Source organism: Dysidea avara, chromosome 4 (assembly GCF_963678975.1).
Source record: "Dysidea avara chromosome 4, odDysAvar1.4, whole genome shotgun sequence".
NCBI lineage: Eukaryota > Metazoa > Porifera > Demospongiae > Dictyoceratida > Dysideidae > Dysidea > Dysidea avara.
This window is the reverse complement of record NC_089275.1, coordinates 17,405,288-17,476,355: the sequence shown is the minus strand read 5'-3', so window position 1 is coordinate 17,476,355 and position 71,068 is coordinate 17,405,288. Positions and strand designations below refer to the sequence as shown.

General features: G+C 37.9%; 8 protein-coding genes across 18 annotated transcripts in view; 2 read left to right on the top strand and 6 right to left on the bottom strand.

Moving 5' to 3' along the window:
• Nucleotides 1-7,093, bottom strand: part of LOC136253400 (3-oxoacyl-[acyl-carrier-protein] reductase FabG-like) — a 12,954-nt gene extending 5,861 nt beyond the window's left edge. The window contains exons 1-2 of one of the 2 annotated variants that reach the window (XM_066046061.1): nucleotides 6,941-7,005; nucleotides 2,715-2,788 (exon numbers count right to left, since the gene is read on the bottom strand). The gene's annotated coding sequence lies outside the window, so the exon portion shown is untranslated. Of the gene's footprint in view, nucleotides 1-2,714; nucleotides 2,789-6,940 lie in introns of both variants that reach the window. The other variant, XM_066046060.1, reaches the window with a different exon arrangement.
• Nucleotides 7,094-9,664: 2,571 nt separating this feature from the next.
• LOC136252885 (3-oxoacyl-[acyl-carrier-protein] reductase FabG-like) lies at nucleotides 9,665-12,822 on the bottom strand. The gene is made up of 3 exons (XM_066045465.1): nucleotides 12,729-12,822; nucleotides 10,967-11,193; nucleotides 9,665-10,533 (listed from the first exon to the last, which is right to left on the bottom strand). Exons 2-3 carry the CDS (start codon nucleotides 11,144-11,146, stop codon nucleotides 9,871-9,873), a joined length of 843 nt encoding a protein of 280 aa, XP_065901537.1. The 5' UTR covers nucleotides 11,147-11,193; nucleotides 12,729-12,822; the 3' UTR covers nucleotides 9,665-9,870.
• A 12,930-nt stretch (nucleotides 12,823-25,752) lies between these two features.
• On the bottom strand, nucleotides 25,753-29,120 carry LOC136254152 (3-oxoacyl-[acyl-carrier-protein] reductase FabG-like). Its single transcript, XM_066046832.1, has 3 exons — nucleotides 29,033-29,120; nucleotides 27,008-27,232; nucleotides 25,753-26,585 (listed from the first exon to the last, which is right to left on the bottom strand). Exons 2-3 carry the CDS (start codon nucleotides 27,185-27,187, stop codon nucleotides 25,899-25,901), a joined length of 867 nt encoding a protein of 288 aa, XP_065902904.1. The 5' UTR covers nucleotides 27,188-27,232; nucleotides 29,033-29,120; the 3' UTR covers nucleotides 25,753-25,898.
• A 1,268-nt stretch (nucleotides 29,121-30,388) lies between these two features.
• On the bottom strand, nucleotides 30,389-51,048 carry LOC136253398 (uncharacterized). Of its 5 annotated transcripts, none has more exons than XR_010700116.1 (2): nucleotides 50,862-51,048; nucleotides 30,389-30,738 (listed from the first exon to the last, which is right to left on the bottom strand). XR_010700116.1 is itself a non-coding variant. In XM_066046056.1 (2 exons), exon 2 carries the CDS (start codon nucleotides 47,603-47,605, stop codon nucleotides 46,922-46,924), a length of 684 nt encoding a protein of 227 aa, XP_065902128.1. In that variant the 5' UTR covers nucleotides 47,606-47,706; nucleotides 50,862-51,034; the 3' UTR covers nucleotides 46,774-46,921. The 5 variants fall into 5 exon arrangements, 3 of the variants coding, with proteins under 3 accessions (XP_065902128.1, XP_065902129.1, XP_065902127.1); XR_010700117.1 differs by lacking the exon at nucleotides 50,862-51,048 and adding an exon at nucleotides 50,608-50,855; XM_066046056.1 differs by lacking the exon at nucleotides 30,389-30,738 and adding an exon at nucleotides 46,774-47,706 and having other exon boundaries at nucleotides 50,862-51,034.
• Nucleotides 34,878-40,890, top strand: LOC136253610 (uncharacterized). The gene is made up of 10 exons (XM_066046276.1): nucleotides 34,878-35,053; nucleotides 35,417-35,532; nucleotides 36,219-36,263; nucleotides 36,318-36,410; nucleotides 36,486-36,551; nucleotides 36,603-36,682; nucleotides 36,732-36,792; nucleotides 36,854-36,904; nucleotides 36,968-37,012; nucleotides 37,873-40,890. Exons 1-10 carry the CDS (start codon nucleotides 35,017-35,019, stop codon nucleotides 40,888-40,890), a joined length of 3,612 nt encoding a protein of 1,203 aa, XP_065902348.1. The 5' UTR covers nucleotides 34,878-35,016.
• On the bottom strand, nucleotides 41,374-58,959 carry LOC136253396 (uncharacterized). 2 transcript variants are annotated; one of them, XM_066046050.1, is made up of 7 exons: nucleotides 58,844-58,959; nucleotides 51,111-51,335; nucleotides 45,450-45,496; nucleotides 45,316-45,394; nucleotides 45,211-45,266; nucleotides 44,748-45,160; nucleotides 41,374-44,356 (listed from the first exon to the last, which is right to left on the bottom strand). In XM_066046050.1, coding segments are annotated over exons 5-7 (2,949 nt in total). In that variant the 5' UTR covers nucleotides 45,213-45,266; nucleotides 45,316-45,394; nucleotides 45,450-45,496; nucleotides 51,111-51,335; nucleotides 58,844-58,959; the 3' UTR covers nucleotides 41,374-41,822. The 2 variants fall into 2 exon arrangements, with proteins under 2 accessions (XP_065902122.1, XP_065902121.1); XM_066046049.1 differs by lacking the exons at nucleotides 51,111-51,335; nucleotides 58,844-58,959 and adding an exon at nucleotides 45,851-46,577.
• A 124-nt stretch (nucleotides 58,960-59,083) lies between these two features.
• On the top strand, nucleotides 59,084-61,637 carry LOC136253399 (uncharacterized). 2 transcript variants are annotated; one of them, XM_066046059.1, is made up of 2 exons: nucleotides 59,084-59,242; nucleotides 61,172-61,637. In XM_066046059.1, exons 1-2 carry the CDS (start codon nucleotides 59,224-59,226, stop codon nucleotides 61,477-61,479), a joined length of 327 nt encoding a protein of 108 aa, XP_065902131.1. In that variant the 5' UTR covers nucleotides 59,084-59,223; the 3' UTR covers nucleotides 61,480-61,637. The 2 variants fall into 2 exon arrangements, with proteins under 2 accessions (XP_065902131.1, XP_065902130.1); XM_066046058.1 differs by lacking the exon at nucleotides 59,084-59,242 and adding an exon at nucleotides 60,537-60,576.
• Nucleotides 61,638-62,471: 834 nt separating this feature from the next.
• Nucleotides 62,472-69,620, bottom strand: LOC136253397 (mucolipin-2-like). Of its 4 annotated transcripts, none has more exons than XM_066046051.1 (12): nucleotides 69,501-69,620; nucleotides 68,744-69,104; nucleotides 68,189-68,383; nucleotides 67,187-67,328; nucleotides 66,893-66,944; nucleotides 65,978-66,293; nucleotides 65,658-65,918; nucleotides 65,342-65,443; nucleotides 64,803-64,931; nucleotides 64,478-64,687; nucleotides 63,500-63,698; nucleotides 62,472-63,092 (listed from the first exon to the last, which is right to left on the bottom strand). In XM_066046051.1, the coding sequence occupies exons 2-12, from the start codon at nucleotides 69,017-69,019 to the stop codon at nucleotides 62,677-62,679; spliced, it is 2,298 nt and encodes a 765-aa protein (XP_065902123.1). In that variant the 5' UTR covers nucleotides 69,020-69,104; nucleotides 69,501-69,620; the 3' UTR covers nucleotides 62,472-62,676. The 4 variants fall into 4 exon arrangements, with proteins under 4 accessions (XP_065902123.1, XP_065902126.1, XP_065902125.1 ...); XM_066046054.1 differs by lacking the exon at nucleotides 69,501-69,620 and adding an exon at nucleotides 69,342-69,476; XM_066046053.1 differs by lacking the exon at nucleotides 69,501-69,620 and adding an exon at nucleotides 69,307-69,436.
• Between the last annotated feature and the right edge of the window lie 1,448 nt (nucleotides 69,621-71,068).

Genomic DNA, 71,068 nt, shown 5'->3' with positions numbered 1-71,068 from the left:
TATCTATATGTGTCTCTAAGCTTATAGTTATGTGTTATGCTGTCTGTTTCCATGCACGTGGTATTATAGCTTTACCTAGTACTACTTGAGCTTCACCCGAGGGGCACTTATATGCATTATAATTAATGTACTCCAGCTTTTTTGCATAAAATATAGTAATTTGCTGAGTTTTGATTTATTAAAATATGGAAAGTCTCTCAGCGGCTGGGGGCTGCACTCCCAGACCCCTGCTTCTGGTAACTCAATACTGTTGTTGGAACCCCTCTTCAAAAAATCCTGGCTACACCCCTGAATGCAGTTGTAACACACTCAAGAAACTTACATGGAGCCACACCCACCATTCAGAAATATGCTTTGCTGTCTGTGTGGGGTATCTAGAGCTACGCCCGCTTATCAGAATTGTACCAGCTGTGCTCTGTGGGTATGCATGCATCACCAGATTCGTGTTGCTACTTGAAATGTAGGTAACTAACTTCTGGAAATTCTGTAGCTGCATGTAAATTTACGTGGAGCCACACCCACTTGATAACATGTAGCTATTCACTTCTTGCAGACAATTTTTTTATAGTGTAAAAATATAGGGCTTACTAGTGGAACTTGTGGACTTTTAATCTAGCTCTTGGGGCACGCTTCTATTTTAATTAAACCAGGTCACATGTGGGTCAGACCCAGGTCCCATCTGGATTACTACTTGGGTCAGTGGGTCAAACGGGTCAACAGTACTGACCCACTTACAACACTGCATAACAAAGGCTACATGTATTACATAACAAATTCTACCAATGTAGTATTAGAAAAGTAGATACGTGGTGTGTAATTGGATGTCTTTAATAACTATTGATGATATCATGATGTAAAGGTTACTATCAGTCATGAATAGTAGTAGTTGTACTATACTGTGTATATACAGTATGTATAAGATAGCAAATACTTAATTATATGCCCCCAAAATTGTCCAATGACCATGTAGGCCTTCTTTTTATACATAGTAGTGTGATACATTTGACATTGTACAACATGTATCATAGAATGTAAGGCAAATATGTGACCGGATTTGCGAAAAGGTACCTTTTTGACACATTTGACATACCAGCAAGCAAAGTGATGTAACACTTGACTCCTTATACTGATTAACTTTCTCTTAGTATCAAATGTGGCCAGATACTGTAGCTACATTCACTGATAATTTCAAGCAATTATATGCCATAATCAAAAAGTTTTGAAGCTTTAAAGTGCAAAAATGGGTCAAATTTTGTGTGTTAAAAAGGTACCTTTTCGCAAATCCGGTCACATATAGTTGGTGTATATCGGATAGACTATCGGCTATCGGCTTATTTTGGTGACATCAATATCAGATATTGATACATGCTAAAAACCCATATCGGTTCATCTCTATTATATGTATGATATTCTAATAGAACAGTCACAAGTTACATTGTAGTTAGCTGAGCTACAATAAGAATTAAACAAACCAGTATTTTTAAAATTTAAAAAATTATTAATTAAAAGTAGTGAAACAGGAGATGAATGATGGTATTACAGCATAGCTTGATATGGCACATTAGCTATACTGAACAATTTTTTTGTTCAATGCCAAAGTAGTGACTTCCCATTGAATTATGTTGTAATAGCATGCATCATTCATCTTTTGTTTCACTACTTTATATTCCATAGATCCCTACTTCATTTTTAAATTAACATATTAAAAAAAATACTAGTTAAATAATGTACAATGATCGCATGAAACTTCAAACAAGCTGCCAGCTGCAGGTGTGTTTAGACATATAGACTTCAAACCACTGGTAAGTATATATATATATATATATACCTATACCTGGGAACAGGTGAGTATACGTGACCATCTCAGCAAAAACTCGACTTGCTCGCACAAGCATGCGTATTGAGAAAAATGAAATTTAAAAATAATTTTGCATGCTACAAGAAAAAAATTGCAAGTTTACTGGGCCAGTATTCGAAGAAGAAAGGCTCAAATCGATTAGAACTATAAATTATACCATCTTATTTGCCTGCTCATGGAGAGTTTGAAAATCTTTGTTTCATTTCTGTAGCTCCAACGGTGTGCATGTCACATGCGTTTATTTACGATGCAGTAAACGTAAACAAGATTGTCATCATTTATTCTACCAAACCACCTTCATATCCATATGCGCAAGTGACTACAGCACTAACACTACACCTTGGCTGATGTGCTAATCCATGGTGAACATTTTAAGCTAAATTACAACGTTGTAGACTCGGAAGTTGGCTACAAACGTAAATGCCTGTAGTTTATTTTCAGTATAGTCGATGTACAAAAGAATTATCTTGCTCTTCCTACTGTCTAGTGCTATAATTCCAAAAGTAATCACCACAGAAAGCCGAAACTTTGGTGATCCATTCCTTGGACACTGTAGATATTGCTGAGAGTAAAACAAATTCTGCAACAAGTTGAGTTTTTACTGAGATAGTCACATATATTATACTCAACTGTGGATAGGTATGTAAGTACCTATACATATATATAATACAGTCACTCACCTGTGGTTAAGGCACATGACACACTAATTGTAATGCCTATTTGAAGGATAATAGCCTATGGTGAGTGCCAGTACAATTGACCAACAAAAGCCAGTGCAGACCAATAGCTTGTGCTGCACTGGGTGACCAATCATCCCAGCTAGTATAAGTCCACTGGATTCATTTTATAGACGTACCTTACAACTTTGATGATGGATGGCAGCAGGTAATGTTGTTCCTAGCTACATTTGTTGATACAAACAGACAAGTCCTATCAATAGAGATACATGGAAATGTTGACTAATTGATAGTCTGTTGTGTGACTAACTTAACTGCTAAAGAAGGCTACGAACAACTCCACTATATCAACTGTGGAAAATTACATCTAAGTTCATTTGTTAATTTAGTTCATCCTTAGTCTTCGGAAATTTACAGTTGATAAATCCCTCGACTTTGTCCTAGGTAAATTTCCTTTGAGATGTAAATAAGTGCAATACACCTCATAGTCATGGTTTATATTTTGCCATATCCCAAGTAATTGTGTTATAAATGTTATATTCTACATTCCAGTAGATGAAGCAATTATAGATTGCAATTTATAGTAAAACAGCACTGTTGAAGATCGAAATCAGCAGAAAACCTTGACGTTTTAGACTCTTTAGTAGTGCCATGCCCATCTACTCACAACTCAGTGAAGGAGACAAGAGTTTATCAAAATCCTTCTCCTTGCTCACAGTGCTCAGCTGAATAATTTTTGGGCAATTTAGACACTTGTTATTAGAGACTTGTTTTACCATTTAGATAAGGATTTTGTGGAATGTACCATATATGATAAGCATAGCCACAAAGCGTGGTATATCACTTATACACCACAGTTTGCTATGGTATACCAGTTGTATACCATAGTGCAGTGCTTTTGATCACAACTACAGGTGTAGTGTATATATATGTGACCGTTTCAGCAAAAACCCGACTTGTTCACACAAGCATGCGTATTGAGAAAATCGAAATTTAAAAATAATTCGTAAAATGATGCATCCTACAAAAAAAACTACGCAAGTTTTTATCGGGCCAGTACTCGAAGAAGGAAGACTCAAAACGATTACAATTATATACTATCTTATTCGCCTGCTCATGGAGAGTTCGAAAAGCTTTGTTTCGTTTCTCTAGCTCCAATGGTATGCGTGTCACGTGCGTTTGTTTACAATGCGGTAAACGTAAACAAGATTGTCATCGTTTCTTCTATCAAACCGCCTTCATATCCATATGTGCAAGTATCTACAGGGCTAATACTGTACCTTGGCTGATGTGCTGACCCATGGTGAACATTTTAAGCCAAATTGCAACGTTCTAGACTGATCCAAACGGAAGTTATGGCTGCGAATGTAAGCGCCTGTAGTTTATTTTCAGTATAGTCGCTGTACAAATTGACTACTTTACTCTTCCTACTGTCTATCGCTACAATTCCAAAACTACACACCACAAGAAGGCTGAAACTTTGGTAGTCCATTCCTTGGACACTGCTGATATTGCTAAGTAAATTTAAAAAAAATTTAATTGTGCGAACAAGTCGGGTTTTTACTGAGATGGTCACATATATATATTAAATAGTTATACAACGGCCATGAGTGCTCTGCTTGATATAAACGCACGAGCCTGAGGGCCGTTAGGCCCGAAGGCAAGTGCGTTTATACAGGCAGAGCACGAGTGCACGTTGTATAACTGTTATGTACCACTCACCTAATAGGTGGGGAGAGTCTCACAAGACAGCTGTAACACTTATAAAGGCCAGGTTTCTAACATCGATTGTGGGTAACCAAGCCGGGCGTTGCAATGACGTTCCCCTTGCAGTACTGCAGCCACCTGAGATATTGAAAGCTAGTACACTATGGGTTATATCACTAACCTGCACTCGCTGTTCGACTCTCATCATGTAGTGCTCAGTGTCCCATATAGACTAAGCACCAGACTAATCGCCATAGTGATTCTCTCGAGCAAAAAAATCAGCTAAATAGACAGTTTAAGTAAACAAAACCTAACTACTAAGCGATACTAGTCTAATTCTTACTATTCACACTGGCTAAACTCGAATCTGGTGGCATGACAAAACTGGTTACCACAATCGAACGTAAAGGTTAGTATTATTTAGAATATATTTGTTTTATTGAGTCATTGTCGAAGTGGACTACAGTTTAATCTGGGCTAAGATGGCACCAGACTAGTAAGGTGTATAAGTACGTTTATATATATGTAGACTAGAGTTGTGGCCACCCGCGTTGGCTTTTTCGATCGCCATTGGCTGCTTGTAAACATTATACATATTGGTGACGTTATGGCCCACAATCGACCTTTACATGTCAGGCTATAAAAGAATTCGAGTGATCTGTGTAGTGTCTTTCCACCTATTAGGTGAGGTGTCGTAGTGGTCTTCGCCACCGGCACTTGTGCTATGCTGCACAAAACCGCAGCCAGTGCAATATCTGTATATTGCACTGCGGTCGGTGCATTATAACTTATAATGCACCCGTTGTGGTCTAAAAAACCGCAACCAGTGCGTTATAAGTTATAATGCACTCGCTGCGGTCTGCAGCAGTGCAATATACAAATTATGGAACTGGCGGTGCCTTTGAACTGCCCACGCAGAGTGGTACATATATATATATATATATTTGTGTGTGTGTACGTGTGTGCGTGCGTGCGCGCGCGCGCGTGTGTGTGTGTGACTGGAGTTGTGAAAAGGGGTCTTCCAAACACATCTAATTTACCAACTTTGACGACCCATAACTTCAGATTGGAAAAGACTTCTGACTCAACAATTTGTCAGTAGTGAGCAGCAACACATCTTAGTACATGGAGAATATTTCAGATTAATATGTTTCTTCATCACTAAGTTATGGTTTTTCAAGTTCATAGAATTGAATATGTGTGGATCGAAGGCCCCTTTAAACAAATCTGGGCACATATATTAACAAGTATTTGGAATTTTAAGCTCAATTAGGGATCATAGAAAAAAACAGAATCAAGGGAGGCCACCTACACCCTCAGATATACTACAGGACATTTGATCTCTAATGGAGGAACTTAGGTAAGTCAATTTATACGTACTGCGCTAGGCCATAAGGTACGTCTCTGGATGAAGTGATGTCAAATAGTGAAAGAATCAAGCCCATAGTCTTAGCCATTTTCGAGTTATGCTTGTCTGAAGGCATTAGTCAGTCAGTCAGTAAAAATTCCACTTTAAAAAAAAAAAAATTGTAGCAACTTTTTGGAAGCATTTCAGGTCATACTGAAGGCACTTTATACCTACCAAGGCACCATGAGGCTGGTTTTAGGGTGATATTATTGGCCAGAAAAGCCAAAACCTTCATTCTCAGTCTGTTATTAATGTGTAAAACATTTGGAAAATTCGTACTATTTACAGAGTCAGACTAGTAAGTATAGTACTAGCTAGCACGTGTTACCACAAGTATGGCAAACCCAGCAGCTCTAAATGCAAATGCCTTTCTGGCTGCTCAGGAAACACTGCAACCTCTGAATCATATCTAAACTTCTTAAGCAAGGGGTCCGAAACCAAGCAAAAACTGCCTATGAGATTTCAAAATCTTTAGATTTTACCTAATATTTCAAAATTCTGGCAAAGATTTCAAGACTAGATTATCGTGTAATATCAGTGTGTATCTGACAATTTCCGGAATTTTTTTAAAGATTTCAGATTTTGATTTAAGAGATTTCTAGTAAAGATTTCAAGATCAACCTATGAGATTTCTAGCTTGTTTCGGACCCCTTACCTTCTAGAGTTTGAATCTTAGTAAAATCTTTTAATTCATAACTAACCTTGAACCTAACTCCTGAATCTGAGAAAAAAAGTAATTTGAAGTAAATGGGCTCCCTTTAATGTCCTTGATATTTACATAATACATTTTGTAATATAATAAATAATAGCTGCCCGCCCCAGAGCACGGTATTTTTTGTCTGACTTAGGACAGGAAACAAGGAAATTACAATTGTTGGCCTTATAAGAGAACAGTTTAGGTAACATGACACTAATGACAGCCATCCTCACAGACATCTTTGTAGTTACTATGCTGAACGTAAGGGAAATTTTGAAGGATGTTGTATTTGACCTCAATAATGACCTTCACGCCTCTACTTGCTCACTGTAAACAAACCTCCCTGCGTGTGAAAGTATTGACTAACAATGTATTGTAAAAGTTTCTGAAGGGATAGTCATTGTTATCGAGCAATCCGGCCGGGCGACTGCAAGTTGGCGGTTCGCCTATTCCCATCATCGTGGGGGCGCAACCCGCAGTGCCATTTCATCGACTCTCCGCTACACTACAATTCTATACTGTGCAAAAGTGCCATATAGCCACATGCATGGATGCGTACAACATTTTATTGCATAATAAACAAATATTCTCACCTGTAGTTCACCTCGGTTTCTCAGCTCACTGGCTCGGGCTCGCCTTACACAATCATGTAACGGAAACGCCCGTAAACGTAACTATGGGAAGCAATAATTATGAAGTGCAAGTGATCCTGACCATAGATTAAATTTAGTCTATGTCATGACTTGCGAGAAAGAGGACATGCATTTTTCGGCCGAGAGTCTAATTCTTGCAAGAAATTTGCAAAATACACTAGTAATGTGATTTTCCAAAATTCTAGTTGCAAGACATTTTCTGTGCAATAATCTTGTATGGATGCCCATGGTCTGCGATTAATTGTTTCTTTGAAACTTGGTTCAGTACCTTATTCTGGATTTTCTCCATAGACTACAGTAGCTATCTTGATGATGAAATTTCAGTGCTGAAATTAGCTACATATGTAGCTCAGTATCATGAAGACTTGCCTTAACCCAGCCATGGTGGCATCCAAATGTATAGGGCCTATGACCATGAAGTGCATGACATGCATACAATACCATACTGACTGACCGCCTTTCTATAGAAATTTGATTTCTCCTTCGCCTTTCTGCATGGCTTACGAGGGTCAGTTTGACTGTTCTCATCATAACCGCACATTTAATTTGTGTGTAAAATTTTAAACTGTTTTTCTTGCTGCTGCTTATTACTACTGCTTGTAGCTATCTATGTCCACATGCATGCAGTGACAACATAATTGTAAAAGGGGATACCACACCTGTTTCCACAGCATATGCTCCTAAGCAGGGATGCTGACAGGTGAGGTAACCGGGCAATGCTGCTCATCTGGCTGAGCCATGCATCAGTGAGGCCTATCACTGATGCATGTACTCAGCCGGAGGGGTAGGGCAGGCTGTTTGATGGTGTGGAGGCTGGTGTGTGGGTTTAGGCCATAACCCACACACAACAACCGCCACACCATCAAACAGATTGCCACTTTATTTGCAGAAGCAAAATGTATTTATAATCTAACCAATGACATTCACCAGTAATTGTGGGTTTATATAACTTTTCTCTATAAGGTTACAGGCTGTATAAACTGCTACAGTATGTATAGCTATTGTGTACAGGTATTCTGTAGCAAGAATTAAAAGCATCAGTGCATTTCAAACCATTTAGCTGTATAGTGTCAGTTGATAGTCACAACTGATCAAATCAACCAAACCAATTTAGGACAGTCAAACAAAGCATTCGATCAACTGTTATCAGTAGTATGATAGTCATCGTACCAAGTGTAGCTACACAAAAGTTGATCAGTTCAACACCTAAATAATAGTTAGACACTCGCAATAGGTGTCTTCGAGGATTTAAAAACCTGAGGTGACGTCAATAATTACCGCGGCTGCGCCTCGGTAATTATTGACGTCACCTCAGGTTTTTAAATCCTCGAAGACGCCTATTGTGAGTGTCTAAGTGTTTTAGACGATGGCGTAGAAGCAGTGAGTTAGTATGGAGAGTTCCCATTGTAAACACCTAGGGTATACAGCGAGCAAAGGATGTGAGGTCGCACAAGCTCGCGCGCAAGCCATGCATGAAGCGCGAATAACTGAAGATTTGTAAAGTCGATAAAAAGTATGTTTGAGGCATTATAGATACGTGTGAATGGGAATAGCCAGTGCTAACATGGCTGTCTTGCATGGTCTACAGAGCGTGCTTTAATATGGCGAAGACCACAAACTGAATTAATGGCTTGTACCACGATGGTCTATAAATCCGCTGAGCTACCCACGACAACAGCGTAGCTACCTGAGTGTAATTTCTTTGTAATAACCTGCTCGCAATCGCTTGGTGTTTACTGATGTTCGAAATACTAATTGTCCACAAAAGGCTAATTGCATTACTGTAGGCCACATTGTGGTTGTAACTTCTGTCGGGTGTCTGGCCATGCGGTAAGCTGACACCTGATACCAGGTTTCTTCGCAAATAAGAGACCTCCACACATCAAACGAAACGCTGCATGCCATTGTCTAATTATCCAAAGAACACAGCATATACTGTAATTTTTCTTTAACTGTTACAACCAGTTACAGTGCATGTACATTTTAGCATAATTATCACCTTATACAGCTCTAAAGATTCCATCATATTCACCAAGATCTACTAGGAGATGCCATGACATGTACCCTACTCATCCATAAATTCAATACTTTCCCTATACATTCGGTGATTGGAACATGCAATCTCCCTATCTTGCATGGAAATCCATTTTTAGCAAACTTGAATATAACTAGTAAATTTGTGCATGTAGCTAGCTATATAAATTTTTGGGATGGTCCCCTTTATAATCTGCCTGTCCACGTACTGAGTAACTAAATTCAAATCTACGAAATATTTTGGTGTATATATGTATGTGTATCAAATCAAGTAGTAAAGGAGGGATGCATGGTTTAGGCAAAAACCCATGCAACAACCTAGCCTCCACACCATCAAACGGTTTGCCGCATTATTAGCGCAAAATAATGTAGCCACCAGTAATTGTGAGTTCATATATTATAATTTATTGCTGTATAAGCTAGGATACATTATGCATTACTGTACGCATGCATTTCTGTTTTTAAAAGGAGCAGTTGTAATAAAATTGTTCATGAATTCTGAACTGAATCGTACATGTCTCAAGGAATGAAACAGTAAACAAACTCATTATAGCTAACATATAGGAAGCTATAGCACAGTAGTTCACAACACCCAAAATATGAAGGAATATATACACGATTCTTTCTAAATTGAAGCACAATGAAAGTTCTGCATGGTTGCCACTAGCACAAATAACTATCGAAGAACTGCACAATTATTGCTGTTTATTATTACATGCTGTATTTACTACAGAACATGCACACATGTACTACATTGTTAATGAAATACTTATAACAAACCTAAAAATCACCGTGGTTCTAATAATCTATTTAGCTAATAGCTGGACTCAGCAAAACTATATACTCTCTCCATATCCTTCAGGACTCATAGATGTGAAGCCACCATCAACTGGCAAATCTGTACCCGTGATGTAAGAAGCATCTTGACTGAGTAGGAAGCAGATGGCACTGGCTACTTCACTCGCCTCACAGAATCTTCTCAGCATATGATAGTTTGCACATATTGGCTCCCATTTTTCTCTACCTCCATCTTCAGCAGCAAGTTTCATCACTATTGGTGTCCACACCCAGCCAGGGCTGATGGAATTTACTCTTATGCCATCAATAGATAGATCCAAAGCCATACACTTTGTAATACTTATAATGGCACCCTTGCTAGCTGAATATGCCCAACGATCTTTTAATGATCGGTGAGCTGCAGCACTGGAAATATTTACCACTGACTTATCAACTCCTTTCATCTCTTTCATGTATGGATAGCAAGCCTGTACCATGTTAGCAAAGCCGACTACGTTTACACCAAAAGAGTTATCCCAGTCTTCCTTATCTGTTGTGATTCCTTTGAAGGAAAAGAATGCAGCACTGTTGACCAGGAAGTGTACAAGCCCATTGTTATTATCTGCAACTTTCTTCACTGCTGCTACACATTGATCCTTGTCTGAAATATCCACCTCATAAAAGGTCACATTCATTCCTTGTAAACTAAACTCTTCAACAGCCTACAGAGATGGAGAAAACTTAGCTAGTAATATCATTAGTTAATTTTTATCAACAAGGTTAGCTAATAGCCGTACTTTTTACAAGTAAAAATAGTTTAATATTATGATCTTAGAGTTATACCAAACAGCACTCAATTATTTAGTGTATTTCACTAAGATTTCTAAAAAATACGTAAGTAAATATGGATGGATGGAGAACAATAATACCATTAAGCAAGCTGACATGTAATGTATTTCTGATACAAGAATGCTCCTTCTTAAGATCAAACCTAGGATTGTGCCAATAATTTTGAGCATAAGAAATAAGCATCAATGACAATTTTCAAGATTTTTAATTAAATGAAACCCAGAGGTTTAAGACATGAGATCTACTAACTACAATAGAGACTCTGTACACATGTATACACAACTAATACATTTGCCATACTCATACTTTCTCTCCTGCTGACTTGTCGATATCAAAGATAGCAACGCTTGTTCCTTCTTGAGCCAGTTGTTCTACTGTTGCTAATCCAATCCCCGAAGCTCCTCCAGTGACTATTGCTACCTTGCCACCAAATCTTGGTGAACTATAGTCTGTCTTCTTCTTTTTTGCTTCAGGTGTAGCAGACATTTTTTCTTTCCAGAACTGCCTTGGAATTTTATGTGTTCAATCCAAAACTAGACAATATTTATACTATAGTACTGACACCATGATATGCAATGTATAGTGGTAAAATCAATAGTAAAATGGAAAAGGTCAAATCAAGTATATGCTCAAGTAAAACAATAGGATGGTCTTATTATGAGGCCATGACTAGGATCTAAGTAAATTCAACACACTCATACATGTGGCCTTTGTAAACTCAGTCTGGTCTTTGTAGCAAGATGGTCATAAAGAGGTGGCTACAAAGTAAGGTATCATACATGTATAATGAAGATTATTTCCATTTTCCATGTTTTGCTTCCATTTCCATTCTTTCCAATGGTCCAACATGCTTAGTGTACTTGCATACAAGACTAGTTATGTTACTTATGCATGTCAACCAACTAGCTATACACCTCATTTTTGAGCCCCATGCATCATAAAGCTTTGTCCCTGTTAGTATGTGAAATCTTGGATTTTCCCCTACCTACCTCAACAGGTGTTGGCTGGCATAACAATAATAAATGGCAATAACCATTAGGCCAGATTGCTAGCTAGTTTCTTATCAGCCACCTCCTCAGCTTTGATGTGTGTGGGTGGTCATTTTTCATCAGCCACCTGTCACTACAAGTATAATCAAAGGCCTACTTAAAGCTTATGCTTACACTTTACCCGTAGCTGAAAATGATGGCTAGTTTGTCTAAACATCGAGATGCCAGTGCACATGATCAATTATAGCAGTAATGAATGTGGAGGCAGCGGTGATGCAAAACTATAAATCAAAAAAAAATGTAGCTAATAGTTTAGCCAGGAAAATTTGGCTTGAAAAGCTGCCAATCTTACAGTGGAAATGGACCGCCCACTCGCATGCAAATTAGTGTGGCGGCACCCGTCCATTCACAAAAACAGGTCACACCAATCAGATTGTGTTGTTGGTAATGACTAAAATTAATATTTGCGATGTTCGTTTTGGAGTTACCTTAGATACTGTAAAAGCTACATAATGCATGAAAGAGTTTGTCATGAAGTTTTGTGAAGATGTGATATGTTTGAGGTTGCTTGTAGTCGCCAATAGGATGCTCTTTTACACCTTACAAATCATGCTTATTCTTTGACCAGCTGCAAAATTCTAGCTTGACTTTTGACTTTCACTTTGACCGAGGATGAAGATCAGAGTACAGGGTATATTAAAGTGCCATCCCCTTGAATCGAGACGCCAACTTCTAGTCTCGTGCCCAGACCGCTTTTTTCTTTGTGTGGGGGCGGAGAAAAAAGAAAAACAAAAAGAAAAAAAAGCGGTCTGGGCACGAGACTAGCAAACTTTATTGTCTCTCGTGACTGCGAAAGTATCTGCTGGCTAATAATGCTCAGCTCAATTCTCATTAAGCCTATTGGCTGAAGTAGCTAGTTAGTGGCTACCATGCAGCCTAACCCGACCATCAAGTCAGGGCTCATCGCCGTCAGACCGGACTTTTAAAATTTATTTCTTGACTCCTCGAGGACTCATTGTTTGAAATACACCATGCAGTATACCACACATGTAGATATGTACAAGTGCAATAGAAATTACCTTGTGCTGTGTGGTTAGCTAGCCCGTTCTCAGCTCGCTGTGACACTGCTCCGTTAGAAAAATTTGAAAACAAGCGGTTTGCGTGATGTCACGTTTTTATTGACGTCATCGTGCAGTCCCAAACGGAACTGGTATATGTACACTGAACATGTAGACCATTAATGTATCAGTAAAAGGAATAAAGTAAACAGGCGACTCAGTTGTTTCATTTAACCATTACAACATGTGATCATGTCTTTTTTGTCATGGGAACTAAAAAAATGACTAGCTAGCTATGTCAATTGTTCGGAAGTGGCTAGTGAAGTCAGTTCAATAGCCAGTACGGCTTATTGAACTGACTTTCTGTTCAGTATCCACTGCCTTCATATATATATAGCGCCCTAAGGGATGCAAATAATAAACATTATCATGACTGGGAAGGTTTACTTGGAACAGCTAGTACATACTTAATAAAAGAGTACATACTTTTGCGCAACTTTCAGCTCTTAGTAAGCATTTAATTGGCATTATGATGTAAGTTATAGAATACAAATATTCTGTTCCACTACTGCGATATGATCTGTAGAGTAATGGGGTGCAGTTTGTGCCCACATGTCCTGTTTTCGCAGGCCCGGTCACATTTATGTACTGTGATTTTGTAATTATAGTAAATCATGTAATAGGCCATGTGTGAGATGCATGCGTGTAATTATAGTACATGATGTAATAGGTATGTAAGAAATGTTTGTGTGTAAATAGAGAGGGAGAACAATGTGATTGCGCATGGAATATGTGTTTGATTTTAAATCAGTTGTAATCTCATCTATGTAGAACTCTATAATGTGACACTACACACACAATTTTGAGGCTAAGAAGACTAGTTATGTGTCTTTCAGCTCAATGAAGGCAGCAAAATATACCTTTTAGAAGGCTTGCTATCTGTAATCTTCATAGCCGGTAACAATTAACCTGAAAGTAATCTCAGCAAACTCAACTATAGTGGATGAGAACCAAGCGAGCATACATTTACAGTAACATTTATTTGGAGTGGCCTAGAAGAGGAACATTGTGTGATCATGATGTTAGGACAGGGGAGGTTATAACAGTGCATATATATACTTGTGAATCTCCCACCATGTAACAAACTTTAGTTACTGCATTTATAATTATTGTTCATTTTTTACAGTGTAGTGTGAGTAGTAACCATAGTAACTGTCTGCTGTCCAAGTAAATGTGCACGTGACCAATGGACAGGACAATTGTAAATAAGTTGAATGTACTGTACTTTAGCATTATTTAGAACTGCTGTGAGCAACTAGCTATAGCTACCTTAAGTGGAACAGATAATAATATGTAGCTACTATGCAAGGAGCATACTATAGCATTACAGTGCCACTAATGCGATTCTGAGCATAAGTAATATATATTACTGCAATAAAGTGGCCCATTAAATAAAACAATGCCCATTTAAATAAATGTGAAGCCAGTTTTAGGTGGAGGAGCTGATTACAAGTTGAACTGCATGAACAGCTAATAATCAAAAGCGGACTTTTCTCAAGAGCCAGAGAATTAACACTTCAGCCAACCAGATGATTATATCTAAAGTGGTGACAGTAAAATTGTCAACAACAGACATGTGTGCATGTTTGGCTGGGAAAGGGCTGTAATATATAGTGCACAATATGGCTTCCCCATAGGAAATGTATGGATTGAATGTGCTAAGCATTTCAATGAAAACATTTTGAAAATTTTTAGTGGCCAAGCAGTGCTACAAATGAGCAAAATTTCAGGTTCATGTGTAATTGCATCTGTGAATTATGCACCTATCAATATTAAACCCCACTACCCCCCTCCCAGGCGTACACGGGGGAATAGTGGGGGATTTGATCCGATTTGACCTTTAAAATCGCCCCACTAGTGGGGCATTTGACTGTTCAAAAATTTTAGCACTAGCTTGACTTTATAAGCTATGCATGCACTTCTTGCTCTAATAACCTACTTTCCCAAAGTACACTAAGTGGGGATTTGACTACTCGTCATGCCCCACGGGTGGGGAATTTGATGTTTGAAAAAGTCAAATCCCCACCTTTCTCCCACCCTTGCCCGGGAGAGGGGTGGTGGGGCATAATATTGATAGGTGCCGCCGCATTATTAAATGTTTTTGGGGATCCAGCTCAGTGTGTACATGCTATAGGGTGTGTATAATTCTTGATTCAACATACTTTCAGCATATACATGTCCTACTGCCCTGGTGACCTCTACTCCTTTAGCTTAGCAACTTAGTGTATGTTGTAGGTCTACATCAGTCTTCCCTGCATGATTTGCAGGTCCTGCGAGGGGCAGGGCCCATGACATCATGCATGGCTGGCTTTGTGCACCTGGCACATACGCTCTGCAGGTTGAAAAATATTGTCAGCATTCATTCAATAGTATCACCACTTAGGAGCATACCACTGATATATTTTATGCATGGTACTGTACAAATTAAAGAACATGTATAGTGTGTGGGTTGTGGCTACAGACCACATCTTCTGCATGGTAGAGACAGCCACTATTGTCTTATTACTTAACCAATGGCACTCCCTAGTGATTATGGGAATAATATTATTCTCTATTAATTTTTTTGTAAGATCAAGGAGCAGGCTGTAAATTCTCCCAAAACACCTTAAAAGAGATAATGTCCATACCCATTGGTAAATGTACTTGCAAATTTACAGATTGACATTCAGCACTGAAAAAACAGACTCTGAGTGCATAATGATACCAAACATATGAATACAAAATTAATATTTGGTTCTGAATAGCTGAAATCAGAATAATACTGTACATGTAAGACATAGAGTGTATTTAGAATTCAACTCCACCTTTTCAAACACAGTTTCTGTAACAACTTTAAGCAGGCTGTAGGACCAGGTGTCCTACAGACCTTCAGCACTTGTGCTGTAAAGCATTATTAAAAAAATAAATAAAAAGCCAAGAACCATACATTGCAGTATACATCTCCCAATCAGACATTAATACACTGATGCATATGGACTATGCTAAAGGTGCCACTGTGATTAAGTTTTATTACAAATGTACCTAACAAAGCTTTGGAGGTTTTGTAACTTTTGAAGGTGGTTTTACCCCTCCAAAGCTTTTTAACCATGGATACAGGCATGTATAATCAGTGAAAGCCCTCAAACATGCAATCAACCTTGAGAAATGCACACTGCAGTGGTGTTTTAACTGTACAGCATTCTGGACAGAAGGCATCCTATAATATTTATGTGACAAATTCAGTCCTCTGTTGTTCATTGTCTCCATCTCAGTGTTACAGGCATGTGGAGTTGGAAAAGAAAAGGATGCATTAGAGAGGTAAGGAAGTTGGAACATGGAGCTTTTACTCTCTTAGTGTTTTCATGCACTGAAGAAGTGGGTATAACGAAATGTTGACTAATTATGTATTGCAGCAAAAACATGCTCCCTCCTCCAAGGCCTGGTGGTCAGCCAGCTGGAGGCACTCTTTGCTGTGGAAAGGTGCAAATACCAGGCATGCTGAACGTCCAAGTGGGTAGTTATGCAAGCTGGAAGACTGTTCTGAATTGCAACCTTATAAGAGTAATGAGTAGCTGTTCAGCCTTTGTACCAGAAACCTTTACATCAGAGGAGCTACGTAATATCCTGAAATTGGACAGTAATGTGATGCTGCAGAAGGTGAAAATTACAAAGTAAGCAAATGAACACAAAACAAACAACAAAATAATTTAACATTTTAATTAAATAAAAGAAAAAAGTTTTTGTCTTGTTCAAACATCGGACAGAGAAGCAAACTACGGCTTCCCAATGCTGTGATGATAGAAACTTGTCAAGGGTCTGGTGAGGTGGAAGGGCAAGCAGTTTGTAAACTGTAATCTTTCCCTCCACCAAGTGCACTTGGAATGTGAATTTTCCCCTGTGGTAATTTTCCCCTGTGGTATGAAGGTCATAAACTAGCTGCATACTTGTAAAAACGAAACAAAAGGCATGAACGCACTACTCCTAAATATGCTCACACACCTTACGAATACCTCTAACGTTTAAGCAGGTAGCAAAATGTATTTAAAACCATATACCTAATGTGAACATTCGATTGTGGTATTCAACTATATCCAGAACCGTTGGGTTAGTTGGTATCATGGTCATCTCGCTTGGTATATCTATGCCCTGCCGGATTATCGATATGGTGGAAATACCAATCACTGTATAGACTAGAGCTCGATGTGTAAGACAGTAACAACGTAGCGCGTGACCCGGCCAGACTTTCTCCCCGTACCGAATGACAGAGAATTAAAGTGATCTGGCCACGCGACCGACAAGACTAGTAACAGCGACGATTAGTGCACAAGGGATCATGTGTGATGGTGATTCCATTATGAACTGTCGAAGCTCACTCGTTACAATTCAGTTGTGCGAGAGACACTACACTGAATCGGCCGGCCAAGGAAACTCAGTCAGTGATGGTTGTTGTCTCTCATTTTCCGGGCTCCGTCATTTCCACCTTCACCCTATCGCCTCAGTTTCGGCTATTCAATTCATGTGCACACGATTTTGATGCTAAAAAGACTGGTTATGTGTCTTTCAGTTCAATGAAGGCAGCAAAATATGCGGCCTTTTAGAAGGCTAGCTACATCTAATCTTCATAATATAGCTAGTAACAATTAACCTAAAAGTAATCTCAGCAAACTCAACTTTAGTGGATGAGAACCAAGCGAGCATACATTTACTGTGCATTCTAGCTACATACTCTTGTGCAGTAGTCAATAGAATCTATGGTGCTACTGAGGGAGACATAGGATCACGTCCTAGCTTAAGATGCCAACAAGCATGCAATGTATCAGAGGAACCCGTCACCACAATAATTTAATACATATATAATAATAGAGCACCTGTGGACTTTTTGTTTGTTTGCTGCTAGTCATGCAAGAGGTAAAAGCATTCACGAGTGTGGATATAACATTAGAGTCTATGCATGTACTTTTTTTGTTGGTGTTATGATGACAACGTTTCAGCATTCGAAAATAAGTAATTTTACTAGCTGCTCTTACCGTTCTGTTAATATCAGGGACCAACATGCCCTCATGACAATCTCATGATAAAACTACGTAGTACTGCCAGCTACCATAAAGCCACCCCATCAAAGCCTGATTATTACTTGAAATACATCCTCGACTAAATTTCACCCGAGTCTAAAAATTCTACTACTTAAAATCAGAGATGCATGGTTGTTCCTACCCCTCAGTTTACATTGAATATACTTATGCATGGCTTGCACCACTTGACTCAGCTCACTTTTGGATACCATTATAGACACTATTATTATTTAGTCTATACATAGCTGCATCATGTACATCTGAAGTCAAAAACTATTGTGATTTGACTGTACTTCACTACATATAACATTATGCTTCTTTTGTGCATCCCATTATGTATAGATAGTGGACGTATGCATTTTGCTACTGGCCCATGCAAGAAAGTACCATCAGTTGGCAGATCTGAACCCACGGCCATGATGTACGCATAACAAGCATACTGACTAAGATTAAACTCAATAAACTGTCTCACATGTGAGACAGTTTATTGAGTTTAATCTGCAGAAATTTTAAAGATTCCCTCAATTGGCTCCATTTATCCGTACACAGTTACACTATGGTTATGGTATTTTAGTGGGGTCTGCATATGCAACCAAATAATTATGATTCTGTGTGGCCATTAATTGTAAACTAAGCAAGACAATTAAAATTTACACAGATAAGTAACTACAGTATGCGTATGACAATGGCTGCATATATACATGAGGTTTACTTTGTCCCATGTTGTTATACTGGATGTTGAATGAAAGTTGAAACTCCCACCATGTAACAATTTTAAGCTACTGTAATGTAACTGAACTAAAAATTATTATTTAGTTTTACCATGAATGTGAACTAATTATTATTATTTTAGTTTTGCTGTGGAATTTTATTAGAGGTGTATACAGATACTGAAATCGGTACCGGGTGCCGATACCAGTGATGGTTGAAGATACAGGGGGTGATTGCCGACTGGTGGTATCTGCAACTTTAATTTGTATTACCAATAGCACTGATCCAATATTGATACCGACTGCTAACTGAGCTTCCAGTGGCAAATGAGGTTATTACTTGGTAACAAATAAAAAAAAATGTTTTTACTCTTTTCCAAGTATTGCTACCATTGCTCTGGGGTGGATAAGGATTTGCTAAGGAGTGGCACACTGGTAGAAGTGATTGCAGAGTGTGCACAGCACACTACAAAATGTGAGCTTTCTGGTGGGGGGGGGGGGGGGAAGGTGGTTTAGGGGAAAATTTGAAAAATTAATGTTCTGAGATTGAATTTGGTGACAACGTTAATTTGATTGAATCAACACGGAATAGCATAGCTACTAAGTTAAAAACAATTAACAACAACAGAATTAGGGCACTGTAAAGGCCTAGGCTGTTTCCCAAGGAAATTTTTAAAATTAACATTCTGAGATTGGATTTAATTATTTAGTGGCAATTTTGACTGAAATTTGCTGAGTCGAGCTAACACTGGAAGTATCAATGCTAATAGTAGCTATAATACTGAACTAGAAAACAGAATTAGCTAGTACAGCATAAGGTTTCTTCAAGGAAATTTTGAAAAACAACCTTCTGATATTGAATTTGATGAGACTATAATGTGTAATATTTATGAAAATTCCATGCTGGAAGCATGAATACTACTGAGCTGGTAGTAGCTATAAAGGTTATAAGGAAATTTTGAAAAATTGACCTTTTGAGAATGATTTTGGTGCTATTAAGTTGAAAAATTTTATTGAATATTCACAAGCTACAAAACAGAATTAGCATAAGGTCCCCTGCACAAGCAATTCAAAATATTTAAACATAATAGATAATCCTGGCCTGGCATGTGATATGCAGCTGCATGAATTTTCACCTCCAGAGAATTTTTAGTCCCTAGGGTGTGGATAGAGTCAATAACTCAATTTAGAACAGGTGCATGTTTAGTTGTATAAAATGACAAACTAATTATGTAAATGACTGTTCTATTAGAGTATCTTGATTTCTAAATGTCAAGGGGGCTCTAACCCACCTATAGTTCCCCTTGTGCTATGCCCATATGGGTAGCAATTGGCTAGACAGATTTATTGTATCATAAAAATGTTTGAATTATGTCTAAGATGCCTAGCTATATTCAATGAGCAACCCCACATCCACCCCTGGTCTATTTTAATAAATTAGTACATGGCATGGACATTATTTTACTTAATCACAAAACACTGCAATTTTCACAAACTAACCTGCAGAACTAATTCACAGTGCTTTTGTTTCATTGTAACACTAATGTAATGAAGGTTAATGGCTGTCAAGACATCTAAATAGCTCAGAGCGTTCCCTTCCAAATATTCCTCATTCAATTCGCCATAGAAAAGGTGATTTTCAACCGTAAAATGAAGCACTTAACTTTCCTCTGATTTCCTTCTGCTATAACTCATCTTAATTGCTATTCACTGCTCTTTCCAAATCTGGTCCAGAATCTGAGGTATCTATCACGTATTGCAGGTTATTGCGCCTATTATTGCATACCCCAAAATTCCCAATGCAAAATGTATGGGGAAATTTGCTACACCCGGCTGGTTTAGGCCATTTAGATGTACCAAAATTTCTGTGAATTGAATTTAGCAAATGTCCGCAAACTTCTTGATATGATTGGTAGTAATGTACAGTTGAAAATACCCACATGAATTGCAGTGCCACTTATGCAGCTCTGAATAGAGTACACTGTAAATGAATTTACATGGCAACGTTTCACTGGAGGTGCAGATTAGAATAATGTGTATGATTCTTAATGACAGTACATGTGTTCCTTGTACACAATTACCAGTATATGTACAGCATGTTCCTAAGCACAGTGATACTACCGAATAAATGTTGATAACTTCTATTCAACTAATGGAGTACATGTGTTAGGTCTACAAGGTTGGCCATGCATGTCACAGGTAGATTGTAGACCTACAGCATACATGCTAAACTAGGGGAGTAGAGGTCACCAGGCAGTTTATCTAATAGTGTGGAGGATGTTGTGTATGGGCTGTGGCCACAACCCACAGACCACATCCTCCAAAATTATTAGGCATACAGCCACTAGCTATTGTTTAATCAGCAAAGCTCTAACCAATGGCACTCCCTGAAATTAAAAAAAGTATATATAATTGCAAGATGAAGGAGTAACACCATGAAAGAGATCATGTCTATATGCTTGCAACTTTAAGAGTAATTTTGTACTTAAGTATTCATAAGTCCTGCATGTTGTGTTAAGGGTACTTTGCTCCAGTTATTTTTGGGCTCTGTAGCAGAAATCAAATTATAGGTATATCTACTAGGTAAAGTTGCTAGTACATTTAATAAGCAAAACCACAAAATGATTAGTATATCATCAGGTAACACTAATAGAGACTTACCAAAAACATTTTGGAATGTGCATTTTACTCATTTTTAGTTTTATGGTACATGTTAAGATATGTGCACCAATGTGATGGATATTTGAAGTTTGTTTGGTCTCATTATAAGTTTTGTCATGTTTACTGACATCCTGGTGAAAACATAACATTACAGCAGTGAAAATACTGCTGCTGTTAAGTAGCATCAAAAGGTATCAGCTATCTAATGCTATATGATTTACACTGAAAACCAGGAGTTGTACTGAAAACATTGGTGTTGTAAGTTGATAAGACTCAGTCCCATTACTGTCCAACAACAATATCATGGCTTAGACATTATTCATAGTGACATTATTCATAGTGATGGTGTAATATGTGGTGTGCTGTGCAGCAGCCTATTAGTAAGTGCTTTCCTACCAAATAAGGAAAAGATATTAAAATAATTAACAAGCAAATGATTGACTACAGGGAAAGCACTGACTGGTACTGTCCAACCATATTAGGGAAAGATATCAAGAAAAGTTGTTAGTAACAGCCACAAGCAGATTTCCAACTGTATCAGTAGAAGATGATGTCATAGTTTGTGTATTAGTTTAAGTAACTGGTATTAGGGATTCCAAAAGTTCGTAAATTTCTAAGTGACTGAAACAACTTTCTATTTGAGTACAGTCTTACAGATTAGTTGTTAATGTTAGCCAAATTAGTTACATATGCATACTCACTCAGTCACAATTTGTTCAGTTGGTTTATTAGTATAGTACTGCTAGGGTGTACATGGAGGGCAATGCTGTGTGATGACAGTGAAGTCTCTTATACATTCTATAGTAAATTTGGGACTGAATCTTTCTTGCCAGGTAAATCATGTGCTGATATTTACCAGATCAGTAAAGCTAGTAGGGGTAGATCGGGTTATTGTTGGATAAGGACTACATCACTTGTTAGAGTCTACTGTGATATGGAACTAGAGTGTGGTGGTGTAAAAGGAGGGTTGCTTACCTCGATATGGCTCAGGGACATTCTTGTCCTTCACTGTGGAGTTCCTGGTACTTCTAAAGAAGTGTGTAGAACCCCAAATGATGCAGGCTGTTACTCTGTCACCCACGATATGAACTACAAAAAGATCTGTGGTAAAGTTAGAGGATATCAAAAAGGATCTACGGATGCTTTTCATTCTGCAGTGAAAGGTGGTAAATCAATTAATGTTTATGCTGATGGAATATCAATAACATTTAGTAATCCTCAGAAACATGTGTGAACATACGCTGCAGGATTAAGTGATGATGGAAACTATCCCCACTACAATTGTCCATGTGCTCACATCCCAGGTCTTGATTCTCCAGCATTTGTTGGTGACCACTATTACTGTGAATCTGGTGATACAGGATCTCATGATTTATCTGCATATTATAGTGGAGATGTGTTATGGGATGGAAAACAGTGTCATGGCTCTAACAATAACTGTTGTATTAGTACTGATATGCCGTGGTTCTTTCAACAGCTGGCTAGATCTGTGAACGGTGAAAATATGGAAGTATGAAATTATCATTTGGAAACTTTTTCTGATGAGGACACCCTTGTTGAGGGCTTGGAACTTTATGTGCAATAAATAAACCACTGCATACTTTTTGCTGATTAATCTATGCTGCAGATTAGTTGCTAAAACAGACTGAATAGTTTTTAGAGCTGTCTATATACGTACCATGCACTTGAAAAATGGAACTGTACAATTTAGCAAAATTAGAAACCTTACTTTGAGATGTACCGATGCATGCATTGCATATTTAGCATAACCACATGCTCACAGCAAATTTTCCTGGTGATTCAAGTCTCCAAAATATACATACCTATAGTGCACAATGCACATGTGCAATATTGAGTTACTGTAAATATCTAAATTGTATACTGTACTTAATAAGTACTGCAGTCTATATGTCATGTACAAGCAGTTCATCTGTTGAAGTTTAATGTCAACAGTATTTATGGCATTTTTAAGACTGCAGCTGATTATTAGCTAATCACATTTCATCTCTGTGTGTTTATCGAACACTCTAGATCTGTGTTTATCAAATATAGCAATTTTCATAGTTTGCAACTAAGTAATTCAGTATAAGTAGTATAAATCAGTACTGAATTCATACCAAATCTGCATGCCAACCACCAACACAGTATACTGTGTGACTGTTTGGTACATGTACACGTAGAATGTATAAGTGCAGAAATTATGTAGTACCTATGCTGTTCTGACTTATTACATGGAATTCTGCTATTAAACAAATAATACAGAAAGCCTGTCATAACCAATTTTGTGTGTACAGGAAGGGACATAAGGCTAAGTATGATTTAAAAACAACAAAAAAAAATGAATTTACAGACATATGGGAATGAAAATTTAAGGCAATGTGGTAGAAAAGCATGCACTGTTATAAAATACTGAAATTAGGACTGGATAGCTATCACTGTGAATTAATCACTGAAGTGATTTTGAATCCCATTCCAAAAACTTTGACATGTACCCCATGCCAAGCTAGGAGGCAGCATTAAGGGGAGAACCTCAAAGGAATTTGCAGACCAGGTACAGTTGTAATGTAGTGGTTACAGTTAGAAATCTGTAACTATACTTGATAAGGTTCAGCACTTAAATTACATTGGTTCCCTCGATGAGACATACTGGTAAACACTGCTGATTATAAGCTGGTTTCATGCCCAAGTAGAGCTGAGCGATAGTACAACTGTTCATGAATGATAGTAAATTTAATATCATGGTATTACTATTGCTAAGGGCATAACTAGTGAAGTGTAACCAGTGAGGCCAGAGCCTCACCCCTTTTTGGCTAAATTAAAAATAATAATTGCTAACTTGATAAAGCTAAAACTATATTAAAGTAGTGAACATGCAGTATTTATTTAATAGCAACAATTGACAGAAACAACTTATATAATATATATCTAACCTGTGCAAGTCAATTTCGTCCGTATTAAGTGCCTCTAAAAATAGTTATGGTTGTGTTTAGCTTTGGTTTTGTATCTCTTTGTAGCTACTAACTTTGGAAACATTCTTTACAGTTTATCTCTTACTTATTATAATAATAAGTTCAAATGGTAAGATTTACATATTAAACAGTATTATTGAGGTGCTTTTTGATCAGTGTCCAGTTTCATCATTGAACACTTGTCAGGTAGCACCTTGCACACAGTACTACAGTCCAAAATTGCCTCAAAATAGCATCTCAAGCTGCCTGTCCACTCACTGAGTAACTATAAATTCAAATCTACCAATTATTTAATTTGGTATATAAAGTATCAAATCAAGTATTAAAGGAGGGAACTACTTAAGGAACTTACACTATAGCTACTACTCATATTGGACATCAATTCGCAATTTGCAAGTACGTAATTATAACCTATCACTGTAATAAAATTATAGCATTTAATTTTTTTAACATAACCACTTGTTTGCAAATTTACACTTATTTTAAGTTACACATGCTCACATAATTTAAACAGATAGCCAATTTATTTTGGATTGGTAGCTTATTCCTTGAACATGCACTCTAAATAACCCTGATGTTGTAATCATAGTAGTAATTCCATTAAGAGCTTATACTTCGGCACTTATAAACTCCTGATTTATGTATTTTGTTGAAATGATTACAGCTTGTTATATTGACACCAGGTTTATGAGAGGTGAACACATTTTGGTCTTGTGCGTCCCTACATATAGTCTTAGAAGAAAAACTATCTTATTGCTCCCTATTACCATATCACATAGCATAACAATATTGATACTGAGTACTTGATATATAAACTCCTTACAGCCGCTCTGCTGTTGGCTGTGATCCTATGTACAGTACATGCAGTATCTATACTTGTACTAACTGGTTGGTTAAGTTATTTAGAATGTCTTGCAAGTTTAGATCTCTTAAATTACACAGAAGTTATAGAATAGTTACAGTATATGATTGCATGGCTTGGACCAGAACCATAGGTAGTTGGTGAGGCTGTACATGATCATGAACTATAGTTGTACGAATAAAGCATAACTACAATAATCCATACAGACAAATGTGGTGTACTGGGAATTTGCTATTCATCCAGTTAAGTAATGTATTAGCATATCTGGCATGCATTCAGCCAGATAAGTATAGGGTGGTCTATTTGGTGGTGTTTGCATGGTTTAGACCATAACCCATGCAACGACCTAGCCTCCACACCATCAAATGGTTTGCCACTTTATTAGCGGAAATATTGTACCCACCAGTCATAATATTGTGAGTTCATTTATTGCTCTATAAGCTAGGATACGTCATGCGTTACTGTACATGCATGCATGTATGCAGTACTGTATACATGTACGCATTTCTGTTTTCAAAAGGAGCAGTTGCATTAAAATTGACCATGAATCCTGAACTAAATCGTACATGTCTCAAGGAACAAAACAGTCAAGCAAACTCATTATAGCCATTTTAGCAACACAGAAAGCTATAGCACAGTAGTAAGTTCACAACACCCAAAATATGAAGGAATATATACATGATTTTTTCTAAATTGAAGCATTATGAAAGTTCTGGTTGCCACTAGCACATATAACTATCGAAGAACTGCACAATTATTACTGTTTATTATTACATGCTGTTACAGTATTTACTACAGACTATCTTGAACATGCACACATGTACTATATTATTAATGAAATACTTATAACAAACCTAAGTTACCGTGGTTCTAATAATCTATTTATTAGCTAGACTCAGACTAACAATACTCTCTCCACATCCTTCAGGACTCATAGATGTGAAGCCACCATCAACTGGCAAATCTGTACCCGTGATGTAAGAGGCATCTTGACTGAGTAGGAAGCAGATGGCACTGGCTACTTCACTCGCCTCACAGAATCTTCTCAGCATATGATAATTTGCACATATTGGCTCCCATTTTTCTCTACCTCCATCTTCAGCAGCAAGTTTCATCACTATTGGTGTCCACACCCAGCCAGGGCTGATGGAATTTACTCTTATGCCATCAATAGATAGATCCAAAGCCATACACTTTGTAATACTTATAATGGCACCCTTGCTAGCTGAATATGCCCAACGATCTTTTAAAGATCGGTGAGCTGCAGCACTGGAAATATTTACCACTGACTTATCAACTCCTTTCATCTCTTTCATGTATGGATAGCAAGCCTGTACCATGTTAGCAAAACCGACTACGTTTACACCAAAAGAGTTATCCCAGTCTTCCTTATCTGTTGTGATTCCTTTGAAGGAAAAGAATGCAGCACTGTTGACCAGGAAGTGTACAAGCCCATTGTTATTATCTGCAACTTTCTTCACTGCTGCTACACATTGATCCTTGTCTGAAATATCCACCTCATAAAAGGTCACATTCATTCCTTGTAAACTAAACTCTTCAACAGCCTACAGAGATGGAGAAAACTTAGCTAGTAATATTATTAGTTAATTTTTATCAACAAGGTTGGCTAATAGCTGTACTTTTTACAAGTAAAGATAGTTTAATATTACGGTCTTAGAGTTATACCAAACAGCACTCAATTATTTAGTGTATGTCACTAAATACGTAAGTAAATATGGATGGATGGAGAACAATAATACCATTAAACAAGCTGACATGTAATGTATTTTCTAATACAAGAATGCTCCTTCTTAAGATCAAACCTAGGATTATGCCAATAATTTTGAGCATAATAAATAAGCATCAATGACGATTTTCAAGATTTTTAATTAAATGAAACCCTGAGGTTTAAGACATGGGATCTACTAACTACAATAGAGACTCTGTACACATGTATACACAACTAATACATTTGCCATACTCATACTTTCTCTCCTGCTGACTTGTCGATATCAAAGATAGCAACACTTGCTCCTTCTTGAGCCAGTCGTTCTACTGTTGCTAATCCAATCCCTGAAGCTCCTCCAGTGACTATTGCTACCTTGCTACCAAATCTTGGCGAACTATAGTCTGTCTTCTTCTTTTTTGCTTCAGGTGTAGCAGACATTTTCTTTCCAGAACTGCCTTGGAATTTTATGTGCTCACTTCAAAACTAGACAATATTTATATTATAGTACTGCACGCCATGATATGCAATGTATACTGGTAAAACCAATAGTAAAATGGAAATGGTCAAATCATGTATAATATGTTTGAGTAAAACAATAGGATGGTCTTATTATGAGGCCATGACTAGGATCTAAGTAAACTCGACACACTCAACATGTGGCCTTTGTAAACTCAGTCTGGTCTTTGTAGCAAGATGGTCATAAAGAGGTGGCTACTAAGTAAGGTAGCATACGTGTATAGTGAGGATTTCCATATTCCATATTTTGCTTCCATTTCCACTGGCCCAGCGTGCTTAGTGTACTTGCAGGCTGGACTAATTATGTTACTTATGCATGTCAACCAGCTAGCTATATACTTCATTTCTGAGCCCCATGCATCATAAAGTTTTGTCCCTGTTAGTATGTGAAATCTTGGATTTGCCCCTACCTACCTCAACAGGTGTTGGCTGGCATAACAATAATAAAGGGCAACAATTATGCCATTAGGCCAGATTGCTAGTTTCTCATCGGCCACCTCATCAGTTTTGATGTGTGTGAGTAGTCATTTTTCATCAGCCACCTGTCACTACAAGTATAATCAAAGGCCTACTTAAAGCTTATGCTTACACTTTACCCGCAGCTGAAAATGATAGCTAGTTTGTCTAAACATCGAGATGCCAGTGCACATGATCAATTATAGCAGTAATGAATGTGGAGGCAGTAGTGATGCAAAACTATAAATCAAAATTAATGTAGCCATTAGTACACTCACATGCTAATTAGTCTGGCAGCGTCCGCCCATTCGCATAGATCTAGAGTAAGGGTCAAGGTCACTCTAGCATTCAATAATTTGTAGTGTGTTACCAAAAACAGGTTACACCAATCAGATTGTGTTGTTGGTAATTTCTAAATATTTGTGATGTTTGTTTTGGAGTTATCATAGATACTGTAGAGTTGTGTAATGCATGAAAGAGTTTGTCTAGCACTTGTGCTGCAAAGCCTTAATAAATAAATAAGTTTGTCACAAAGTTTTGTGAAGATGTGATATAATTGAGGTTGTTTGTAGTCGCCAATAGTGTGTAATGAACAAAAGATGGAGGTAGTGAAAGAGCCTTGTAGTTAGAACTGATCTACTCGTAAAGCTGCCTAGTCGATATGGAAAGAATTTCAGTTATGTTAGCAGCCTTTCATTAATCTATCTTGTGAACTACTTACTTCATGTGGCTGTTGGACATGCCATTCTTGCTACCATTATTGTGACACCATTGTTTAATCACATTCCATTGTTGTAACTCCATAATGCTGAGTGACCAGACCCTTCCTCCTTATGTGAAGGGGCGGGAGCTGCTAGACTACATGAAAATATCAGAAATATGGCTTAGTCCAGGACAGGAAACAGAGAATTTAGATTTTTATGCTGTAACAGCTTGTGGCTTATAATTATGATTAAAAGTTTTGCATCAATTTACAATTACCCAATCGGAGCGCGCGCCAACTTCATTGTCTCTCGTGCCAGTGGGGGCGAGAGCAAATAAACCACAGTCATTCATTGCCGCTCCCACACAAACCGCCTGGCACTATAGCTACGTACGATACCAGGCTGAAAGAGACTGCGAAAGTATCCGCTGGCTAATAATCTCAGCTCAATTCTCATGAAGCCTCTCGGCTGAAGTGGTTAGTGGCTATAGTTACCAGCCCGCCGGGCTCATCGCTGCCAGACAAGACTTCCTCGAGGACTCAATTGATTGAAATACACCATGCAGTATACCACACATGTAGATGTGTACAAGTGCAATAGAAATTACCTTGTGCTGTGTGGTTAGCTAGCCCGTTCTCAGCTCGCTGTGACACTGCTCCGTTTGAAAAATTTGAAAACAAGCGGTTTGCGTGATGTCACGTTTTTATTGACGTCATCGTGCAGTCCCACTTGTATACAGTATGTCATAGACACAATAATAATACTGTACTATGTAGTATATAATATCTATGATTTTGTGCACTGAACATGTAGCCTATACAGATCTAGACCATTAATGTATCATTAAAAGGAACAGGCGACTTAATTACATGGTTACTATGTGTAATGTTTCATTGAGCCATTATAACATCAAGAGTTAATAATAGTGGAGGTAGAGTGTCTAACAATGCATAGGCCTGTAAAAAATGATCCTGAGAAATTCAAAGGGATTCCTTCAGATGTGTAAAATGTTCACACAGGCAGAACAAGGTAATGTAATGATTGCAAACTGAGAGAACAAAGAAATGTGATGATTGAAACAATCTTCACCTATGGAGAATATTACAAATTACAGAGTTTTACAGAAAGAATCCCTTTGAATTTCTCAGGATCATTTTTTTACAGGCCTATGCAGTGTTAGATACTCTCCCTCCACTATTATTAACTCTTGATAACATGTATGATCATGTCTTTTTTTCACGGGAAGTAAAAAAAAAAATTTTTTTTAAACTATGTTCATTGTTTGGAAGTGGTTACTGAAGTTTTACTGTCACTTCAATAGCCAGTACAGCTTATTGAACTGACTTTCAATTCAGCATCCACTGCCTATAATAATACATATAATAGCTAAACAATTGCCAAATGCACACTGATGGATACATATGTGCAAACAGTGATGCCAGTATCCACCTTGCATCAGTGATGTGACTAAAAAAGTAAGCAGAGTCAAGTGGTGGAAGCCATGCATATAATAGAATCATTCTGTATATACTTACAAGCACCGACTAAACTTAAGTACTGGTTGTCTGTTGCACTTACATGAAATAAAAGATGCAAACCATGAAGAATGTTTATTATTACGGTGGACCTGGTATTACTTCAAGGCAACAGCTATATTAACTCTTGCTCAAGCTAAACACTAATGTAGCTATAGCTATGCATAACAAAACATTTTGGGAAAATATATAGAAGCATGTAGATAACAATGCAGTATCACAAAAAGGGTACACCACATGCATCTGTGCACAGTACGTGCTCCTAAGCAAGTATATCTACAAGTGCTAGGAAGTCTCATAGAATGATCGCAACTTAGAGAGTTTCTCCCAATTGGCTTCATTTATATACAGTATATTCTTTCCTCAGCAGTTTTGCATGGCCATTTAGGACCACATCTGCACCCAACCAGGACTGTTGGTATTCACTATTATGTTTTCAGTAGATAGATTTAAAGTCATATATACATGATCACAACTTCGCTATAGCTAGCTGAGTATCTCTTCAGTGATTGGAGAGCTGCAGCAATGGCAATATTTACTACAAACTTGTCAACTCCTTTTGTCTCTTTCATGTATGGATAACAAACCTGGACCATATTAACATGATCAACAACATTGATACTAAAGGTCTAATCCCAGTCTTCCTTTCTCTGCTGCAAGTCCTTTGAAGTTGAAGTATATAAAAAGCACAGTAGGACAGTAGGTGATAAAAGTCTTTTGTTAGCTAGCATATGTCCCTCTTTATACAGCTGCTATCACATTGTACTCCTTGTACTGCCTGAATAAAAAAGAATATGAATAAATAGCTAGATGTATTATGCAATATAAACAAAATGTAAAAAAGATTGCTTGGATCAATAATATTATGCTTTCTTAATTACTGCACATCTTGAACTGTCCATGTAAACTATTAGCAAGGTAATGTTAATCACAGATATGCATGTAGGTATATATGAGATAAGGCTGAATACATGCATGGTTTAAAAAAGGTGAACATTGTCTCACATGACTGGGAAGGTAATTTGGAACAGCTATATAGAACATACTTGGTAATCTCTCACCATTTAGCTACCACTTAATTAAACTTTATTATTCAGTTTTACAGAGTAAATGATTAGTAAGTAGTTCCCTGGATGTATCGGTGCCTGTCTGTCCAGTTAATTCAGAAGTACTGGTATTACTGTTACATTGCATACTGTATTTAAATGCTGCGGCGTTTGTTAGCTTAGTTCTTAAAATCAATGCAGCAACTATTCGAATTTGACCACCACTCAATGCTTCAAAACGAGGTTGAAGCCCTTATTTTCAAAATCCACTCAAATGCGGCATTCAACCAAGTAAATATGGTATGTGCACAGGATCAATGAATAGAATAAACTCTTAATTTAGGGACACTGTGAGCAACTATAGCTACCTCAAGTGAAATGGTATGTATACGCAGCTACATAATTCAAGTAGAAAGAAAAATAAGTTGAATTAGGGATCAAAGAAAAAAAAACCATATAGGGATTAAATGTCCATAGCAATCTGCAGTATAGACAACCTCTCTTGTTTCACCACTTTTTAGCCATTCCATTCTTTCACGTTTTTCTTTTGATCCCTAATCCTGGCAACTTACGTAAATTCCTAATTTTTCCCTCTATGTACTTGTTTGTTTACTTCATAATAATAATGACTACTGAATCTACACATACTGCATCAAAAGAAAGAATAGTGCCAGGCATGCCATAAAATTTATTTTGCATCTGAACGTGTGCCTCGACGATCAATGACTGAAACGTAAATTGGTCATTACGCTTTGTTTTCAGTATGTTCCACTTGTTACACAACGTTACTAATGAAGAACAGTACAAGAAACATCATGGCTCTGCTATCAAATGAATCCAGTTGCTACGGAAAATAAGAGTGATCAGCATGATAGCTAGTCAAGCATGGGGAAAGCCGTATCGTGCTATTGAGAATTGACACCTACTGTTTGTCAGCGAAAAGATCTAGGACACAAAGGAAGACAAAGGGAAGTCCATGATGCATGTATCATACGTATACTGTGATGGAAATTGGCAAAAAGGCATGTCTTGGGATGAAGCTACGTCGAACAGTGAAGAAAACAAGCTTGTAGCCTTATGCATTGTCGAGTTATGCTTGGCTGGAAGATCAGTTAGTTAGTTAATTCGTTATGCCGTCAGCATAAAATTATGTTGAATAGAAAATTTCATAGAAATATAATTGAAGGGTTTAGAATCACTAAAGATATTTATTTATATATGCCTAACCATGCAACACTGCTAAGTCGTCAGAAAGGAAAAAATGAGGCTATTTTATGGGTTACATTGTTGGGCAAGCACCATGATTCCACAGTACTACTGTATTGCATGATAGGAGTGTATTAGTGCCACATGCATTGTAGTGCCACTAACAATTCTATATACATTAATGAAGTGGCCCATTAAATTAAATGATATCCATTTAAATAAACGTGAAGAATGTCCAGTCAGAGCAGCTGATTAGGATACTTAATTCAAAATACTTTCAATATATGCATGTATTCTTTGTACAAATGCACTATATGAAAAAAAGCAGCAGTATATGCTCCTAAGCAGTGATACTACTGATTGACACTGACAACTTCTATTCAACTAACAGAGCACGTGTGTCAGGTCTACAACAGCATTGAAACCGGGTCACTACTGCTGACCAGGATGACCCACTGACCCGGATGTGACCCGGATTACTTAAAGTCGAGGCATGCGATAAGAACTATGTTTCGGCTAGTCTCGAGCGTTCGATTCGTGTTGAGTAAACAGGGGCGGATCCAGACTTTTAGAATTACAACTTCAGCCTAGCTGTAGGTTGAAGACCAAAAAAAAAAAAAAGGTCATCACCTACTACAATAGCTACCCTTCACCATAGATACCCTCAGTTTCGTGTTACATACTACACTTACTAATTAATGGGTGTGGTTGAGCGTATGTTAGTAACGCGATAAGTGGGCGTGGCTCACGAAAGAGCTACGCAATAGCGTTTTTAAGTTTCCACGTCGTCAAACGAACAATTTCGTTTCTCACGTGATCCAATCCGGGTCAGACCCGGATAATTTGTAAACCGGGTCAGACCTGGATGACCCGGAGAAAATGTGACCCGGTTGACCCGACCCGGTTTCAACGCTGGTCTACAAGGTCTGCCATGCATGAGGTCATGGCCCCACACTTTGCAGGGCCAGCACATCATGCAGGGAAGACTATTGCAGAGCTACAACATACATGCTAAGCTAGCAAGGGCAGTAGAGATCACCAGGGCAGTTTATCTAATAGTGTGGAGGATGTGGTGCGTGGGCTGTGGCCACAACCTACATACCACATCCTCCACATTATTAGGTAGACACCCACCATTGTGATATTGCTAAAATGTATTTATAACCTGACCATTGACACTCCCTAGTGGCTGTGGGAATTAATGAAAAATTTTAGCATGCATGCTCTATTTTTATTTATTTATTTGTGTTTCGATGAAGATATAAACAATACCATTGAATGCTTGCAAATACAGAGAGATAAATAACTAGGTGCACACATTCTGCAGACCCTGCCACATAACAATACCAAGCATGGAGCAAAGCACTGTAAACACAACAGTACGTTTCAGTCAGGCATATCAGTACTTAAGTACAAAATTAACCTTGGGCTTTGTAGCTGAAATCAGAGTACATGCAAGGCGTATTTAAGTTGGGTTAATTTTCCATATGTAATATGTAAGTAACATAAGACTACGAGCTACACATACTACATTGCAGTGTGTATCAGCATTTAGATCCAATCAGACATTAATAGAGACTTGCTGAAAACATTTTGGGTTGTATTCACTAGTGCGGTAACAAGATGTAGTGAAGAACATCACTAAACTGAATGTGGTCCTGCTGGTGCATAGAATCTTTGACAATTCAATCCGACACATAATTCATGCAAACTGAGAAGGTGTGAACACATCCTACTAGTTAACATTAACAGCATGACAAGAGCAGCTAATATAACCTAAAACAACAATTAATGAAAATTTCATAGCTAAATTTCCATGTATGAAAGCAGCACAGTGTTATACATATATTATACGTAGCTACACTCAATGTGACATGTATCATGACACAGTACTGTATTGGTGGTTGGTAGATTTGGTATGAATTCAGCTGTGATTATGCTGGCATGTGAAACTTGTTCTATAGGTAACAGTTGCTGTCTTTTTGTCAGTATATATTACATGTACTGTATATGCTACAAGTGTTTTGTCAAACCAACACATCCACATACATACATATACTGGATTATGACTGATTTTATATTAATTAGTTACAAACTAGCTATTTGATAAACACAGAGTGATTAATAAACACACAGAGATGAATTGTGATCAGCTGACAAGTTATAGTTATATCCCGGTACGAGTGTAATAACAATGATATCATCCGAGTATACGGGATATATCCGTTTTATATCCCAGTGCGCGGGAGTGCGCAGAAGTTTACGGATAGTAAATTAAGTTCCGGTTTGAGTTCCTGTCACTGTGCTCAAGATTTCATCCGAATTGTGTGGAGATTCTACTTCGTAGCCACAAGAGAGACCTTACATACTGCCTACAAACTGTAGCGAAGGGCGGTGTTATGAAGCAGCGGTTCCAGGTACGATTCGCCTTCGTCAGAAATTGGTATAGTGGTGTCGCGTGTTGTGCAAGAGAAAAATAAAGACCAACAAGTGGCTACCATAGTCCAAGATAGAACGATGAAGCTAGAGGAAGTTAGTTCTTCACCATAGTGACCTTGGGAGTGATTGCTGGAGCGAAAATCGTCACGTACTATTCTTGACATTTGTTAAACTGGCCTTCGTTAAAACCCGGAACGGACCGGACCGGGCGAATTTTTTTTTTGTACGAGGTTTGGCCACTTTAACTTCGTACACCAGTAGCTACATAAACTGGAGTTTCCGGAAGCCTACTTAAATACGTAATTTGTTTGGCGCGTTATTGTGGGTCGTTGCCTGGCGTTGTGGGGGTGCCAAGGAATAGAAAGATGGAAAGTAGCGAGGGCCATAGTGATACTGCTACAGGTGAGAAGTGTGATTTTATTTACAGTACGTTTTAGTATTTGCCAGTATCGTGGTTAGAAGCAATTGAATTGGGCCAATTAAGTGTGCATTTGTTGGGGTGACTCGATGGAGCCTTTGTATAAAGGCTCAATCGTGTACCTGTTAGTCCGTCTTGCTTGAATTGTTTACTGATAGAGCACACATGCACTGATTTAATTGTATATTACGACTCAAAATATGCCACAATGTATTAACAATTCTAATTAATAAAATCATACCATTTTTTAATGGTGGGTTACGGTATTATGTATAGATGTAGGCTTGTCCCAATAATGTCTTGCATTCACCGATATAATTGAACAATTGGATTTACTGCATTTCTAGGGGAGTCAGCTGTGATTGACCTCACCGATATGGATTGTACAGAGTATGAGCTGACTGTAGAACATGGTGATGAATATTACAACTGTCTTGCTGGAAACCAGTGGCTCTCAGATAAGGTACAATTAATGTTAGCACTTCACAGCTAAGTCATTATGTACATTGCATGTATGTGAATCGGTGCTGGTTAAAACACTTGCAACAGGATTCAAGGATTTTGCTTGTCGAATATTTACCCTGGTTATTATTACACTTAACAAACCGCGACACTTCTTCATTGCATTAAATCCCACTGTTTTATATACAGTACCGCCCAGTGGTAATGTTACAATACCTCACAAGTGCTCAAATCCAGGCCCTGACTTGACATGACACAAAACTGGAAATCATCACATGCGAAGGCATGCGGTTACTGGAGCAACCACCAGAGGGAGCTCGAGTTTGTGGCTACATGTGGTGAGTTACTAACACACACATGCCAAAGAAATTCACAGGTCGACAATGGGCTACACGAGTGTCAACTGCTCGCAAGTGTAACATTACCTCTAGACAGTACTATAGTACAACATGCATTCAATATATTTTCCAACGATTGAGTTGATTAGCAATTGATTGCTTACACTATAGTGAAAATTAATTTGTGAGTTGTTTCAAGTACATAAGTCTTGAAAGTTTTTCACACGAGCATTTTCAGATTTGTAGATATTCAGGGATTGTGTATTGTAAACATGAAACTATACTTCATGATATCTTACATAGTGTTGATTCTGCAAGTGTAATATTTTTTATGTATCTGTTTTTGTAGGTAATATCAGACTACCTAAGGCTTTTAGAAGATCATGTTCAGAAGGTTTGGTAATTAGTAACAATGTTAGCATAATTGTGAAAAGCTGCTTTTCATCAGAGTCGTGCCCAACGTTTAACTATTCTTAACTGTTTCTTTACAAAGAAGCTACTAGAGACAGGCTACTCTGGTGTGCAGAATTGGTACTCAAAGGTACGTATACTGATATAATTTTATATTTACTAGCTTTACTATGTTTTTTTGTTGTTTTTTTTTGCTAAATTTAAGGTAAACTTTTTGGAGAGTGATTATTTGCTTGCTATTTTTTCAAATGACAGCCACTGGACAATGATGGTTAGTAATCATAGTATGGCACCTTTGCTAAAGTATTTGATTATTAATTAGACAATAGAACTAGCCAATAAGAAGATGATATACTATGATTCGTTGAACACTGAACAAACTTGTTGTTTTGAATCTTTAAAGTATGTGAAATACTTTAATTAGTGATTGAGCTATGCTTTGTAAAATTAGGATGTTTTTTCATGAACGGCAGCTTGTTTCAAAGGACCTTTGGCAATGCAAAACTATGAGTGTAAGATTAAATGTGTGCGTAATATTGGTAGAAAATGTACAATACATTTTAATGTTATTAGAGTATACCACAGCAGAACAATCAGTATGACTGTGGAGTATTTCTGTTAGAAGTAAGGGATTTACTGTTATTAAGACATTGACACAGTAATGTTGTTTCGTATCATATTATACAGTATGCCCGATGCCTCTTACTGGACTACCCAATGACTTTTACACAGGTACATGTACAATGTAATAATAGCTAGGTACATATGTTGTACGATGTACACATTGAATATTTTGCCATGTTTGGTAGCCATGGTTATTGTGATTTTCAGCTAGGAAAACTAACCAGATATTATGCAAAGGTGGCTGTTTTTCAAAGAGACTACCATGGGCTTGTGTGGCACTAAGGCCAGGGCATTTATATGGACTCTCCAATAACTGACCTGATTCCTTAAATGCTTTTATACACTAAGATACTCTCATAAAAGTGCTGTTTTAATCAGATAGCTGACTTAAATATATTCCTGGATTCAGTATTGAATGTGCATGTATTACAAACAATTCAACCAGCATATTTAAATACAAGCAGTGGCTCTTATTCGAGGGCAGCTTTTATGATAATAAGTCAAGGCTATGTATGAACTATGCCATAGCTAAAATATGGTGTTTGTATAGTGGTATGAAATCATACAGATAATTTAAGCACTCTCATATTCCCTTATTCCTTTTTACAGATCTTTCACCATAGCTATTGCTACAAGCTTTGTAATTTTATGAATATTAGTATATGCTAATTAAAGTGCAACCATAGATAGCATATCCATGTCATAATAATTTGTTTTGTTTGGACATTCAGGAAATGAAGTTGTTACGATTTGTCTCAGTCCTATCAACATTAATATTCAGGATCATGCACAAAAGTATCCAATTTATCATGTTTCAGGTGCATATCTTTATGGAAGGGCTGTACTATGCATATGCATACTTTGCGGTCGTCTGCAGTAGTATTTTAATGTAGTGGTGCTTTAATTCTATGTCCTATCTTATGTGGTGTTTATATCACTGACAGTAATATTATTTATCTTCACTATAGGTGGAAATGCCTAGAATTCGTCAGAGAATAGCAAATGAGTTGGCTAACACAAAGTTATTGTTAACTCGTGACACGCTACTAAGTGACTCTGTGCGACTAGGAGAGAAGGATCATTGTTTGCCACTAAAAGAGAAGGATCCTTTTTGCAGTAGTGGTAAAATGTTTATGAAACCAAAGGTGCAACCAGTCAATATCTTAGCACTCAATGACGGCAATAAATCCTTTGTTACAGAACCTGAGGTGCAACCAGTTGAGCTTTTACAACTTGATGAAAGTAGGAAATCAATTGATACAGAACCCAAGATGGAACTAGTTGACGAAACTGCATTTGAGGATAGTTTTAATTGTATTATTACATGGGATGACTTAAATAATGAGTTAAAGGCAATTCTTCCACCAAAATCTACAAGTACAAATATGTCATACACTTATGTCATCGAGAAGTACGAAGATTTGACACAGGAAGCATTTTCTGGTGAACCTAAGGAGTGTTTCAATGTAGAATTTAGAGTTAACTTGCATTCCAAAGAAGAATTTAATGATTGGATTACAGCTTTTTTTCAGTCAAGCCAATGCACATATCGCAAGACCCGCACATACAATCCATCTTTAAAAAGAGTGTTGTATAAGCTGGACATGCATTGCCACCATTATCGAAAACAACTTACAGCAAAGCAGCTAAGCGCTAAAAGCAAGAAGCCTAAAAAGCCAACTATGGTTAGTACCTTACGGAACAAAACAACAAATTGTCCTTCAAGACTCTCTGTTACATTGTTTGCAACAAACAACAAGGCTACTTCCTTACAGCGTAGCCATCCTTTGTATGTCAAACTTCTGTTTCAGCATAACCATCCGATCAAATGCTTTCATACCTTGAGCTTTAAATCAGTATCCCAAGAAACAAAGGATGCATACTTCACACTGTTTGCTCTGGGCCATTCAGCTGCTACTGCAAGACACTATCACGAATCACAACTGCTGGGAGATCCAGATTCAACACAGGCCACACTAGCAGATAGATCAGTCAATCCTAATCCTCAAGATGTAAGCAGATTGTTTGATACATGGAGGAAATCAGAACTGGGACTACAGAATGGAAAATCAATGTTTGAAAAACTCGAAGAAGAAATAAGGTTATATAATGAAAAATATAATTCAATAGGTGGGAAAGCAACTTTACAGTTTTTTGACAGCATGAAGCCCAATGATAAAGGAGAATCCGCTGATGATGGAGAAATTAGTGATTGCAGTGATTCTGGCAAGCCTCCAAAAAGACGTAAATGTGCTATTCAGCCAATGATTGTTACCATTTGTACTCCAATGATGACAAGAGCTCATCAGAACCTCCCACAAGCGGCAGAAGTCATGTACTGTGATTCAACTTCCTGCCTTGATCGCTTCAATACATCTGTCTTTCTTTTTTCAACTAATCATGCAGGAGGATCCATTCCTTTAGGAATTGCATTGACATCAGATGAAAAGGAATCTACATTATGTTCAGCTTTATCAGATTTAAAAAAGGTGTGGCCGCAAGATGCATTTTACAACAGCGGTACAAGTGTTGGACCTAACGTCATACTTACAGATGACAGTGCAGCAGAACAAGCTGCTTTGCAGTCAGTATGGCCTTCTTCAACATTGTTACTTTGCTCATTCCACTTCTTGCAGAGACGATGGACATGGTTATATGATGGTAAAAACAAAATTGTTCAGGGAGATCGTGTGATATTAATTAATTTGCTAAAAAAGCTTTTGTATAGCAAATCTGAGCTATTACTAAATGAGAGCTACAGTGATTTGTTAAAGCACACTACAGCATCCAAGTACCCCCACTTTTGCAATTATGTGAAAGCTCTTTGGACCAAGAGACACCAGTGGGCTCTTTGCTTTCGTGTTTCTTTGCCAGTTCGTGGTAATCACACCAACAATTATTCAGAAGCTGGCATGAAAATTCTCAAAGAATTGATATTTAGTCGTGTCAAAGCCTACAATCTCATTCAAATGTTTCACTTTGTGACAGATGCTTTAGAACTTTACTATCAGAGGAAGCTGCTCAGCATAGCTCATTGCAGGTTTGATCACTACGTATCTATGAAGTTCAAAGGTATCAATGCAAGCAAAATTAAGCTGGAAAACATATACACTACGGACAACAATGATCAGTTTAAGGTTGTAAGCTCAAGGGATACTGGCGATGTGTATACAGTGGATATGTCTGTGGGGTTCTGCACTTGTGTTCTAGGAAGTGATGGGTCTCCATGCAGTCACCAGGCAGCAGTTGCTATCAACTTTCATAAGTCAAGTATAAATTTTATTCCTTCCATGCACCCTGAATCTAGGAAGCTGATGGCATATATAGCATTAGGAGAAAAGGCAGAGGCTGACTTGTCAATGTATGCAGCTGTGTCGCAGGCATCTGATGAAAAAACTTTTTGTGATAGTAAAAGGCAATTCCCTGAGATCGAGGAAGAAGAGAGTGCTGTGATCCCAATTGTTGTTGAGGATGGCACGTGTGAAATCAGTGAAGAGATGCAAATTGAAGAAGATGCAGACGTTGACCAGAATTCTGAAACATTGTCACAGCTAAAAGTTGTAATGGAAGACATGACAAAACACCTGCAACAAAAGGATCAAGATTATAACATGGTCTCAGGAATTGAAAAGTTTGTAAAGAGATATCAAGATATGTGTGCAAGTAGTACCACTGCGAAGCTTGCTTCTGCATTGCATCAATTTGCATGGTCTCCAGGGGAAAAGTTGACTGTTCAACCTGGTTTGTTAAGAAGAGGGTATAGAATCCCAGTGCAGGCAACTGCTGCAGGTCGCCGTCGAAAGGGGACACCTAGGGGTAAAGGAACAGTTACATCAGGGAGACCGCTAAAATTGAATTGTACCGGAGGAAAAGAAAATGACACTAATCGCTACAACATGCCATCAAGAAGAGAGCCCAAGGGTAAACGCCCTCATAACTTTTCTGTCAATGTTTCAAAGGGCCTTCAAAATGCTGGAAAATGGTGAACTCATCATATCACAGTGTGGCCAACTTTTTGCACTCTTGTTAGTCTTGTGGAATTTCAGTACGGCTGTAGTAGTCAGTTATGTACAATGTGTCTTTTTAAATGCATGCAATTATATTTGAACCACTGGGACACTTTGGAACAATTAAGGTCTAGGGACACAATGAATAGCTAACTAGCTAATTGCATGCGTGTCTTAAAAATAGCATTCATTACTAGGAGGGTCCTTCAATGACCTAAGGTGAACGCGCTGACTGTTTAAGCTTAAGCATAACTACGTACAGAGTCTAGCTGTATAGTCTACAGTGTAACTAAAATGATTACGTTCGATTGTGCAGGGTCGAGTAATTGATATCTGTTCACTTTATGGATATTTCCGTAAAACCATTAAATGGAAATATTAAAGTTACAAAACCTCGTACAAAAAAAAAATTCGCCCGGACCGGACCGGACCAGAATTTTATTGTTGAGGAGCGCGTATCCAACTACAATAAATTTAGGTGCGCTTGCTAGGGATACAGGACGTGGACTCTGCTCTTCAATCACAGGAATCATTTGTACTCAGGGCGCTATTCTCCACTGATCGCCAGAGTGATTGATGGTGATTTCGAAGGAAATATACCGGTATGTTTACACGCGAATCTATACTCTCACTGTAGCTAACAGTATTAATGGCGGCGAGATACAAACTAACGCTGATCTACATAAACTAAAATGTTAAGAGCTGGACTGAATAGTCAGTAGAGTTGCCACCCTGGGCATATCACTGCCGTCAGACTGATTAGCTATAAGTTTGTAGCTATTTACACACACTACGCTATTAGTTGGAATTGAACTGAAATGAACTACAAAGCAATATAACCACAAGACCTATAAAATAGCTAAATACTAAATGTTAAACTGTTAGAATACACCAGTTCAGTATATACCCTACTAACTGCTAATAGTGAGGCCAAATTCAGCAGCAACTAACTCCAGGTGATCAGGGGTGAGGTCTTCAATTACATCTGGTGGTACCTGCAGTGTGCTGGGTACAAACAAAGGGTCCGCTTTGACAACACAAGACAACTTGAAATGATAATGGCTGTTTGTTTCTCGTCGAGGAAAACACCAATCTCCGCTACTCCGATCAAAGTATGGTCTTCTTTCAAGACGAGCCACTACAATATCATTCGGCGGATTTGGAATTGTTCCATCTGGTAGCCTTAGACTCTCTCTACATCCCTGGCATGTACGAATATTCCCGCTTATGAAACGGACAAAAAAAGGATGGCTTTGTGGCTGTATGCTGGGACTTGACTGACGTGACACTAAACTCTGTGGCTGGTATACTTGAGGCACAAATGGTGGAGTACTCTGTGATTGATACACCTGAGGTGGAGTATGAAATGCTTGATATCCAACTTGAGAATATGGAGAGAACAAACCCATAGAAAAATTATTTTGCATAGATGTATTGTAACATGACTGTTGGCTCTCAATTGGTGTGTACATCCATGGGTGAGGAGACGGAGGTGCAGTAAATGATGTAGAGCAATCAGTGCTGCTTGAGCTAGCAGATAACATGGGCACATCTGAAATATTTTGGTCTGCACGAGAAATTGTAGCTTGACGGTCCACTAAGGCAAAACAGGTTGCACTTCCCTTCTTTCTCTTTCTTGGTGGCTTATCACCTTTCCTGCCTCTTCCCTTTGGCATGTCTACTTTTGACAACCTACAAAGATTAGGTTTTGACTTTGAACTCTTATACCATGCCAAAAATTCTTCCAGTTGATGAGAATATTCTGCAGCAGCAATGCAGTGTGCACATATTTTGGAAGACTGCCACATCAAACAGGATGACTCACATGAAAACTGCCCAGACTTGCCTTGCTTGATTATATGAGGGCAGTCTGATGAATTGCTGACTACAACATAACACCTTGTGTTTGAGCTTGATGTAGGACCTTCTATAACCTGGCCTTGGGTGCAAAGAAGATTCTCTGCTTTATGCCACATTCCTTCTAAAAGTTTTCTAGGTACAGATGGGATATCCACATCATCCAAGGACAGTGACAATGACACATTATCTGGAGTGGTGGGCAAGCTGGGCAGTGAAATGGCAACATTGGTACATTCATTTTGCTTGAGAGAAGCTGACGAAACTTTTGAGAGATGGTGATTCCGTTGCTGGGGGGTCATCTGGAACCATCGTCTCTGTGTTACAACCAGGTCTTGGTACTGAGGTCTGAATTTAAAATCTCCCATATCGATTACCGCCAGTTCAACCAAACGATAGCTTTCTGTAACTAATTCCTTCATTGACTCATTGAATTCATGCCACTGTGACTTTTTGTATTTTACTTTCTCATGCAGCATACTGTTCAAAGCTTCATTGGCATTGGTGTAGAAAGGAGACGGAGGACTTCCTAAACCAGCAGCCTCCCTCAGTGACAATAGCATACTGCTCTTAATATCTCCAGCTTTCTCTTTCACAAACCAGTTGAAGAATGACGGTACATGATGTGGGTTGACAGATCTTTCATGACTATTCCAAGTACCCTGTAGATCTTGCAATCTGTGATCAAATTCTTCTTCTGTTGAAGAGTCAACCAGACCAATCTCATGTAGCCCATCTGTGGTAGCTCCAAATATATCTTTCATGTAATGATCAACCATATCAGAGGAAACACCAAGAGTTTTTAGCTTGGAAATTACATTGGCACGGAAATGACGAAAGCATCGTAAGTGTACAGCTTCAGGGAACTGAGTTTGAAAGGCTTGGAATAGCTGTGTTTCACCATCAGTACCAAAAGATTTGATATTTCGAAGACTAGGACAGAGACTTATCAGAGTGGAAGCAAAAAAGTGATACGATGAAAATTTCTTCTGCTGGTGAACAAGAAGTGGGCCAAGCATAATAGGTGAATGACCTTCCTTTCTGTGTTCCAGAAGTAGGTAACGAAATGCTATAGGTGTGACATTGAAGTCACCAAAATTAAATGTAGGGTCAATTCCCATCACTGCATGTTGACTTGGATCAGTCAGAAATCTCACCATGTCATTTAATTGACGATTTGTGGCTAGTACTGCCATTGGTTCTGGTGCTGCCACCACGCTTCGTACAAATGCAGCATCAGAATTTGCATCAGTAGACTTGCATTGAAGCATCACAGTAAACAACGAGTCAGTTCCTGATTGTTGTTTATTTTTTGACTGGTGGTACCTCACTTGACTGCGACTCTTCGGAAGACATCCCACACTACGAGCCCCAAGCAATCCTCCACACTTATGCAATGAATCAGCAAGTGCCTGTTTTGGTGTAGCACTAACACTCTGTTTTAATGTGTTGTGTACACTTTTCATGGTACGACAATAAGGCCTTTCTGTTTTACTGTTACCATGTGCTTTAGAAAGTATCTTATGGGGTGGTGTCTTGTCAAAGTAGTATTGCACAAGGCACAAGTGATGTCTGGTTTTGTTGGCATCTGGATAAAAACAATGTTAAAGTTAAAGCAATATGCACAAGTAATACATACACATAACCATTGTAATGCCACATGAAATGTACTATATATAATACACAAGCAAACAAATGTTATTTTAAAAGTGGTCCCTCTATTATCAGAACTTATTGGGCTCTGAGTGCATTCAGATAATCTAAAAGTAAATATTGTTCATATTTACATACAGAACTTCACTAAATTACATGAAAGAATGCACATCCTAGACAAAATACTCAAATAGAACAGTAATTTTCACAGTACCATTGTAATGGATCATTGGGGGCATGTTCTTGTGGGTGACTGGGTGTGTGTGTATACACTAAAATGTATAGGATGTCCAGACTACAAAAGTAACTAGCAATTTTAAACTCACCAAAAATGTGATATAAAATTCTCTTGAAATCCTTGTGTGGGTCATGTATATAATATGTACGGACTAAGCAGTATACTCTACTATTTTCATCTGGTGTTGTTGACTTTCCAATGGAATGCACATCTATTACATTTTCATTTTGAAACTTCACAGCAACATGGATTGATTTGCGACCATTGTGCATCCAATGCCCACAGTCATCACTCTTAATATCATCAGGATCATCGAGCGAATTTAAATCCACAAGAAACATATAATTGTTTTCAACAAGAATAGGCTGTTTCGTACATATCAGACTAGCATCTCCATCTAAAAGCACTCTGACTGCTTCACTGTAGGTACACCCAATATTACGTACATCATAAATAGGGACACATTTGTCGTTGTTTAAATATTTTCTATCAACTTCACTCCTAAAAAATGTGTTGATAACAATATACATTTCAAGTGATAATGTCCTCACATGGTTGGAGAGGAACAATCACTATCACTGCTCAAAGCAGGTTCATCTATTTCATCCTAAACAATAGACTTGTAAAGCTAATACTACATGACATCAAATTGTAACCTCATTATCTATTGCACAAACAAATCCATGTTCCCTGCTTCTAAAATCATTTGGTCTGCTATTAGCATGATCTTTATCTCTGGGGAATACATATATATGCATATGGCTATAAAAATCAGAGCAGAATTACTTACAATAGGAAAACATCACTTTCATTTTCTTTCTTCACATGTCTGTCAGTCTGCATAATATAAAACATGAGTAAATATATTTATGCAGAGGAGCTTGGGACTACTGGAGACTAAAAGTCTACCGATAGGTGTACTCTGCTTTCAGTAAACTGGGTCACATACGGACTACTATTTGGGTCAAGGGGTCTAGCAGGACAGCAGTACTGATCCACTTACAACACTGGCATGCATATATACAGAAGACATTCACCAAGAGGACAACAACAATATGGCCGACATACGGTATAATAATCAAGGAATTACGGTGCCTATTTTTGTTACTATGGAGATGGAATATTTCTATACCCTATTTTCGTTCGAATATTATCCTCCACAACACACATGGTACTAAAAACTGCTGTTACCTTTATTGTGCTACTTCCTTCTCCAACATCATCATCGCTTCGTTCTCCAACTCTTCTACACTCTAGTATTGAACGTCTTTTCGCTTCCTCGATCTCTCTCTCGAAATCAGAATCATCGGAGTCGCAACCACTTATGTTGGACTCAGAGCTAATGACAATCGCCTCCATCTATTATTCTGGTAGAAGAACAGCTTACACACGAGGATAACCTTCCACACGTGGCAACATGCGTGAAATAACACGCAACTACAACTGTGCAACCATAGATAAAAACACGTGATTGTACAACACGCGAATGTATAAGCGCACCTAAATTTATTTTAGTTGGATATGCACTCCTCAACAATAAAATTCTGGTCCGGTCCGGTCCGGTCCGTTCCGGGTTTTAACGAAGGCCTGTTAAACTATCGTATTGGTAACTTGTAGTGTTATTGTGTAAAGGATTAACAGTTTTCTTGTAAGATTTAGGTAGTTTTAAGTGCTGTATTGGTGTTTTGTATCAATATTTCCTTATTTGGCTCTTTGTTCCATTGGTAAACAATGCCATTCGCAGTTATTATGATGTCACGAAAGAGACTGAGTGGCTCCTCAACAGGGTGATAACTAATACATCGTACAGTAGCAGCACCGCTCTGTCTAGCTGTATGGTAGTTATAACCCAGCGTGGTGCTTAGATACTCCCACGCACTGGGGTTTAATCAGTCTTACAAACACTAGTAATGCACTTCAATATTATATAGCAAATGAACTGCTTTTACATGATGTATAGACTGCAGTATACCAAGTACAGTAGCTACTGTAGCATTTTGATACTTACGTAATATTGTACATATATACATTATGTATGTATATTTCACAGATCTGAATCAGGAAAGTTTGCTGTAAGTAGTTATGCTAAATATGCAAACATCCATTGGTACATCTGCCCAAAAAAAGGTTTCTTATTTTGCAAAAATGTATGTACAGTTTCATTTTTCATGTGGTATATAAATAGCTCTAAAACTATTCAATATGTATTAGCAACTAATCTGCCAGCATAGATTAATCAGCAAAAAGTGTGCAGTGGTTTATTTATTGCACATAAAGTTCCAAGCCCTCAACAAGGGTATCTTCATCAGAAAAGGTTTCCAAATGACAATTTCGTACTTCCATATTTTCACCATTCACAGATCTAGCCAGTTGTCGAAAGAACCATGGCATATCAGTACTAGTACAACAGTTATTGTTAGAGCCATGACACTGTTTTCCATCCCATAACACATCTCCACTATAATACGCAGATACATCATAAGATCCTGTGTCACCAGAGTCACAGTAATAATGGTCACCAACAAATGATGGAGGATCAGGACCTGGAATGTGAGCACATGGGCAATTGTAGTGGGGATAGTTTCCATCATCAGTAAATCCCGCAGCATATGTCCATACATGTTTCCGAGGATTACCAAATGTTATTGATATCCCATCAGCATAAACATTATTAATTGATTTACCACCTTTCACTGCAGAATGAAAAGCATCCGTAGAGCCTTTTTGATATCCTCTAACTTTACCACAGATCTTGTTGTAGTTCATACCATGAGTGGAATAGGTGACAGAGTAACAGCCTGCATCATCGGGGGTTCTACACACTTCTTTAGAAGTACCAGGTATTATGATTCTGCTCCACGGTGAAGGACAAGAGTGTCCCTGAGCCATATCAAGATAAGCAATCCTCATCCAGCCTCCTTTTACACCACCACACTCTAGTTCCATATCACAGTAGACTCTAACAAGTGATGTAGTCCTTATCCAATAATATCCCGATCTACCCCTACTAGCTTTACTGATCTGGTAAATATCAGCACATGATTTACCTGGCAAGAAAGATTCAGTCCCAAATTTACTATAGAATGTATAAGAGACTTCACTATCATCACACAGCACTGCCCTCCATGTACACCCTAGCAGTACTATACTAATAAACCAACTGAACATTGTAACTGACTCTAGCTTAGTCCCTCTACTGTCCATCAACAATACTAGACATTATTCGTAGTGATGGTGTAATATGTGGTGTGGTGCGGTATGCTCATCCTAAGTGCTTTCTTACCAAATAAGGAAAATATATTAAAATAATTAGCAAAATATATTAAAATAATTAGCAAGAAAATGATTGAGTACAGGGAAAGCACTGACTGGTACTGTCCAACCATATTAGGGAAAGATATCAAGAAAAGTTGTTAGTAACAGCTACAAGCAGATTTCCAACTGTATCATTAGAAGATGATGTCATAGTTTGGATTCCAAAAGTTCGTAAATAAACAACTTTCTATTTGAATATAGTCTTACAGATAAGTTGTTAATGTTTGCCAAATTAGTTACATATGCACACTCACATGAGATGAAATGGATAGCTATCACTGTGAATCAATCACTGAAGTGATTTTGAATCCCGTTTCAAAAACTTTGATATGTACCCCATGCTAAGCTATGAGGCAGTATTAAAGGGAGAACCTCAAAGGAATTTTGCAGGCCAGGTGAACATTAAGCAACTGTGCCAAATGTATAATCCATGTTGTGCGACAGTGGACTGAATGTAATCATGATGTCATGTGTTGAGGTATCTCATGCATATAGCTACGGTACCGCTCAATGTAGTGTCATCTCGTGTGAGTGTGAGCATAATACTATAAAATACAAGCTAATTGAAGGGTGTGGCAACTGTTTTACTCGCGACCACAACTATATTTAGAGGCACTTTATAAGGACGAAATCGACTTGCACAGGCTAGATAAGTGTCGTTTCCTTCAATTGTTGCTATTACATAAATGCTAAGTATTGCATGTTCACTACTTTTAGTTTTAGCTTCATCAAGTTTATAAGTTCTTTTTAAAGTTACCCAAAAATGGGTGAGGCTCTGGCCTTACTGGTCACACCTACTGCGATGCCCTTAGCAATACCGTATATCCAACCTTTGAATGGAACCTGGAATGGAACCTGGAACCTTTGTCACTTCTACCAGTGCTAGATAATTTAGACATTTAGTTTCTTGTGTTGAAATATAAGGATTTAATAATTCGGTTTTTGACAACATTTTTTTTTTGTAAAATAGCACTCTTATTTGGTTTAGCCACATCACCATCACATTTTACTGTACCTTATCAAGTATAGTTACAGATTTCTGCAGTACTGAAAAGAAAATGACCTCAATTCACATCAAGCAAAACTACTAGGTCCATGTATCTTATCTACGTAATAATATACAGAAGATTATGACAACAGCCAATACACAAGGGCACACCAAGAGTGAGTATATTTTGCTTATGTTGTAAAGGCTTAAAAGCAAACAAACTAATGTCCATTAATTTTGTGGTAACAACTCTAGAGTTTCTATATACAAATTGACAATGAGAAAACACCCTGACTGCCTGGCTGACCCCTGTAAGCATTTGAATGTTAATTGAATGGCTGCAGGTTCAAGGCTGCCCAGGTCCAGTCATGGATTTTTTGCCTTTTTACCTTTTCAAACATACTTTGTATAACGATTTTAAACAGGCTGTAGAAACCTGGTCCTACTGACCTTCAACACTTGTGCTGTAAAGCCTTTGGTTTAATGGCTAGCCACAGGTTTGTTAGTAACTTCAAACATCAAAGGAAATACTGTGTGCTACTAATACAGGTATCGCTCACTGACCCATAGTACAAGAAAGGATTGCAAATTGACAAAGCAAAAAAATAAAAATAATAAATTATACTCAGCTACTGTACATGTCCATATGTGCTGCTGTTGTAAACATGCAGTTTATTTTGATGCTACAAAATACTTGCATTTTTACTACTAACCACTATTATGTATTCAATATTTTCGGTATCATAGTTTTGGTATCAAGGTCCTATTGAAAGTATAGTGGCTTTGTTAACAGCTCAAATATAGGTACATATATCGCAGAACCATAAATGGTGCTATTCACAAGTGTTTGTAAATGAAAGGAAGGATGCAATTTTGAATAAACATAGAACACATTATACAAAAGAATAAGAATAGTGAACAACATGCATTCAGCTTCTTTGTTACATACACTAGCTACATCTTCATCAAATGTAGAACATTTTAAATCCTTACTTAATTTATAACTATAGTGTGCTCTTATACTCTATTTTGAGGTTTTGCACAGTAATAAAATATAATAATACTACATACTGTATACACGACATGCATTATGATCAACAACACAAGCACAATTGGATTACAGAAAAATGAATCTTTTCACTACGTAAACTCCCAACTTGTTTCTAAAAATCATCAAAGGTAATAAGGGGCATGACCGGGAGGCAAAATGGCTGGTGAGCGCTGACCAGCTGAATGCCGTCTGTGCCATCCAACACAGGCCAGGCATGGCAGGCACACAGGTGGGGTCTGGGCCGGACCTGTGTGAGATGACACGGACGCACACACAGCTGGGCAGGGATCACCAGGGCATCCGGGTCTGGTGGTATGGAGGAAGTGGTGAGTGTGGGATGTGGCCACAATACCACACACCACAGCCTCCACACCGCCAGACCCGAAGGCCATCCTAATTGCAAAACCAAAATGTATTTATAACCTAACCAATGGCATTCACAAGTGATTGTGGGATGAAATAAACAATATACAGTGGAACCTGTGTTACGGTCACCTGGATTAAGCGGTCACCTCTGCATAACGGCCATGGACACGAGGTCCCAAATATTTTCCCATACAAATGTATGCATTGTTGTCTGCATTAAGCGGTCACCTGTCTAACGCGTATAACGGCCAACCAAGAATTCGCCTATGAATCACTGTATACATAACTTTCTTCTTCATATAGCGGTCGCTACCTTTTATGGTGGCTTGTTAAGCCAACTGTCTGGCACTACGGCACTGTTTCAATTAATGCACAATTATCACACTTCCTGCCTTTCAATGAATACTATATAATCTATCAGGCTTCATTGCTTAAACGTATTCAATAGCTATAACCAACATTCATAACAAGCTCGAGCTCACCTTGTCCTTTCTGTACTAAAGTATTACTGCATTGCGGTTGGCGCGAGCCTCTTAATAATAATCACTCATTTATAACGGCCATAGCCACTAAAATGCTGCTGACCACCTTATACAGGTTTTCTCTATAACAGCCACCTGTATATAAAGGCCAGATATATCTGGTCCCAAGGTGACCATTATAGACAGGTTCCACTGTATATTATATACATGTATAATGATTTTCATATTTCAACTGGAACATACACGAACCTACAGATGTTGGCAATTGAAACTTGGATGTGCAAACACTGTTAAATGTATTGCACCTGCCACCTTGTCATACTGCCACCTTGTCATACTGCCACCTTGTCATACTGCCACCTTGTCATACTGCCACCTTGTCATACTGCCACCTTGTCATACTGCCACCTTGTCATACTGCCACCTTGTCATACTGCCACCTTGTCATACTGCCCATCAGTACACCTGATCCTCCTGTATAATCAAATAATCCACCAATGAAAATTATATTAAGCATTTTCAAACTGTGTAAAAGTATAAAATTTACACAAACGTACACTATGTAGCTAGCTATACAGTATGTATGCCTTTAAAATTTCAACATTTAAAAATGTGCACAAACCAGGTTGTTATTGCATTAACGTAAGTATATTAACTTTCAGACAGGAATATTATGTTAGTAGCAACTCAGAAAAGCAATTATTATCATTATAGCTTTACAGTGGCTGGCACTGAAGGTCAACATGTGCTGCAGCCTTAGCCTAACAAATAGGAACTAGAACATTACTTAAGTTTATAGTCTATTCCACTTGTATCACTTGCTGCCGTGCATTGACCATTGGATACTGTAAGGATCTGTAGCAACAAAAGTGATCGGTATGAGTAAACAAAATTATAAGCATTATGCAGAAAAACAAGCAATTGCTGTACTTTAGGTAGTCTGTATTGCTAGTTTCCTCAGTTTACATTCACAAAATAAATGTCCCGACACAGTTAAGGGTCATGATTCAGTTAAAAGCACAATAATTATTTCTTGCGCATTGGTAAAATCAGATTGTTGACAAATAGCATCATAATTATAAATACTTTACAAATGCAGAATGCACACACACACACACACACACACACACACACACACACACACACACACACACGCACACGCACACACACACCCTTTAGTACATAAAATGAATGAGCTGGACAAGCTCAATTACCTTGTGAACTTGTATAGCTTTCAGAAGTCAAATATCAATATAACGTGGCGGCTGATTGATGCATTCAGACAAGTGTAACTTGATAATGACTAAGGCCATGGGCATAATTTTTTTACTATTCAATGTTGCTTCAGCCTGACAGGTACCTCCTGACATACTGCAGCATGTACAATGGATTTACCTGTGCCCTTCTTTGTGCCCTTCTTTGTGCCCTTCTTTGTGTCCTATTTACACTGTATCTCTGCTGACAGTGGTCGGTATCGATTTGCACTAATGGCTTCCTTATGTTTGTAATGAAGTTATCCGTTATGACTGGATTGAATGCAGAGGTCCTTCTCGTAGTGTTCTTCACACTGTGTAACGGGCTGAACATAGCTGAAAATCGAAGCGTAGTGGCCACTTTGATATTTCAGTAATTGATAGTTGGGGCATGCATTCAGAAGAAAATATATTTCTGGCAACACTCTTTCTTCTAATACGGTATGCCAGTCATAATAATGATACAAAACAGTAAAAAATAGGTACAAGGAAATTAGGAATTTTAAGTTCAAGTAGAGATCAATGTAGTGATGTGGAGGTTGCCTAAATCTTATTGGACAAAGATCATCAATCCAGCCATCCATTTTACGTCTCAAAAATAGCTGTTCAAAGGCAGGAGTGCCACTTACACCTCCCAAAATGTCCACTAGTAGGTGACCTCCTTTGTTTCACAATTTTGCTTGATCCCTAATTATTGAACTTAAAATTCCTAATTTTCCTTGTACATGTTATTATCAATCCAGTCACCATGAAAAATATGGTCGATTCATGTGCCCCAACTATCACTTACTGATTCGAAAGTAAAGTGGCTATTATGCTTCACTTTCAGCTACGTATGTTCAGCCCGTTACACAGCATTACAAATGAGAACAGTAGGAGAACCTCCTCTGCAATTTATCCAGTCACCAAGGAAAATATGGACGATTCCCATTTACAACTGAACGTAGGGAAGCAATATGCTTCTGCGAATCAACACCTTTGGCTGTCAGCAGAGAAATGGGGACAAACGTAAGTTCATGATGTGTGCATTATATGTACTGCAGTAAGCCAATAAGCTCCTGTCAGGCTGAAGCAACATCAAACAGTGAACTGAGAAATCAAGCCTGTAGACTTTCCCGTTATCGAGTTACGCTTGTCTGAAGGTGTCAAGCATACAGTAAGTCAGTAGAAAATTCCATCAAATAAATAAAATAAAATTTTGTCACAACCTATTGGAAGAATTTAGGGTTGTATTTAAGGTTTGATATACGGTACTGCTCAAATGCAACGTCATCTCGCGAGAGTGTGAGCAATTAAAACACTTGCTAATTAAAAGGCATGGCACCTGCTTCGCTCGTGAGTATTTATCCCTAGTGAAACAGGATGAATACAAGTGAAATGGGTGTTAGTGAGTTGTTTAACTCTCGCGACATGATGCTGCATTTGAGCGGTACTGTACCTAACCAATACTGCCAAGGTGCCAGAGGTATTGCAAAGCTACTTTTTGGGTGGTTTTTTTTTTTGGCCAGACCTCCATGCAGGATCCCTAATATATGTACAGTACAACTGTACTGTATGATAGAAAATGTATATGAAAATCATAAAAGTGTTATGAATGGACCATCTTTATTGACAAGCACAGGATGATCAGATTCACATGTGATCAAGGCTAGGTGGTCAGCAGATTGTAATCTTATGAAGTGCATTGTAAAAGCCACCTCCCTTGTTTTGCTACTTTTTATTTCTATGATCCTAATAATTCTTAATTTTCCTTATACTTTTTGTTTAAAATTGTATATAACATTATTATGACTCTTGAACCCACGCATGCTGCATTAGAACAGAAAGAATGGTACCAGGTTTTGTTTATTCATCTGAACGTATGACCCAATTATATTATCAATTACTAAAATATTGAAGTGGCTATTACACTTGATTTTCAGCTATGTTCAGCCCATTACACAGCATTACAAATGAGGAACACTAAGAGAAGGACCTCTGCAACCAATCCAGATGCAACAGAAACTTGGACAATTCCTGTCAAACGTAGGGAAGCCATCAGATAAATGGGACACAAAAGAGGACAAAGGTAAGTCCATGAAGAATGCATTGTACGTACTGCGGTGTGCCAAAAGGAACCTGTTGTGCTGGAGCAACGTCAAACAGTGAAAAATCAAGCCCACAACCTTAGCCATTATCGAATTACGCTTGTCTGAATCTGAAGCCATCAGTCAGTCAGGCATTCAGTCATAAGAACATTCCACTTAATTAATAAAAATAATAATTTAGTAGCAAGTTTTCGGTAGTGTTTCAGGTTGTACTGAAGGCACTTTTGTGCTTGGTTATACCTAACTAATACTGCTAAGGTGCCATTAAGGTTTGGTGATATTTTTGGCTAGTTAATCCCAAACCTTCAGGATCACTAATATACACTACTATCATACTGTATGATATGATGCATGAAAATAATGAGTCACAAAAAGTACACCACACCTGTGTCAACAGTATATGCTCCTAAGCAGGGATACTGACAAGTGTGATGTACTGGGTTGTGTGTACTGACGAAAACCACAGAGCTGAATGGTGGTATGTCAATCTGCAAGGCCCCACCATGGGGGCCTTGCAGACTGGCATAGGCACCAACCCAGATGGGTAGAGATCGTCAGGGCAGTCTGTAAAGTTGTACGGAGGCTCTGCCATGTGGTTTTGACCACTAGCCACACAACAGAACCTCCATACCACTAGACAGAAGGCCACTCAATTAGCAAAACCAAAATGTATTTATAATCTAACCAGTGGCATTCAGTTGTAATTGTGGGATTTAATTCAATGCATTGATAGGATTCTTTAAAGGCTATTAGCGTAAGTGATGATTGTCTGACTACTATTGAATTATACTCCATGAAACCAATATCATTCAACCCATGGCAAAGCTTATTAGTTTAACATCACTGCAAGTGTAAGTAGAATCTGTGCCTATACTTAACTAACCTTTAATGTGTGGCAAAAATAGTCAAGACAGTTTTCATTTCATTCCCTCGTATCGAAAGTCGACCACGCGTATTTTAACTCAACCATAATAGATTATTCCATAACTTTAAGTTGACCACCCTCGGTTTTTCCCTTTGCCATAGTAACTGCATTTACAGAGTAGATTAGTTATGGATACTATTGGACTCCACAATTCTCAAGATCAATATCCATATATGGTATTTCCTGTAACAACCGCGTGGTAACGAAGTATTCTATAGTCTTCGTGAAATGAAACACGAAGAAGACCTTGTCTAGTGTTGCAACATGGCTCAAACGGACGACAGTGCCATTACTGGCTACCATTTCACTGTTTGTGTATCCAGAGCGTGATTTCAGGTTCGTTCCATAATGTTACAGCATCTTGATCTCCATTTTCCTTATTTGGATATGATAGAGTTCTCACGTATTCCTTGGGGCCTGTTTCACTTCTTGGGATTCTTTCTAGAGTTCTTGTCACCAACTATCCTTACCGTAGTGAATATTCAGGCAGCTCCTCATAATTTCAGTATTCGACTTTAAATACACCCGTGGTCGACAAAAGATACCAGTCGACATTTGATCGCTTACGCTATTGTTGCTAAAAACTATAGTTACATGTAACCAATTTATTATTCACACATGATTCAAAAAACAGTTATTCTCTGTCGCAAACAAAGTGTTAGTCAAATAACACAGCTCTAAAAGAGAGTAAACTAGTAACCTAAAGTAAACATTTTTGTGATGCAGTGCTAAGGTCATCATTGCAAATTAAGAGCATATACGTACACATTAAATGTTCTTATAAAGTAACCCATTGACGGCCGGGGACCACAAGCTGAATTGCTGAATTGCATTATACTAAGTTCATCCAATAAACAGAACTACTTAGTAACCATATAAACACTCGCTATAAACTTAAACTAAGGAGGTTGACTATGTTGCTCACATAACAGTAACTTCAACAAAGTTATCAAACACCAAAGTCTGAGCTTTAGTAAAAACAGCCCAAACAAACAACGTAATCTCAACGAACTATTTTCAAAGATGTGTTGTATTACATTCCATAGAACTCTCTTCTATACAGTTTACTTACAGTGCAATCCTTTGTGATTTGTCCCCCTTTACCTGATGCGCATACGTACAGTATATGCACTTGTATCCACTATGCCACATTTGAGATATATACATTTCTGTAAAGTAACTAGTGAATCTGAAAGCAAGGATAAACATGAACAACGACAATGCAAAAAGGACTGGTGAGTACTGACCAGTTGAATGGCCACATGTGCCAGTCCTCAGGCCAGAACTAATATGCCTGACCTGTGGGATGACACAGATGTACACACAGCTGAGCAGTCATCACCAGGGTATTCAGGTCTAATGGCACAGAGGAAGTGGTGTGTGTGGCATGCATGTGGCCACAATACTGTGCCACAATACTACACACAACCACATCCACATCACCAGGCAAGAACACCATCCTAATAGCAAAACCAAAATGTATTTATAATCTAACCAATGGAATTCACGAGTGATTGTGGGTGAAATAAACAATACACATTTTGCGATTTATAATAATTTTATATAGTTCTGTTACCAATACTCAGCCCCAATCGTACATTCATTCATATAAACACTACTGACTAAATGGACAAAGGCAACTGTTTGCCATTTCACAAGTTTAAGCTAATATCATTTACATGTACATCAAAGCATACTTGGTCCTGACTTTGATAACAAGCACAGATTTCTACCACCATTCGACTACTGGGCCATTTCTTTGCATTAATTTTTTTGTTGGTGTATACAGATATGGTTTACAATTACATTGTATGATAATAAAACTAGGCAGGCAAAACTCTGGCAATCACAATGCAGCCAAAATTTGTGTTGGTGTATATATATGTAAGGCTAGGCAAACTTACATATATTCATCAAATCGTTAAACTGGTCATTCACAATATAACTGTTATGATTACCCTAGAAAATAGATAAAGGCCTATTGTACACACGTGAGTAATGCACCAAGACTGTGCATGTATCTGTACGTAGTGTGTATGATATGCTTGAGCACTAAGGCTGGTTATGGTGGCAAATGTCTATGCCATTATAATCAGGATGAAACACCATGGGTCAGCACCACTGACCTGGTTGGATATGTAGTAATCACAATGAGGACAGGATCTACTTGGATGTGACTTTGTTTTATTAAAACAGCCAAGAAAATTCCGAGCACGACGTTGATGGTTAAAACATTATCAGCAATTTACATATATATATATTAACCTAATTGAGGCTATTCCATAATGTATAAATTTCAAGCTTGTTTGTACACAGTGATGCTAACAGTTCACACGATGTGGCTAGGTAGATTTGAATCAAACCTGGCCTGGGATCAATGTACAACCAGCCAAAGTTTTACCTGTGACTTAGTTTTCCGACCTGTAACTGCTGCAACAAATACAGTGTACCTATACTAAATGATGTTTCTTATTCCTTGCGATTTTTGCCATAATTTATGTACAGAGTATTATGCTGGAATATGATGAAACCTTGTTGCTGCTCAAGGCTTTTACCCTACAAAAATAATGATAATTTACGTGATTTTTAGATTGCATATTAGTGTCACATCTTCTTTCCACCTATATATGTGACCGGGCCTGCGATAATAGGGCATGTGGGCACATGGTTTTTGCCTACTTTTTCACACTTTCATCACTCATAACATTTATTACCATTATGCTATGGTATTGCAATTATCAGCTCTTAGTCAGCATTTAATTGGCATCATGATGCAAGTTACAGACTGCACAAATACCATTCCAGTACTGAGATATGACCTGAAGAGTGATGGGTTGTAGACTGTGCCCACATGCCCTGTTTTCGCAGGCCCAGTCACATATATAGTCTGTATTTATACTAACAGGTCTAGATAGCCTCCATTCAGTGCTATTTAGTAGCGATTTAGATGAGGGGTAGCTAGTTAACGACATGAAATTTCATAGGTTACTTCTGAAATTATTTCTGAAAGATAGAAGCCTGAAATTTTGGACATTTAAAAGATGACAGTTGACAATTGAACGAATGTAAACAGAAGTTTAAATTACGGATTTTCTAATTTTGGAATCACTGAATATTAAAGGTGAAAATGAAATGTTCATGAAATATGGGTACCCGTATGTCTATCTTTGAAATTTCGTGGATGATTTTGGCTTGTTACTTACCCCTTGGGTTTGGATAGCATTGTTTTCTTAAATCAGTTGAGAACAATGAAAAATGACTGCACACAAATCATTTTGTGGACAAGAACAGGTAATCAACTCCCAATGCCTTGTATTTTTGCTCAAACATATAGCTGTAGCCGAGCTAGCTAACTTGCGCACCTATCAACCCCACCCTCCACCTCTGGGGGTCCCCATACACCTACTGGGGATTTGACATCGATACACTTGCCCCACCCCTGGGGCTTTTGATGGCAGCAGTTTGCTGAACCAAAAATTATATGTAATAGGTAAATTAGAAACCCCTCTACTGAGGTGGGGACATAGTGGGGTTTGACAAGCTTCTTAGCCCCAGTTCTAGGGAATTTGACATTAGACTTCGTCAAATCCCCTGAATTCCCCCACCCTAACCCTGGGGGTGGGGCATGACATTGATAGGTGCATAATTTCAGTCAGCTAGCTAGTTTCGTAGCATTCAGCACAAGAATCAGCAGTACACACATAACAATCATTGTACCTTTTGAAAATTCAGATCCTCAGTCACAGTTGTTCAGTATATTGGCCATATAGTCTCGCGTAGCCAGACCCTATATTTCTCCGCACGGCGCTTATCGATTGGAAATTATAAGCGCCGTGCGGAGAAATATAGGGTCTGGCTACGCGAGACTATTGGCCATATGATATGTGATATGGGAGAGGTACCCGCTTGGCGACAAAACCGCCAGTTTAATTGTCGTCTCTACAAGAAAGTAACCATAATGCTCATTACTAACAATTGTATACATACCTTTGAGAATTTAAAATCGTGGTATCGGCAACAACCTCCCAATCGAACAGGATCGAAGAGTTGGTGGTTCTACTTATCACGTGAGGTGTAAGTGGGGCGTGGCTTTTGTAATGGCGAATGCTAATGACGGTGAGAGCACTGTTTTTTGATTGTGCATTATGTCGTGGTGTGAACATCACTTTACTAATCTGTCATTGTAGTGACGTAATAAATCTGTGAAGTAAGTTTTAATGGAGTGTGCACTATTTAGAGTAAAGCGTTAGGCTGCATCTTTAAAATAAAGTGATTGAAGGCAAGGGGGTGCATATAAGTGGGACCATGGACATGTGTTTCGTACACCAAGGCATGTATGTCTTTAGCAGTGTCTGGTCTCACCACTGATCACTTGTCTGAGAGAGGGGTCAGTACTATAGGCCCGTAGGCAAGGGGAGTTCTAAGGGTTCTGAAGAACCCCCCTCTTGAAGAAACAGGTCCACTATTTCAGTTAAAAAGTTACTCAAGTCTAGCAATTCAGTAGCAAAAGTCTAATGTAAATTTTAGTGCCTGAAATGTCACCAAATTCAGCTTTTCAGACTGTATTTTCAAAAAATGTCCTGGTGGCATGTCCCCAGACTCTCAAGCTACATTACACAAAAGGTCCACCTTTACGTCTGAAGAACCTACCCAGATAAAAGTCTGGCTACGGCCCTATACTACTGTCTGTGTGCTCTCCAGTCATTGGTAAAGTTGCTGTTAGACTTGCCATTAAGTGGTCACTGACCTTCAGTGGTTGGCTATGCAACATCTGAGGATGGATTGAGTATAATTTGTTTAGGCCAACAAAGTTGATTCCTGTTCCATGTGCATGCTGCTACAAAAGTTACACTATGTGATACCTCATACGGTCATCGTAAACATTTTCATTATTGTATTAGTGTGTTTTGCTAATGACAATAGCTTGCCTACTTCATTTTAGAAAATGTTTGATGAGGAATCAATTTGGTTTGGCCTTCAGTTTCCTTGGCTTGTGTTCAGTGACGTAAGGCTGCAGTCCTGGAACTGTAGCTCAATCTATCAGCCTAAAGTACAGTTAGCATGCATGGTAGTGAGAGTTAATTGGTAGCTCTGGTATTTGAGTAAGGTTGGCTACACCACTGTGTATGATTAGAGATGTGAAACTAGACAGAATATTGTAACCGATTACTGAACAAATAATATAACTGCCATTTGAATTGAAAGTTATTGTACATTCAGTTATCCATGTGTAACTTAAAATTTATAGTACAGTTCGTCATATTGTCTATACTTGTAGTACAGTTCGTCATATTGTCTATACAAGAACAAAATAATAGGCACAAAGTGTGTAGATGAATTTTATGACTGATATCTTAATATAAAAGTATCTAAATCATGTGAAAATGTTAGAGATTGGTTAACAGGTTCTGCAGCAGAATAACCGATGACTGATTTTATAAAAATATCTGGTCAGTTGATAGGTTTATGTTTCACAGCTTTACTTGTGATACACATATGCATGTTGGAACAGGTCCTATTTTCTGTGTACACAACTTGCCTAATATCTAGTGGGTGGTGTGTGGTGCCATTTAGTTAGTTGTAGATAATTATTCAGTTGTTTTGCTTTGCACAACTGGTACAATTGTGCTATACAAAGAATTTTATATTCAACTTTACCAATTAGGCACTGGAGGGCGAACACAGAAGGCAGAGCCTGTACGAGGTGTTTACCACTAGCCTAGGAACCTAAGCGAAAATATTTGAGTAATGTATCCTAATGTGAAACGGGACAAATACCTAGAAGAGCTGAAAAAAAGCCAACCCATGATTACCCACCATAACTTGATCCACAGGCCACCCGGACGGATTCTGGCCAAACGCCACACACCAACTTGTAATGTCAGTATTTTGTGGGAACATTTGTGTGAGGGTACATAATTTGTCAACAGTGAGCATAGCCACATTGACCATGTTGTTATTCCATACATATATGATGTGTAATGTTGTTATCCTCTCCCCCATTGTTAACTCTTGTTATACTATATATAATTATTTATGGTGTAGATGCAGCCTTGAGGAAACCTGAACTGGCTGAATTGATGGAAAAGGTGTGTCCAGAAGCTGGCGTAAGATGGCATGCCATTGGCCTACAACTTGGAATACCCAATGGTACCCTACAAATGATTGACAATGATGGACGAGGACGTGTACGTGATTGTTGCAGAGAAATGTTTGATGAGTGGTTAAATGTAAACCCCAATGCAACATGGAGACAGTTGATCAATGTACTATGTTCTGCTGCTGTGGGGAAGAATGTATTAGCAATGCAACTATGTGAACAGCTGGGAGCACCACCTCCAGCACCCAGGTGAACATATATGATATACCCAATCTCCTGATATAAATTCAACTTGATCGACGTAAACTTTTCTATGTTTTACACTAACACTGCATGCTGCTTATTGTAATTGCAATTGATTTTAACACAGGGTGGTAATGCTTACATAGAAACAATTTTACTGAGTGGAAATTGAAAATGCTGAATATACTCTAATTGAGCATTCAGCAAGCTCCTGGAGGTTTTAAATAAATTGTGTTTAGCTTAACTACATGCGGACAATATATCTTGTGGACAGCGTAACTGTATGTTATGTTCAAGTTTTACGGGATGTAACTTATTGCCAATTTTGTGGTTGCTTAGCCAGCCTCATCCTTGAAATTTATACCTACCAGTGTTTACTCTATGCAATACATGTATGCAGCAGCCTACAAGTAATCCTCAAAAGTAACAATCGTTCATCTACAAATGTTACTAAAACTTAACACATGCCACTGTGCACTGAACACCTAACCTCTGCACCTAACAACTACTTTAATTTATCAGCAGTACATTATGTCAATTCAATTACTTTAGACAAAGGTTTTGGATATCTCACAAACAGGAGATCTACATTTAGCATCTAACTATAGTATGTACAGTTGAGCTGGATCCTGAAAACAGCTAAAAATTAGAAGTGGATTTTTTCTCAAGAGAGTTAATGTTTCAGCCAACCAGATGATTAGTGGTGACAGCAAAGGTGTCAACAACAGACACGTTTGGTTTGGCTCCATTACAAATTTGGGAAAGGACTGCAATGGAGACTGCACTTTTATGGCTTCATATAGGAAATGTCTTGAAAATTTTAATTGGCTGTAAATATTGTCAGACATTTGAATGAAAAGATTTTGAAATATGTTTTTGCGTATCAAACAGTGCTGCAAATGAACCAAATTTCAAGATCATGTGTAGTTGCATCCATGAGTTATTAAATGTTTTTGCAGATACAGCTCAACGCATACATACTATATACCCTTCCATAATCTATATAGGTAATTCATAATTATGATATTTAATCCATTGTAATACACTCGTATTAATTCACAACAACACATGATACAAAAGCTGATAACTGAGAAACGAAAAGAGTACAAGTATTGAAATACATGTTGTAAAATACAGTAAAATGATGTCATATGCCAATTTATACATTAGTGCAACTCCTATGTATATGCACACACAATCAACAATGCTATACTTCAGTCTCATCAGGTGGGTATGATGAACGTATAACAACAGTCATTGGTAGCTGTTGTCCTAAGTGCTTTCTACTTGTGGGTGACAGCTGTGGCCAGATTCTACCATTGCTGTTTGAGAACCCATTTATGGTACGCTGATGTGCCATTGGGCTTGTAGACAATGGGTTGGTCATCTGTAATCCTTGGTAGCCGGTGTAGTTAAGGTTATTGTCATTATCCCCTATATCTGTTGCGGCAGTTCCTACTGAGCCACTGGTGGAATGTTCTCGTATTGTAACATGTTTGTCTGGTGATGATACCGGATTAACCTGTTCATTAGTTGTCAGTGGGGCTTCTGAGCTGGTGTACCTCATTGGTATGCTTGGTTGAGTGTCTTCTATAGTCACAGATGGCCGGTCAGAAGTATTGTCTGTAATAAGATGACGACAGGGAATCACATTACATGTAAGTAAACTACTGAGGCTTCTGTCTGGTTAAAGTGAGAGTCAAATTATTAATGTTACATGTGGGATCAAAATACATAAGGTGTCATTATACATGGCCTTTATAAAGAGGTAATGAAGTATAAGTGGTCTTTACAAAGAGGTCATTAAGTACAGTACATGTTGACTTTGTATGAACCTGGCCACTATATTGAGGAGTCTATACCATAATGAAGGCCTGATCAGGGTCCATCTTTGAAAGCAGAGGTGACTTTTGTAGTAATAGTATTAAAATATATATTCAGTAGCTAGTTCTGATCAACAGCTGATAACAGTTAAATACTATACAAAGCATCACATTAAACTCTTGATCACACAGTGTGTTGATGCTCACCTTGATCTGTGTTGATCACAGACATATCATCTTGATCAATGTTACTGACATGGTCTGCACCGGGAAATGGTGATGCCATTGGAGCAGTGGCCCACTCTAACAACACTCTCCAGGTAAACCAGATATTAGCTACAGGTAGTCCATCACTATCTATGCACTGTTTTGTATGTGACGGGCTCTGCTGCAGTTTAGGAAGATACTATAAGAAAAACAAAAGGTATTGAAAATACTGAAAATATGCTTGTACAGTAATAGGGCCACTTGTGAAATTATCAATAATGAGATGGCTTTGAAATACTTCTTGGCACTATATGAGGTGAGAGGTCACTTGGTTATGTTGGGACTGAGTTGACATTCTTATTGGGGAAGGGCGAAATTTCACCGTTAATAGAAATTCTTTTACTAAAGTTGGACTGATTTTTCAGCCAGTATCACAGTACGGTAGTACTGTGTATTAGGGATCATATGCATGGAGGCTTGGGTTTTTCTGGCCAAAAATATCACCCAATACTAGCTTCATAAAACATTCAGTATTGGTTAGGTATAATCAAGCCCAAAAGTGCCTTTGTCTTCCTTTGTGTACCACTTCTCCTTGCAGACAGCTCAAAGTACGATTTGCATCGACAATCAAACTTAAAATTCTGATCCCTAATTGAAATTAAAATTCTTAATTTTTCCTTATACTTGTAATTTAGAATGCCAATCTCAATAAGGAATTACCTCATCTTACGTGGTTTGTTATGAAAACCAAGCTATATTTTCTTAGACAAGGAAGCCTCTCAAAATTATAAAAAAACATGTATCAGATTGGCTGCAAAACATCTTTCTGGGTTCCTGAGAAAGAGGAAAGCCTTTATCTCTATGTAACTGTAAGTTCTCCCCATACAAAGGTTCCACATGCATGCAAACATTCCATCAAATAATTATACTGTATCCAAACACCTTTAATAGTACATATATACATATGTACGAACATACCTTCTGTTCAGCAGCTACGGAGACAATTGCAATGATCACGGACAGCAGTAGGATGGGGAACAGCATGCCGTAAATTGCTATAATTATCCTCGACATCACGAAAATGAACTGCTGTGGCTGCTCCGAAATTATACCATCAAAGATCGTAATCACTTCATCACCAAACAGTAGGGAATAGAAGCTCTCAGCACTAATTCGGAATGTGCTAAACTGTTGGAGAAACGAATACATAAATAGATTATTAAAAAGGACAAATTCAGTAGATTATTAAGTCTATTGGAGACACAGATTACAGTTAGTTGTACTCGTACAGTACGTGACTTACGTAAGGATGAAAGAGTCCAATTAACACCCAAGCAAACAACACGAAACCAATGTAAGCAAATGTAGCAACAGTGAGTGCTGCAAGGATGCTACTCGTGGCCTTCGAGTTCACCAGGGATCTAATAGTCACCTACACAAATAATGCACATATATTAAAACAAACACACAAACAAACAAAAAACACATTAGTAGCAGTACCATATACCCTCACATAAAAGTGGCATGCTAAAAAAGGTGTGTGATTAAAGAGAGAATTTTCAAGGAAACAATGTCTGGGATAGTGGTTTCTGCTGGTGCAGCATTGAACTTAAGCGATGTCAAACACATACAGCTAATGTTTCAGGCATCACTTTAAGTGATAGGTGTTCTATTGAGCTTTAACAAATTCCTAAGCTTTCCCCCATTTAATGCTCTACAAATGCTGGAAGGAAGCAAACCTCCAGGCTTCTTCTACATGAGGAAATATGTTACTATACTTAACCCCAAAATAATTTTTCAAGTTTTTAAAATTTTCTTAATAAAAATAATGGTATTACTCACCCCAGCTAGCCTTGAATGGTTCAACAGTCTAAATGACGTACACCAGAAATAAATCGAGCATAGTCCAAACACAAATGAGACAGTGGTGGAGTTACGAATGAGCTGCAAATAGGAACATCAAACATCATACACAATCATGTCAATGGTACACACGAAACACTAAAGGTATTACTATATATGGGAATTGTTTATATACCTACTAAACACTCTTTTACCTATTTCCTGAAGAGGTTAACTACATATAATTTGGTAGCTAAATTAGTCAATGAGTACCAATTTTTTTATTACATAATGCAGTAAAAAAGTACATACATACCTCGTCAGTATCAGAGGAAATCCTTAATAAGGTAAACTGCAGGATCACTCCAACAATGGCTAACATTAAGAACAATGTATCCAATATGTGTATGGGTGGGCAGAATATGACATAGGCCTTCAGTGGTATACGAGGATGCATGTCAGCATATTTGTTAATCTCATCTGGGGACTTCCAGCAAACCCATTGTTGTATTTTTGTGGGAAAACAGCACCATAGTGGCTTGCTGAGCTTCTTCGTGTTAGCATAGTTTCTTACAATCTATAACAAATAACAAGAACTCATGAAAATTTTATAAATTAAAGGGGTTTGACACTAACCTTTCCCACTTTAAGAAATGTCAGCAGTCTTATTGAGTGAAACACAAATCCTACTAAACAAACTCCAACTGTTATAACAGCCGCAGTCACGAAGAACGCAATATTGTTGACAGGAAGGAAGTGTCTATTCTCGTAATTGTCACCACAACTGGTCAGACTTCCCTTAACAAATATCTTGACTGGCCAGAGGTAACGTTGATGGTCATTCTCTATGGAATAGCTAGCCTCAACCTGTATACAAACTGGCTTGTGGCCTTCAATCAAAAAAGTCTCCGTAAACTGAAAGTCCATGGATACAAGCAGAGCACTATAGAAGCTACAAGACAAAAAGGTACGCTGAAACCGAATACATTATTACAACATGTAAACTATGTAAAGATAACAAGAAACACTTGTTTATACCCACTACTCTAGTAAACAAGCCATATTACACTTTATACATATTACCAAGAGTTAAACTCTTGATATTATTATTATGTAGTCAAAAGACTGAATAAGTCCAGGGAGCAGTTGTTAGACTGTGTGTAGTTAACTGTTTACAACAACCACTGAAACTTGTGTCTAGCCAAATTGATGTAAACATCAGCTATTGTAAACGTATATGTATTTGAAACAATAATCAGAATATATATGTAACAAAACTGTGCCCAAACAAAGCAACGATAATATACAAAGCAACGATAATATACGAAACAACTATTTCAAATCTATAAGTTACATCAAGCACACCTACTCTAGTACATAAAAGAAACGAATTGTCTAGCAATTTTCAAGCTTCATTGCCTGTATATATATATAGACTGACCATTGTTACAACACGTACCACACAGTACTACACATAATATGTTAGTAATGTTGTGTACAGTACATTACCACAAGAACACACAAACGGTAACACAAGTAGGAGGGAATTACCTTGAATTGACTGTGTTGACAATATCACTATCATTTCTGACATGTGAACAATCTACAGTGATTGACAACAAGAAGAAAACATCACAACTATTCATCACATTGCTGGAATACAATATTTTACAGGTTAAATGTCAGCTCAAATAAAAGTTACACACATAATATTATTATAATTCTGTATGGTACAGTGTAAAATTAGGGTACATCAAGTGGGGGGAATGCATACTATGTTCATGTAGATATATAACAGCCATGAAATTTAACCAGTACAGTTATTCAATAGAGTACAATACTTACTTCTAATGGCTTTCACTTCATACTCCTTATGAAGGTCTATTGGAGCTCGTCTGTTAACACAGAGCTCAGGATATATTATTGTTCCATTATGGTATCTCCTCTTTGTGATTCTTGCCAGAGAAACGCTATCAACGTTTTCAAACTACAGCAATATACACACCTCTAACATGTTGCCTAGGATACAGATATATATGCATACACTATGAAGTTAGTCTAGAACCCATTTTTCAGTATTGAGTTAACAAGTTACACGACCTACTGAATCAATGACCTTTACTGAGTCAACAGATGTGATGGACAACATGTACAAACATTCAGTGTGTATTTAAAGGGTGTTAAATAAAAAACTATAGCAGAAATCAAGGATACAGAAAAACGGTGACATTTGACTACAATGTTATTTTTGGTGACTGCTGCACAGTAGGGTATTCATGAAGTTTATGAGCCTCCCTCATTCCTCTCCGTTTAGCCTAAGTTAACACATCAGCTCATTCCTCAACTACTTTATTTGATATTATAATATAACCACTTTCTAATTGCACTAATCAGTAAACAAAACTGATATGTACAGCTGGGAAGTGATGGAACCTGGCAAGCCAGCCGATCTCATCTTTTAGTATTTGGGTGACATTGTTTAACTGGTTCACACTGTCACTTATTTATTACATTGAGAACAAATGAACTCAAAGTTCTAACATACAGCACTACACAAAAGTACTTTAATTTGACGAGTATAGCTGTGTTTACACAGACATGATGTCACTTGATCACCTAACAAGTACATAACTAAGGGGAATTTCAAATCAGCCACATTATCACAAACACTACCTAGTTATCCATCATCAAGACAAACATAATTTGATTTCTGCAATTTGATCGCCACCATATGTAACCCTACATACTGTCAAAACACTGTGGATGAATTCTGTTCCATACATGAGGTGTGCTGTAATATATACCCCACCCACTACGTATGGATGCATAATTCAATATGTCTCTTACCTGCTGAAATGCATATGAAAGATGATCCAAGACTTCTTCTTGGCTTGATACTAGTTGTAACCATGAGGTGTAGACAAACTTTTGGTCAGCAAACACTTCTGGTGAGTAATCCTTTAACAGTAGTGAGAAATACCCTTTCTGTAAATCAATCCAAAAGTCTCGAAAATTCTGTTTTTCACTAGCCAGGTTGGCAGTCTGCAAACGTTATTATTTAGATGTGTAAATAATGGTACGTACATGGTTGATAAACAAGTAACATGTTAATTGGTTCACATATTCAACACACACAGTGACAAGATGGTGATAATTTAATATTTTAGCACCCTAAGCCCCTACACTGTAAAGGAGAAACACGAGCCAACACTACACAGAAATAAAAATCCAACAGCAGATTTTAAATAGGACCAGAGGGACCATTTTCCCATCTATCGATCATGATTTAGTTGCCAAAGCCACACAGAGCATACAGATTTGAAATATGATATTTTTGAAGGAGCAACTTATCCCAGATCTTATAACCAAACAAATCATAAGAAATTCCCCTTGCTGGCTCACCGTGATTGTCACGAAGATCAGTACGATTAGATGGATGCATGAATCAACAACAAAAAGTCTTGTCAATTTCTTATGTGACTTCAAGAGCACGTTACATTTTTTCCACAATTCTGCATCAGAGCCGGTCACATGTGTGTGCTTTGACATTGTTGATCTATTCCTGCCATAGTCCTGCCGCACATGCTGACTAGGGAAATCTTCCACCATGGCATTACCATTGTACGAGTAATATGAAGAATGCCTTGCCATTTCGTTATAGTTTGACTGTATATCCATAAGACAGACTTCGCTTGAGAAACGGTTCACTTGGTTACCCAGGAGCTAATTTAAAAACTGGATTATACAGTACGCAGTAGAAGATCTATGGTATGAAATATGAACATTACAAAAATGTACTATACATTGCAGCAAACACACTAACACTGTTTGGTAACACACTAACAAAGTTTAATATAAACGTCAACATTGTACATGTCAAATACAGCCCAAATACCCTCGAAAATTCCTTCCTTTCGGTGCCATTCACACTGCCCGTCAACAAATAAAATACTACATCAGCATACCCCGTACACTACTTCAGACAAAGATCACTTCTTACTACTAGAAATCCAGATCGGGTGAAGACGTGTAAAGCACGTGCACGCGACGAATAAGGTGTTTAAAAAATGTTAATCAGCAATGAATTAACACATAGACTTGACTTGTATTAATGCCATCGGTCGTATTTATAGAAACGCTGTCAGCTGAGATAGCTTACCTCACGTCCTCTTAAAAACATGAGTGCGACATTCCCAAGTTGTTAATAGCTACGTTATTCCCAAGGACCACAAAAAGATTCCCCTCCGTCCTGTCTACATATCACTGGCGCGCATTACCATAATATACGGAACATAGACTGGTCTATAACGTGTACGGAATGGACTGAAACCCACTGATTGTGAGTTTCCAGTTGCCCTCGACAGGCTGAAGATAGTCTGAGTGACAGGACCTATGATGCTGGGTATGTTTCTGTAAAACTTGTGTAGTTCTCTTACTGCATAAAATCGTACCCGCTATCGTTTAGTGCCCATTCCACCAATCATGCTAATGATTCTGATGTAGTGAAATTTCAACATGAGGTTCCTAAGATAATTAATTACCAAAGGTGCAGCTGTTTGATGGTTCTCATATTAAAATAAAATGGTTTTGGAAATTTTACATGCACAGTATACTGAAGTTTAACTTTAAACATCAATTATCATGAAGTATGCCGCATTCAATTGAAAACTAATCAAGCTTGTTCTCAATGATCAGTTGTCAACAGCCATTGTTTCTTGCCCTATAGAAAATACACGTGTTTATGTTAGATAAAAATTGTACGTACCCATTAGAATCCATAATTTACCTGACAAACACAGCCCTTGAATTTCTCTACTAATAATGGCATCCAGATTTTTGTTGTTGGCCATAGTAAGGGTTCCACACCATTAGAAATTCATTGTCTTACGCTAACCTCAAATTTGTGCTAATTAAGTTTCCCGAATTTCAGCACTGAACTTAGTATCATTCTACAGTGTGAGTTGGAGTGTAAGAATCCACGCAGACATAGACATATCACAAAACATACTATTAATTTTATACCTGGATGCATAAGTTTGCCATACAAGGCTCTTTCCTCTCTTTTACATTGGTTGCTACACAAAAGGTTGTACATCACGTGACTCACATTTCATCAAGGATTCTAATACACTAAACCTTATCTCTAAATTAAAGTACGTATGTGGAAGTTACGATGCGTTGTTTGAAACATGGTGATATTTTCTGTAATTTGTAAAAGTTTTAATGTAGAGTTAACACATTTTTGATATGTATTCAATTTCTACCCTCTCGCTTAAGCCTGGAGTTGCTGTCACGATACACTATAAATTTAGAAGTGCATACTGACAGTATATGCCTCCATAGTATTGGTGTACAGAAGTATGAACATAATGCTAAGTGTTCATGCATCAGTATTAACCTTTGTAGCTAGTTTTGAGTTAAAAATTGTGAGGTGTTGCCATGACAATTTTGGTATATGAAATTTCAGAACCAGCTCAGATTTTAATATGTTGGCAAGAGACAGTGTGGTCATTCATAGCTCTTGTTAACATCTGATGTTTGCGAATTCATTATTGTGTAGTCTACATGCATGGAATTGTGGAATGTGTTTACCTATAATGTGGTAACATGTTTACACGTAATGTTTAGATAGGCTTGCCTGAGTTTGCTGACCTAAACCATAAAACCATTAGATCAGCAGTAAGCACTCAGTGGGAAAAGTGAGTAATTACAACTGTAATAACAGGA

Excerpts from the sequence above, each read along its gene's own strand:
- LOC136253396 (XM_066046049.1), bottom strand. The coding sequence starts at position 46,018 with ATGGAGGCGATTGTCATTAGCTCTGAGTCCAACATAAGTGGTTGCGAC. Across the intron at positions 45,395-45,449 it reads GAAAGTGATGTTTTCCTATT|AGATAAAGATCATGCTAATA; the intron begins GTAAGTAATTCT and ends TGTATTCCCCAG. Across the intron at positions 44,357-44,747 it reads AATTTTATATCACATTTTTG|ATGCCAACAAAACCAGACAT; the intron begins GTGAGTTTAAAA and ends GTTTTTATCCAG.
- LOC136252885 (XM_066045465.1), bottom strand. The coding sequence starts at position 11,146 with ATGTCTGCTACACCTGAAGCAAAAAAGAAGAAGACAGACTATAGTTCA. Across the intron at positions 10,534-10,966 it reads ACAAGTCAGCAGGAGAGAAA|GCTGTTGAAGAGTTTAGTTT; the intron begins GTATGAGTATGG and ends CCATCTCTGTAG.
- LOC136253397 (XM_066046051.1), bottom strand. The coding sequence starts at position 69,019 with ATGGATATACAGTCAAACTATAACGAAATGGCAAGGCATTCTTCATAT. Across the intron at positions 68,384-68,743 it reads TGATCTTCGTGACAATCACG|ACTGCCAACCTGGCTAGTGA; the intron begins GTGAGCCAGCAA and ends TAACGTTTGCAG. Across the intron at positions 64,932-65,341 it reads ACCATTCAAGGCTAGCTGGG|GTGACTATTAGATCCCTGGT; the intron begins GTGAGTAATACC and ends TTATTTGTGTAG.
- LOC136253610 (XM_066046276.1), top strand. The coding sequence starts at position 35,017 with ATGGAAAGTAGCGAGGGCCATAGTGATACTGCTACAG. Across the intron at positions 35,054-35,416 it reads CCATAGTGATACTGCTACAG|GGGAGTCAGCTGTGATTGAC; the intron begins GTGAGAAGTGTG and ends CTGCATTTCTAG. Across the intron at positions 37,013-37,872 it reads ACCCAATGACTTTTACACAG|GTGGAAATGCCTAGAATTCG; the intron begins GTACATGTACAA and ends TCTTCACTATAG.
- LOC136253398 (XM_066046055.1), bottom strand. The coding sequence starts at position 47,863 with ATGGACAGTAGAGGGACTAAGCTAGAGTCAGTTACAATGTTCAGTTGG.
- LOC136253399 (XM_066046058.1), top strand. The coding sequence starts at position 60,552 with ATGACTGATTTTATAAAAATATCTG. Across the intron at positions 60,577-61,171 it reads TGATTTTATAAAAATATCTG|ATGCAGCCTTGAGGAAACCT; the intron begins GTCAGTTGATAG and ends TTTATGGTGTAG.
- LOC136254152 (XM_066046832.1), bottom strand. The coding sequence starts at position 27,187 with ATGTCTGCTACACCTGAAGCAAAAAAGAAGAAGACAGACTATAGTTCG. Across the intron at positions 26,586-27,007 it reads ACAAGTCAGCAGGAGAGAAA|GCTGTTGAAGAGTTTAGTTT; the intron begins GTATGAGTATGG and ends CCATCTCTGTAG.